At 35.4% G+C, this 72,089-nt stretch overlaps 1 protein-coding gene across 1 annotated transcript; it reads left to right on the top strand.

Annotated features, from left to right (window-relative positions):
- Window positions 1–26,032: 26,032 nt before the first annotated feature.
- mid (midline) lies at window positions 26,033–68,892 on the top strand. Its single transcript, XM_067769964.1, has 4 exons — window positions 26,033–26,807; window positions 50,878–51,310; window positions 62,452–62,737; window positions 66,923–68,892. Exons 1-4 carry the CDS (start codon window positions 26,561–26,563, stop codon window positions 67,754–67,756), a joined length of 1,800 nt encoding a protein of 599 aa, XP_067626065.1. The 5' UTR covers window positions 26,033–26,560; the 3' UTR covers window positions 67,757–68,892.
- The last annotated feature ends 3,197 nt before the right edge of the window (window positions 68,893–72,089 follow it).

Below are 72,089 nucleotides of genomic sequence, written 5' to 3'. Positions count from 1 at the left end.
ATTTCAAGCACTACTTGGGCTTGATTTAGGATTTTTCGTTCTCACGCTTCGAGAACGATTTGGGTTCGATTTAACATTTTTCGGTCTCAATTTAAGAACGGTTCGTGCTTGATCTTTGGTGGGAGGGGAAAGTATTTTTTTAAATATATTTATTTATTTTTTATTAATAATAATTTTTTTGTAATAAATAAAAAATATTTATAACAAAAAAATTGTTATCTAAATTCAAAAGTTTAAGAAAAAATGCATAATAAGCATTTTCTCATACATTTCTCTTATTGAGAAATTATTCTTATTTGAAGACGTAATCTGCATATATACTTAAAACATTTCATAACAAGTTTGAGAATTACCTGTGCATATGTAAATGGAACTGAACGAAAAATAAGAGTTAAAAAAAATAGAACATAAAAAAATTGTTTTAAAAAAATTCAGAGTTTGACGGGGAGCGAACTCGCGCCACACGATCGAAATGAACTTCATAGCGGCTGGGCCACTACAACTGCTTGGTAGCTCGTGCCAAATGTTGTATTTAACATTGTAGTGCACACGAATTGTACCGTTTTTTTCTTCTTGGGCTTAATTTAAGAACATCGTTCTCATTAATAGAACATTTGTTCATATTTTAAGACAAGCCGTTCTGTTTTGAAGAAAATGGTGTCAGTTCAAGAACAAGGTTGTTGTTTTAAAAACAGGTCGTTCGTTTTTCAAGAACAAAAAAGTAAGAACATGAAAAGCTTGAATTGAGTCCGGTGGTGCTGGATTTTAGAACGGCGTTTTTCTCTGAGTGTATAAATAGCTAAAGAAGGCGTTTACAAACGCATCCTAAACGAATTTTTCTCTGAGTGTATAAATAGCTAAAGAAGGCGTTTACAAACGCATCCTAAACGAAAATACAATATTTTGTAAATATTTGCAAAAAGCAAATAATAAATTAATATTTGTACAATGCAACAACAACAACAACAACAACAACTACAATCATAACTGGTCAAACAGCGGAAAAAATGTCAAACAATCAGATGAAAGCAACAAATGACATTGGACAAACATAACATCAGCAAAAAGAACAACAATGACAACATTAACTTACAGCACAAGCCAAAGACACAGAGGCGTCACAGAGGCACAGTATCGTGCCGTAATTAAACAATGGAAAAAACACATTGATGCAGCCGTGTCAACGCATGGACACATGCTGAATGGGATAGCAGGAGGGCGCTACGCTTGATGGTTGCACCAAAAGTCACCTAAATGACTAACCAAAAAAAAAAAACAAACAACCAGAACAATAAAGATTAAGAAAATTGGTTTTCCAATTTTGATTTTTGTAGATTTAGTTAAATTGAGGTAGAATATTGGAGCATGTGTATGTGTAGAGCATGCATATATATTAGGGCGGGTCGATTTAAAAATCGCTCATTGCTCTGTGAAAATCGTATTCTAGGGATCAAAATAAGAAACTTTGCCGAAGGAACCATACCTCTAAAACGAATTCTGATGTCCTCCCCTTATGGTCGAACTTTTGGGTAGGGGCAATTTCAATTCTACCTGCTGTGTCTTGTGGTGGCTAAAAAAAATCAACACAAGCAATTTTACGATCTGCAAATGTGTCACAGTGATGCTTTGGTTTTAAAAGGGGGTTGTAAAAACGCTAATATCTAATAATTTTTTTAATTTCTTTTCTATCACTAAGTTAAATTAATTTTTTCATTTACAAATGTTCTGACTAAATAAATTTCTAAAGAGAAAAATAAACTCCAAAAAAAAAAACATAGGCATTTCAAAGTGGGATTTTTCAAAATTTGCCGCTACGAACCAAAGGGGGGGGGGGGGGGGGGGACATCAGAATTCATTTTAGAGGTATGATTCCTTCGGTAAAGTTTCTTATTTTGATCCCTAGAATATGATTTTCACAGAGCAATGGGCGATTTTTTTGCCTCCCCACAAATCGACCCGGCCTAATATATATGTATATATTCGTGCTTATGTATGTATATTTCCGATATGATCCCAGAATGTATGGACAGCAGTCTTCGAAAATATACCTATTTTTATGCCAAATTTAACATTATGAAGTTCAAATAATGTTCTCAAAAGTTTGAATAAAAATGTCACGATTTGCTCAAAAAAGCTGTGTAAATTTTGCGGAGGAACTAAATTCAGGCATAGCGACATATGTATAGGCCACTCCTACAGTTGTTGTTGTTCTTGTTGTTGTAGACATAAAAGCTCCCCGAAGGTTTTGAGATATGTTACCGATGGTGATGGTCCCTTTCCGGATATAGATCCGGCACGTTCCGGTATCAAGCATTATTACGATACGAGACCGAATATCTCGGGAACGATTTAATATGAACACTTTCAAGGCCATCGCGCCCTCGCCGTCTTACTCCATATAACTGGGGGTCGCCAGAGCCTCGGGTGATAAAAAAAAAACAAGATTCGCCACGAGTAGGTGAGGTTGACAATTGGGTTCGACCAGCTAAAAAATTGTGCCGTTAATCCCTTTAAAGGATTGCGCTACACAACCACTTGGATAATTTGGGTATTTAAGCCGCCTCTTACGACAGGCATACCTGCAGCGGGTATATTCTAAGCCACTAACCCGCTGGGGTCGAAGGCGTTTTTAAAATCGGCGAAGAGGTGATATGTGTCAATTCTTTTAGAACAGGTTTTTTCCAAGATTTGGCGTATAGTCTGAAGCGTCAATGATAAGGTCCAATCAGCCGAGTCACGGTGGACTTCAATCTTTTGCACAATACGCTTGACAGGACCTACGATATATGAAGGTGGATTCCGTCATTGTAAGCGCGGTTTGCAGGATACTTCTCCTTGAGGACTGGGAAAAAACACTTAGATTCCAATCGTCAGGCGTACACTCGGCCGTCTATATTTTGCAAAGAAGCCGACACATGCTTCTTACTAACTTCTCGCTGCCAAATTTGAATAGTTCCGCGAGCAATCCATCAGCGCCAGCAGCCTTGTTGCTTTTTCATCCGTCTATCGCTTTTTTGCTTCGTCATAATCGGGTGGGGGTAACATTTATTCCATCATCATCGATTTATTTGTATTTTATTTAATTGACAGCTGTCACTAGTTTATCTACAAATTATATCAACCACAAAACCGCATTGAAAACCAATATAATAAACTTTTACAAACTTAGCTATGTATGTGTTTACATACATGCATGTACATATGTAAGTATGTATGTTAGGGCGGATCGATTTAAAAATCGCTCATTGCTCTGTGAAAATCGTATTCTAGGGATCAAAATTAGAAACTTTGCCGAAGGAACCATACCTCTAAAACGAATTCTGATGTCCCCCAATTTGGGTCGAACTTTTGGGTAGGGGCAAATTTTGAAAAATCCCACTTTGACCCATTTAGAGTGCTCCAATCGAGTCCAAATGTATGACTGACCCCCACTAACTTTGGAGGCCCGACCCACCGATGCCAGTGGGACACCCCCTGGAACCCCTCTGGGGCTTCACCATACACACATTTCAAAAAATCGCCGGTTTTGCACTTTACATGAAAAAAATCAGCTAAATGGCTATGTGGTAGTAATAAGGCCAATTAACCTTATGGTCGTTGACCTTATATCTCACCACACCATCACATTAATGCATTGTTATCGGTCCTTGATACGTATGCAAAGTTTCAAATAAATCAGATTTCTAGAAACCGGTGAAAATTAAGCTCAAAGATTCCGTTACATACAGGCCAAGCTAATAAAAGTGTGCTAAAAATAAATTTAACTTAGTAATAGAAAAGAAATTAAAAAAAATTATTAGAAATAAGCGTTTTTACAACCCTTTTAAAAGCAAGGCATCACTGTGACAATTGCAGATAGTAAAATTGCTTGTGTTGTTTTATTTAAGCCACCACAAGACACAGCAGGTAGAATTGAAATTACCATTTCATTCTTATTACCTCGTCTCGTAGACCATATATAACGCAACAAATAATCACAAAGAATGCATTAAGTCGATGTGAAGAACACAAAGTGTGAGGTGCTAATTTCAGATAAAAAAAATATTTCAAAAAAAATAATAAGTAAAGTGAACATTCCAAATCAAAAAGTTTACAATGAATCCACCATCCTCTACACCGCAAGATGAAGCAACGACATCAACAACTATCGAAAACCCAATGAGTCATATACCCAAGCATCCCCAGAATATGATTTTCACAGAGCAATAGGCGATTTTTTTGCCTCCCCACAAATCGACCCGGCCTAATGTATGTATATATTTTATGCAAATATTTTTTTTAATATTTCAAAACACCTGGATAAAAAACATGTAGTCGGTGAAAGTGCAAAGCTGAATATCACGCTTCCGCAAACTATGTGTCACGAAATTGAAAAAACCCTTTGAATTCCCCAATGCGTCAGTAATAGCTTTTACTAAACCAACTATGGATAATATGCATTACTTCAAACCTTCTGATGTATGCCTAATCATCTAGGTATGCGATATGTACATTAGGTTGGTCCTTATAAAGAAGATAAAGGATTTGCCAGTCACCATCATATAGATATATATGTATGCATGTGATATATCTTCTTGGTATTACCGTTTTAAGCGAAAGAGTGTAAATTTTGTTTACATATTTGATTTACCTATAGGACCCCCCTAATTTGCATATAAATGCAGTGCAACTTTTTTCTTACGATATGCATGTTCATCGTAAGCGCAAGTATATAAGTGCAAATGTATATGTATGTACATATGCATAATGGCGTTTACATGTTGGCATTTTTATTATTTGTTTATTGTGGCGCATTAACAATTATTTTTAAGTACCAACAGCTATACAATCACGACAATAACAACAACAGCAACTACAATGCAGACTTCAATAATAAAACCAACAACATCAGCAAGCTTAACTGCAATCATAGCACCAACCAACGCATCCAACACGTCCACATGCAACGCCCATTTGCGAGTAATTACCCACACCATCACAATGGCTAGGCAATATTTTGTCCGCATTTGATGTAGGGGCAGCAACATCACGACTCTCAAAACAGAGATAGTATTGGAACAGGCGCGCCGCCTCCAGTATAACATGCAAATGTCCGTAATTTGGAATAATTACTAACGTTTTTTTAACGTTCCTAAATGTGGTCGCAACTATTAAATTTACACATACATTGGTAAGTATGTGCATATGTACATATATGCACGCACCCAACAAACATCGAAAAAATATTTCTCTAACATCTGAGAAATTTCTAGTTCTAAATTTGATATCCAACATCATTCGCTCAAATCAATTCATTGTATGTTGATTCTTTAATTATTCTCGTAGCTTTGAGAAATTATAAGAAATTTATAGTTTTCAAGTTGAACTACAAGTTTATGAAAACAAAAAAATTGAGAACAAGCATAACTCAAATCTCAACCGTTGTTTCTCAACAGTAGCGTAATTTGAGAACCATGGCGTTTTCAATAAAATATGGCATTTTTCTAAATGGATAACATGCTGTTACTCTAGTTGAGATCAGATAGTTGGGGACTTTGAAGCTAAAGAATTTCTCAAAGGTGCGGGAATAATTGAAGAACGCTGTTGGAGATCAACTCAAGAACTATAAATTTCTCTAAATTTCTCAAAACTTGTATAATGAATGGACAATGGTGTTGCATATCAACTTTAAAGCTCTAAATCCCTCGATATTTGGAGAAATATTTTTGGAATATTTGGAATTTCTCAGTATTTTGGAGATCAACTCGCAGTCATAAAATTCTTGAAAATACTCAAAAGCTGGAGAATATTTCAGGAATGATGTTGGATATCAAGTTGAGAACTGTGAATGGCTAAAAGTTTGAGGAACTCCCAAAATCGAAAATGACGACATCAATATGAAAACTATAATATTCCTATAACTTTGCAAAGCTTAGAAAATAGTCAGAGAATGCTGATGGATATCAACTTGCGAATTGGAAATTTAAAAAAAAAATATTGGAGAATACATAACTGAGGAGTTCCAAACCAAGACGCAGAAAGTGACTCATAACAAGTTCCTTGAAAAGAGAGGAAAATTGTATGGTCTTAAATGGAGGCACATTTTCAAATGATACTTATAATATTATAACAGTTATGAAAGAATGCACATATAGGTCAAAAATCACATTTATCCGGCAACTAGATTTGAAGCTAAGACAGATAGTTGTTTGTAGTTTATGCGTTCTGGTCTGAAAAAAGTTATTTATCGAATTTTGGCTCGAAATCTTTTAGAATTATTGTGTTTTGGCTTGGATTATTCGAGCTGAAGTGAGTGGTCCTGGCCTAGGATATAGCAATGTAAATTAGATAAATTTACTCTACGTAAAAGTACGAGTTGTAGAGTACCCGTATGCTACTTAAATACTCCTAAAGTACTCATTAAGGCGTCCCTAAGGGATTTTTTCGAGTTTTGTGGAGGGAGGAAATGCTTTATGCAATAACCCGGGTATTTAAAGATCACTGCGAAACTCTCCGAGAGTATGACGCCCCTCTTTTATGTAGGGCCACCTACTAAAACTTAACCTTCCACGGCCCGCACAATTCCCCGTACCTGTGGCCGCGTTTAGCATTACATCGAGTACGGGTGCGCGATACGTGAGCTCTATGGCTACTCTCACGCTAATGGGTTATGCATCCATGTTGTTGTTGTTGTTGTAGCGATAGGGTTGCTACCCGAAGGCTTTGGGGAGTGTTATCGATGTGATGGTCCTTTGCCGGATACAGATCCGGTACGCTCCGGTATCACAGCAACATTAAGGTGCTAGCCCGACGATCTCGGGAACGATTTATGTGGCCACATTAAACCTTCAGGCCATTCCCTCCCTCCCCACCCCCAAGTTCCATGAGGGGCTTGGGGTCGCCAGAGCCTCGTATGTTAGTGAAAAAGGATTCGCCGCGGATAGGTGAGGTTGACAATTGGGTTTGGAGAAGCTATATATTGCGCTGGCAACCTGAAGGGTTGCGCTACACAGCCCCTTGAATCTGGTATTTTAGTCGCTTCTTACGACAGGCATACCTACCGCGGGTATATTCTGATCCCCTGACTCGCTGGGGTGGTTACGCATCCATCTTTTCATTTGTTAAGAGATATGTGTCTCACATTTCTGCTACCCGTATCTCAGCTGTCGATTATGTATAATGTTATTGATAGCACTGTCTGGGAATTGGTCGCCAGTTGTCTCCACCGTGTTCGGCTAGAAACTGAGTCAGAGAAAATTCGACCTATCCGTGTGATCGCATCAATCATGTATTCAGTTCAGGAATTAATCCCCTGGTACACTTTCCTAGCGTCGAATCGATTCTTCTCGCGCCTTAATGGCACGAGCAGCTCTACTAGCTTCCGATCGGCCGTCGTATCTTGATTTCCCTCCTTCCGCGAGAAAATATATCGGTCTGAATCCCGCAACCATCAGGACAGCTTCAGCTGAGACCGTGCAGTAAGCCGAATTTTTCCCAGTGGCCCTCTGCATTGGACAGAGGTCAAGGCGATTCGGCGCTTCTTCCAGATTTCTGAACCACATAAGGGTATAGAATCCGAGGCTGATGCTATCAACTTTCTTGTACATGTCTTTGGACCGCCTGTGTTTGCCATTAACTTATTCACATTCGCTATTGTGTTCGCAGCTCTTTCGCAGGCTGCTCGTGTACTCTGAGAAGGTGAGTTTACTGTAAAGAGTAAAGATTCACCCCTAGATATTTCGTTGAAGTGCGTTTTTCTATTGGTTGTTCCAAGTGTCATATTCCTGTTAGTGGAAGTCCACCTCTTTGTTAAAATGACGATCTCCGTTTTTGCTTTTGCTGTTGCAAGCTGGAGACTGTGACCAGCCATCCACCATTTTCACACTACGCATCACCTGTTATAATTTTAGACGTGCCAGCTCGCGACTTGGTGCTCTTATCACAGCTGCCACGTCCTCTGCAAAAGTGCCGAGGTGCGAAGATGAGTTCTGGCATTTCCAATCGAACTATCGTAAGTAATATTTCAAAGATTGAGACTTATTACCGAACCCTGCGCTGTGCCGCTGTTATTCTTACCTTTCTTTGACCGTGATTGGTTTCCTACATTCCTTCATGTAATCCCTTAAAGTTATAGCAAATATTGCGGTACCTTGAAATTTTTTCTAGAGCCTGAAGCATGTTGTCCACCTGGCCGAGTTTTAGTTTTTGACGTTCAACGTGACCAGCAAGACTATAGGCCTTGTATCGGCTTTGACTGCGTCCGTCATTTCTACTATTGCATCAATCGTAGAGCGCCTTTTCCGGAAACCAAACTGGTGGCGAGACTGTCCTTCCCCGTCCTCCTCTATTTAAGTATGATGCTGAGTATCAACTTGAAAATTATCCGTTTATTAATGCAGGGCGGAATAGTTTTACTGTGTTTCTTGGGAAATGTTTCAATCTTAGTAAGACTGCGCCATATAACCGAATCGTTCATCTAAATGCGAAAGTTTCGGGTTTCCAGTGACTTGAAGAAGTTGTGGCAAGTGTGTTGTGGTGGCAAAGAGTTGTTTGATGTACAAATCTGCTAAAAAGTACTAAGCTTTTTACGTTTTCTTTATAAGGAAATCATATTTTCATAGATATGCGCCTTGTAAGCGATATGAGTTAAAGCCACTGAACAATCTTTTAACGTTGACTGGGCATACTTTTCCATATGCATATATATGTATGCGCTGCAATCAAGTGAATGAGGAGTGCTAGCTTGAAAAATAAGTATGTAACTAAAAACGCAACCAAAAAGTAAATGAATTGTAGTATGCCAAACCCCCGCCAAACGTCTGCATTTATGTTCGTGTTTTGCTCTGTTGTAGCGTTGAATGAGAAGTTGTCACACGATGTGTGGTAATCTATAATGCATATATGTATGTATAAATGTATGCGTATTTACATATGTTAGTATGTATGTACATTATTTTGTTGCATTGGATTATATTTAACGCATATGTACATATACGCCAACGTATTTATTTGCCTCAATACGTTCAACTCACCTGTGTATGCGTTTGTATGGTGTGGCATGCAGCATGACCAAATGTACTAACGTGTAAACTGGCCTTTGCGTGCTTATCAATATCCTGCATATGTTTACATTTTGCATACAAATGGAGTTCCACACATAAACACATTTTTCCATGTTTAATAAACGTTTGTGCAAAGCCCCTCCTACCTCGTCTAAAACACATATGTACATGCGTTGTACCATGACATATCTACTCACCACAACGCACTATGTTATATGAAGAGGAGAAATACGCTAACCGCAAATGCCGCCATTTCTATATGAAGATATGGCGGTCAACATGACCAAATGTATGTACTTAGTCCACAAATGCTATTGATTATGTCTAATTTTAGGAAGAAGTAATGAATTATATCTCAAATTCACAAAGATTATTTGGTATCATGATAGACAGAAGACTATCATTCAAAAGCCCATCTCGATTATGCTAACGAAAAGGCATCAAAAACGGCGTCGTGAAAAGCCAAAGGTCTTCCAGTTTGACAAAAGACTACAGAGTACCTGTCATATTTTCACGGCCTTAAGTCAAACTACCGCCTGTGTGCGCCGAGTGTGTAGTGCTTTTAAGCCGGTATCTCAGGAAGGATTCACCGATAATTTCTTAAGAGGAAATTACACGCTTCGAAGCACGAGAAATAGGAATTCAAGGGGTTATAAGCGCAATTCATAGCTTCCGCAACCCAATTGTCAACTTCACCTAGGCGAGGCGAATACTATTACATATACGCAGATATCATACAACCCCAAGTTCGCACGGATCTAAAGGATTGGGAGGGGCGTTATGTCCTAAAAGGTTCAATGCCATATTAAATCGTTCCCGAGATAGTCGCGCGGAAGAGGACCATCAGCATTGATAACACTCCCCAAAACCTGCGGGGAGTGTCATTATTGCCACAACAACAATAACAAGCACGAGAAATTACATAGATAGCGAAACCAGCTTGAAACACTGGCTGTCACGAAAGCAAGGCGAAGTGAATGTCTCATTACCCTGTTCCTAACCAGATGCTTCAAGGAATATCTCCACCGTTTCAGTCACGAGGAGAATAACATATGCGAACATTGTGGTGGTGAAGCAGCAGAAGATGTTTACAATTTATTTTTTGAATGCCCAAATGCCATAACTAAAGATGGAGACTGCGTAGCTTTTTTGGGGAAGATTACACTCCTAATACTTTTGTGGAGCATATGCTTGAAAGTAACGAAAAATTGACGCGGGCATGCGACGTCAACGCAGATATCATAAAGTGGCTAAGAAACCCGGAATAGCTGCGCCGCGGCAGCGGTGACCAGGCAACATAAAAAGATACAAGATACAGAACGTGGTTTGGAATCACGGCCTTTCCAACCGTGGAGGGAGCAAAGAATAAATGTAGTGATTGTCTGAGCACGATTTGGAGACTTGGCTTCTTAAACCGGGGCAACAAGCGACAACTATGTGATAACATACTAACAAAGTATTGAAGGAATACAAAAATTGAATATTATCAAATATAAATAAAACATTTATGTATATATTAAAAAAAAAATAATCGCACTTCAAATAGTAGAGAACAGCAAAGGCGCGGATTGGAGAAACAGCCCCATTAACTGCCCGAACTGAATCTGAATCATTCCGACACACGCCAACTTTTAGCATGCGTTTCATTGTCCTTTACCCCTTAAGATACGAACGTTGCTAGCAAGGGCGAGATTAAACCGGCGAAAACCTATACGGGTTAAGCTCCAGCTAATCCGACGTCGTAAAGTCATGCCAATTGACGTAAAGCCTAGCCCTCAACCCACGAAATGCTTGACCGTTGTACCGAGAGGAAATGGTACTTAGACTGTAGAAATTTTACCTCTGGTTATGTCCCACACTGACTTTGAAGCTTTCGATGTTTTCTCCTCTGAAAAACAAAAAAAAAAAACCGACCATTCTCTTCTCGCTGGAGCTATCAGCCGAGTTCATCACGTCTGAACGCCGCGTTTTCATCAAAATCAAAAAAGAAAAGTGAGCCGGCTTCAAAGTATACACAGATAATATGTTTGCTGTCAGCTCAATCCCGACTAATATCCGTCAAGTGCTTTTCGCAAGGTCATTGAGTCTGCGTCGTCTCGCTTTATTCTCGCTCGAAAAATTCCTGAAATTCGGCCAAATTTTCTTAAGACCACCACCTTGGCGAGAAGCGTGATCTTCTAAGAGAGCAAGACTTTGGCGACGCGTAAATGAAGGACATAAACCTGCGCATCAGGCAGCTTGTGAATAAGCACAAGCGGGCAGAATGTGAGGAATGTGTTGGATAGGTGTGGTCAGCCATAAAGTGGCTCTCAAATAAAGCACAACGACAAAACCTCCATCGCCTTTGGTGATGAAGTGCGTAATGCAAACAAATTTTGAGAAACCCAAATGAAATGTTGGAGATTTTAGTAAATTTTCTCTAGTTTCCGAATTTTTTCGAGAACGATTTTGAGACTTGTTTGTAGAGTTTCAACTTCAAAATTCGTGGTCCCTTTTTCTCAAAATATCGAAAATAAAAATAACAAAATGTTAATTGACGAAATTTGATATAAATTACACACTTTTTCAGCGTTTTGATAGTTTTGGTGGGAAACACTTCCCGATCCATATGGGTCCGCCACTGCATTGCAGCTTTCCAAGCACTTGGTCAATGAAAAGCTACGACTACCTTCTTGAAAATGTTTCACAACCAAAAAAGTTTCACACAAACCTCACCCAGTTTTTAGACGTTTGGCTCCACAGTTAGCCTACGTCGACGACTGCATGATAATGGCAACCGGACATGGCTCCCCAATCGTTTCTTCACCTCGAGTGAACTGGTTTTAACATCGATTAAATTCATGACCAATCTGTTTGCGACGTGGAAGGAATAGATAACGCAAATATTAGGGGTGAGGTTCGATTATACCCTTATCTTCAAGAATCTTGAATCAGGACGCATGCCACTGAAATTGCATCCAAAGTACAAAACCGCAATAAAATCGTAAAATCGCTTGCCGGTACCACTTGTAGAAAGTTACAGCACGTTGCTGCAGGCCTGCCTAATTGCTGCACTCAGAACGGCCACGGGATGCCTTCTTATGATCCCTTAACATCATGTACATATTGAGGTAAAAAACTTAACATTAAAGAGCATAACGAAATTCTGAACAAACAGTTTTTGCAAAATTTTAACAAACCTGGACACCTCGCAAACAACTGCTTGATCCAGTCCATACATATTAGGCCGGGTCGATTTGTGGGGAGGCAAAAAAATCGCCCATCGCTCTGTGAAAATCATATTCTAGGGATCAAAATAAGAAACTTTACCGAAGGAAACATACCTCTAAAACGAATTCTGATGTCCCCCCCCCCCCCTTGGGTCGTAGGGGCAATTTTGAAAAATCCCACTTTGAAATGCCTATGTTTTTTCTTTTTGGAGTTTATTTTTCTTTTCAGAAATTTTAGAAATTTATTTAGTCAGAACATATGTAAATGAAAAAATTAATTTAACTTAGTAATAGAAAAGAAATTAAAAAAAAAAATTATTAGAAATTAGCGTTTTTACAACCCCCTTTTAAAACCAAGGCATCACTGTGACACAATTGCAGATCGTAAAATTGCTTGTGTTGTTTTTTTTTTAGGCCACCACAAGACACAGCAGGTAGAATTGAAATTGCCCTACCCAAAAGTTCGACCCAAAGGGGGGGACATCAGAATTCGGTTTAGAGGTATGATTCCTTCGGCAAAGTTTCTTATTTTGATCCCTAGAATACGATTTTCACAGAGCAATGAGCGATTTTTAAATCGACCCGCCCTAATATATATGTAATGTATAACCTGCATGTGTTGAGTCCCCACATGATACCAACAATCTTTTTAGTTGTAATGTGGACCAGCAACTTTTCTATGGTCCACCCCTGTTGAAACTGCTAGTTACCTTTGACTCCCGTTAGTGGACTTTGGTGACAATTTTTGAGTGGACGCGCCCATTGAATTAGGAGAAGCAGCCTTAACACAACAATAACAAACCATAAGTAGCTACTAGCTTGTGAATTACACAGCTGCAGTGAGCTTGGAGCCATACATACATACATATATACCCTTATCAAAAAAGGCCAACTTACTAACAAATAGTTTAATTTAGAAGCTTCCTTCGAAGTTTTTACCATTCTTGTAAAGTCATCAAAATTTCAAAATAAAATTTTATTTTTGTCACTCTTCAATAGCCGTTAAGAGCCAAAAACCTTCGTCATATCAATTCGCCTATGCTTTTATGCATTAAAATTAAAAATACGTTAACCTTCAGACAGTTCTTCAAATTCATTAGTTGACAGCCAAGGAAAAACGTTCTTATTGTAAACCATAAAGGATCAGTAACTCCCCCCACGAGTGTGCCAATTAGTAGGGATTACGAGCTGTCACCTTAACCTGCAAACTCGTCAGGCTGTCAGTTTTCCGCCACTTCCGACCCACCGGATCAATGGAATTAGCAAAGAACGGTATACATTTTAACATATCAGTTGTGTTGTTGTTATTTATTTATTTTTTTTTTTTTCAAATCTTTTGTTTTGTTTTTTTTTTTGTTCCCCTTCTTGTGATTATATTTGTGTGCATGTGTGTGTGTATTGTGCAGCTCCCTTAAGTGCGTGTGATTTTTGTAATTTGACACTTTTTCTTCAATTGATTGCCTCAAATCCGCTTGGGCTGCCACTACACATGTGAACAGATACTCTCGTATGCTTACAGACGCATATGAGTATAAGTTTGTACAGATGTACTCATATAAACAGTCGACTTTCTTCATTGCCGCTACTTTCTACACATGCCCAAATGCTTGTAACGCTGCACGCACTTCCCTAACATGTTGGCTTATGTCAAATATGTAAAACCCCTGTTGTATGTACAAATGTCACTTTGACACTTCAACGTGTGTGTTCGCGCTCATTCGGTGATTTTATATGACTGCCGTCAAATCAGTCAGAGAGGCAGCCAAAGTAGTGGCGCGGTTTGTCACCAAATGCGTTTAGTGAAGCTGGGAAATCTTTAATTTCAATTTAAAAAATTTAAACTTACTTTCCTAACAAACAAAAAAATATCACTACAACAACAATAAGAGTGAAAAAAAACACATTCAAAACTCAAGTGTCCTTTCATGCCTCATTGCGATATTTTAATTTATTGCACTTGTTATTTGTTTCTAGACAAAGTACTCTCCGGCTCAAGTGGCTGTGCTCTCGTTCAAGTCACATATCCTCCAACCACTAAATCAACGTGACTCATACACTCAGAGAAAAACGCCGTTCTAAAATCCAGCACCACCGGACTCAATTCAAGCTTTTCATGTTCTTACTTTTTTGTTCTTGAAAAACGAACGACCTGTTCTTAAAACAACAACCTTGTTCTTAAACTGACACCATTTTCTTTAAAACAGAACGGCTGGTCTTAAAATATGAACAAATGTTCTATTAATGAGAACGATGTTCTTAAATTAAGCCCAAGAAAAAAAAAAAAACGGTACAATTCGTGTGCACTACAATGTTAAATACAACATTTGGCACCATCTAGAAAGCAGTTGTAATGGCCCAGCGGCTATGAAGTTCATCTTACTATCGTGTGGCGGGAGTTCGCTCCCCGTCGAACCCTGAATTTTTTTAAAACAATTTTTTTATGTTCTATTTTTTTTAACTCTTATTTTTCGTTCAGTTCCATTTACATATGCACAGGTAATTCTCAAACTTGTTATGAAATGTTTTAAGTATATATGCAGATTACGTCTTCAAGTAAGAATAATTTCTCAGTAAGAGAAATGTATGAGAAAATGCTTATTACTTTCCCCTCCCACCAAAGATCAAGCACGAACCGTTCTTAAATTGAGACCGAAAAATGTTAAATCGAACCCAAATCGTTCTCGAAGCGTGAGAACGAAAAATCCTAAATCAAGCCCAAGTAGTGCTTGAAATGAGCACAGAAGTTTCACACATCAATACCAAACTGGTCATAAAATACGAACGGTGTGCTTGGAAAAACTGTTCTTAAAACAATCCCATCAGTCACGAGTTAAGAAAAAACGTACTTAACAGACTTTTGTCAACGAATGTTCTTAATTTTGAACTTGTTTCGTTCGTTTTAGAACGATTTTTTCTCTGAGTGTATTTGATCCCTTTTGAAGCATGTTTTGTTATCCTGCTAGTTAGATAAACATTAAAGCATAATTGTTAATTGGAGTTTGTACTTTTGAAAGAGAAAGTGCCGAAATCCACTTGTATAAACGACTACTTTTTGACAGTTCGTAACTTGTGTTCCGGTGACAGTTGACAGTTGGCGAAGATCACTCGATATTTTGTATTTTGTTAAGTGTTGCCGGCTTAAACCAAAGTGTTAGAAACCAATGGTAATTAATGAATTTAAGGCGCTCTCACATAAAGTGTTTTTCCATTTCCTTAAGGTTTTTGTTTTGCTTTGTTTTGAAAATAAGCGGAATATTAGTGTTTGGAGTATTTTTAAAAAATGGGTGCCCATTTAAATAGTACTAAGCGTTTTTTATACTCAGTTGAGCAGAGCTCACAGAGTATATTTACTTTGATTGGATAACGGTTTGTTGTACAGGTATAAAGGAATCGAGATAGATATAGACTTCCATATATCAAAATCATCAGTATCGAAAAAAAATTCGATTAAGCCATGTCCGTCCGTCCGTCAGTCTGCCCGTTAACACGATAACTTGAGTAAATTTTGAGGTATCTTGATGAAATTTGGTGTGTAGATTCCTAGGCGCTCATCTCAGATCGCTATTTAAAATGAACGATATCGGACAATAACCACGCCCAGTTTTTCGATATCGAAAATTTCGAAAAATTGAAAAAGTGCAATAAATCATTACCAAATACGGATTAAGCGATGAAACTTGGTAGGTGAGTTGAACATATGACGCAGAATAGAAAACTAGTAAAATTTTGGACAACGGGCGTGGCACCGCCCACTTTTAAAAGAAGATAATTCAAAAGTTTTGCAAGCTGTAATTTGGCAGTCGTTGAAGATATCATGATGAAATTTGGCAGGAACGTTACTCCTATTACTATATGTCTGCTTAATAAAAATTAGCAAAATCAGAGAACGACCACGCCCACATTTAAAAAAAATTTTTAAGTCAAATTTTAACAAAAAATTTAATATCTTTACAGTATATAAGTAAATTATGTCAACATTCGACTCCAGTAATGATATGCTGCAAGAAAATACAAAAATAAAAGAAAATTTCAAAATGGGCGTGGCTCCGCCCTTTTTCATTTAATTTGTCCTGAATACTTTTAATGCCATAAGTAGAACAAAAATTTACCAATCCTTGTGAAATTTGGTAGGGGCTTAGATTCTAGGACGATAATTGTTCTGTGAAAATGGGCGAAATCGGTTGAAGCCACGCCCAGTTTTTATACACAGTCGATCATCTGTCCTTCCGCTCGGCCGTTAACACGATAACTTGAGCAAAAATCGATATATCTTTACTAAACTCAGTTCACGTACTTATATGAACTCGCTTTGTATTGGTGTAATAAATGGCCGAAATCCGACAATGACCACGAATACTTTTTCTATATCGAAAATTTCGAAAAATGAAAAAAAATGCTATAATTCTATACCAAATACGAAAAAAAGGATGAAACATGGTAATTGGATTGGTTTATTGACGCAAAATATAACTTTAGAAAAAAACTTGGTAAAATGGTTTTGACACCTACCATATTAAGTAGAAGCAAATGAAAAAGTTCTGCAGGGCGAAATAAAAAACCCTTAAAATCTTGGCAGGTATTACATATATAAATAAATTAGCGGTATCCAACAGATGATGTTCTGGGTCACCCTGGTCCACATTTTGGTCGATATCTGGAAAACACCTTCACATATACAACTACCACCACTCCCTTTTAAAACTCTCATTAATACCTTTAATTTGATACCCATATCGTACAAACAAATTCTAGAGTCAACCCTGGTCCACTTTTATAACGATATTCCGAAAAGGCGTCCACCTATAGAACTAGGGCTCACTCCCTTTTAAAATACTCATTACCACCTTTCATTTGATACACATGTCATATAAACACATTCCAGGGTTACCCTAGGCTCATTTTCCTACATGGTGATTTTCCCTTACTTTGTCTCCACAGCTCCCAACTGAGTATGTAATGTTCAGTTACACCCGAACTTAGCCTTCCTTACTTGTTTTTTTTTTTTTCTTTTATAAATATTTACTGTTGACTGACATAGCTATGGCGGAAATGAAAACAAAAACAATAGATACCACCCAGATAGTGGAAGAATGATTTTACGCGGGGAAATAAGTGATAAACGATTCGAAGTGACACTGCACCTGAACTGAGTTTAAATGAAATTCCTGCTTGCCAAGAGCAATCATGCCTTGCTTCGCCTGTTTTTTTTTTTTTCAAACACAGTGAAACTCACTGAAAGGACTATGAACTCTCTCTTGAATACTCTAAGGCTGATCCCATCTTCCACATTTGTTCTCGCATTACTTAGTGAAATCCTTAAATGATTCTGGCGGAGTTATTGATGTTGTTCAATACAATTTGGAGGAGCCGTATAAGCTTTACAGGAACTTAAGTGCACACAAAAAAGGAAACTCAAATTCAAAGGCTGCTTTGAGATCAACAAAGTGAACGTGCCAATTATATATTTTGGGTATAGTACATAGTGAAATTGTATTTGATAGTAGACTTGCCTTTGGGCCGCAGTCTTTCTTGGAATAGATACGCAAGATTGTTGTTGTTGTTGTGTTAACGATGCTTCGCCACATTCAATGGGCACGACCACTTACAAGTTGTCACCAAAGTCCTCTAACGGCAGTCCAAGGAAGCTGGCAGTTTCAACAGCGGCGGACCATATGGAAATTGATGTTAGAAGCGTTGGTTCCATATTACAATTGATAAGATGGTGTTGTGTCATGTGGGGGCATGTAAGGCTCGCTAGGTCGAAAAAGTTGTGAAAAGCGTGTAGAAAAACTATAGCCTCTGTTTCGTGGGCAGCTTTTCGACCTCAAACTTTCTCGCTGCACGGAGGGCGCTACAAATCTTTGCTGCCACCAGGTGATAATCACAATGAAATCTCGTAGAGTGCATACTTCCGGAACTTTGGTACAAAGTAAGCTTGTTAAATATTTTTATGTTGGAAACATATCATTTTTTAAGCCATGACGAGGTCGATCACCCTCTAAACTCCAGGAGATTAGCTATCGGAAGGCTGAATGTCCTTCAAGACTTTGCCACATTTTCACCTGTGTGAATGAGAAACGCCCGAGTTACTTGTTGTAGAGTTTTGACTTAGAATCCACTGTCTAATCCAATACGGAGGTCTGATTGCAATGGCAGCTCATGTTAAACAACATCTCCAAAATCGATAAGCTCTTAAGCTTAATATACCGGATTAGCCGCCTTTCACTTGAGTCTTATGCATGAGTTACTAAATCTAAGGGTTCAACGTTTGAACTTACCTATATCCATGTATTTTTCATGAGCAGCTTCTCGTTACATTGCAGTTCTGAACTTGAGTTGTAGTTTTCTGAACTTAGTTTGTAATCTGCTGAGGCTCGATTGTATTTTTTTTAATTTAAACAGGTAATTCTGAACATGTATGGCAACTTTCCGATTTTAAATTGGAATTTCGGAACTCAAATTGCAATTTTCTGAATTTGAAATGAAAATTCTGAGCTTGAATTGTAGTTTTTTGAATTTGAAATGAAAATTCAGAACTTTACTTGTAATTGTTTAAACCTAAATTCTATTTTCCTGAGTTTAAATTGCACTTGATATTTAACTTCAATTTAATTAGGAAAGTCTGGACTGGAATTATAGTTTTCTGAACTTTAATTGTAATGTTCTGAACATGAATTCTAATTTGAATTGGAAATTCCGAATTTAAGTTGAAATTTCCGAACTTAAAATGGAAATTGGGAATTTGAAATTTAATTTTCTGAACTCGAATTAAAACTTTCTTAATTTGAATTGGAAATTGTGAACTAGATTTGAGATTTTCTGAACTTGGTTTACATATTGCTGAATTTAAATTGGTCATTCTGAACTTAAATTGGAAATTCTGAACTTGAATTTTAATTTTCTGAACTTACATTAAAACTTGCTGATTTTAAATTGGAAATTTTGAGCTTGAGTTGTAAAATTCTGAACTTAAATTGGAAGTTTTGAATCGATGAATTCTGAGCTTGATTTGTAATTTTTTGAACTTAAGTTAGAATTTTTGAATTTGAATTGTAATTTTCTGAATTTGAATTGCAGTTTCTGAACTTAAATTGGAAATTCTGAACTTGAATTTTAATTTTCTGAACTTAAATTAAATTCTGTTGAAATAAATAAATAGAATAAAGTAAATAAATAAATAAATAAATTGGAAGTTTTGAATTAATGAATTCTGAGCTTGATTTGTAATTTTCAGAACTTAAATTGAAATTTTTGAATTTGAATTTTAATTTTCTGAATTTGAGTTATATACTTTTGAAATTAAATTTTAATTTTCTGAATTTGAATTGCTGCTTCTGAACTTGAAATTCTGAACTTGAATTTAAATTTTCTGAACTTAAACTAAAATCTGTTGATTTTAATTTTAAAATTCAGAACAGAGTTTTAATTTTTTGAAATTAAATTGGAAATTCTGAACTTGAATTTTTTTCTTTCGAAATTGAACTGAAAATTTCTGAACTTGAATGGTTACTTTCTGAATTTAGTTTGCGCTTTTTTTAACTTAAATTGGAAATTCTAAATGTTTTGTTAAACTGTAACCTTCTGAATTTGAATTGTATTTTTCTGAATTTAAATTGCAATTTCTGGACTTATATTTGAAATTATGAACTTGAATTTAAATGATCTGAATTTTAATTAAAACTTGCTGAATTTATAGTAGAAATTCTAAACTTGAGAACTTGTTTATAATTTTCCGAAAATGAATTGTAACTTTCTGAGCTCAAACTTGAAAAAGTGTTAGGTTTAAGTGGCTACTGCAGAGGCACATGTAGACCAGTGTCAGGAGGCACGTAATAAAAACACCATTACCTCACCTCTTCCAACCATTTCGAGGACCTGATAAAGGTTACCAAGGGCTTGATGTCGTAGTCCACTCGCTATCGTGGATTATTCGAAAAGGGAGTAATAAAATTAAGAAATTATAGTAAAAAATAAATAAATGTAAGGCGCGATAACCTCCGAAGAGATCTAAGGCCGAGCTTCTCTTCCAATTTGCGTCGTGCTCCTCTTGATTTTTCCCTACAAAATTGGCCGGACGGGACCTACATGTTTTATGCCGACTCCGAACGGCATCTGCAAGGCAGATGAGTTTTCACTGAGAGCTTTTCATGGCAGAAATACACTCGGAGCGCTTGCCAAACACTGCCGAGGGGCGACCCCGCTTAGAAAAATTTTCTTCTAATTGAAAAACCTTATTTCTAAAATTTTGATGTTGCTTTGCCCGGGGTGCGAACCCAGGGCATACGGTGTGATAGGCGGAGCGCGCTACCATCACACCACGGTAAGTAAAATAAAAAGAGCTCCAAATTTTTATTTAAGCGATTTATCACAACCCAGCATCCTCTTTTGTAGACATTTTCATTAAATTGCCTTTTTACTAAATGTTTATGGGCATATCAATCGCGGACTACTTTAGTATGCATACGTATAAATACTTGTTGGTTAATAGATAAAAGGAAGCAAATATACAGCAACACTAAAAAGGAGCCAACAGCAAGATTTCAACAATTCAGCGCAAAAGTCAACACTTAATACAAAAAGCAACAATAGCAATGCAAACACAATTTGTTACGCACTCACGTAACCAAACCAAATTTGTAACAACTTAGCGACATCGAAGCTGGCTGCCAAAGGCAGCAATATTAAATGACAACAACAAAAATTTATATCACACAACGAAAGGACAGTAATGGCGCTGCCGTTGTTGTAGAGTGAAATTCTCAACTTTATATGTACATACATACATATATGAGCAAATAAAACTCAACATATGTTTTTGATAACCACCAGTGACAGCGGCTAATATATAATTGTACATACATGTAGCTACATGTAGTTACTTGTAGAAACGTGTTGGAAACAACGAAACATTAAAAACTCAAACAGCCAAAAATTACGATGAATGAGTGAAATACTTGATACATAAGTATGTAGATATGTAGATATAAACGCACCTTCATTCGTATGTTAAAAATTGAGTGGCGCATATAATTTCGTAAAGCTCGCAGAGTGAGGCGTCAAAGAAGAAAAACAACAATGTTAAAAAACCACAAACAAAACGTTTACACTTCATAAATACGCGCAACGACTTTGTTAGCAGCCAGCAAAAGAAGCGAACCCACATAATAATATGTACAAACATGTTTAGCACAGCTGTGAAATATAAAGCACTGCCTACTCCCATTCACTCACATCATACTATCCCGCCTAACCGCTAGCTATACTCTGTGAACGAATGAGAGGCCAACCAATACACTCATAGCAAAGCGCCGACATTTTTAATTGTGAATGAATTATGACAAACAGACTAGCAGTAAACACCACAACTTATTTCCCCAACAGCGGCCACCCAACCACCTACCACCTTCTTATGTTAGCTGTAATTGCGCGCCATTACTGACCGATACCCGCATAGTGGTTCACAACTGGAATCAACTGCTGATAATTGTTTGCTTTAATTTTCTTGTAAAAAACGTTTTTGTGCATGAGTTGCCCCTATTTTCAAATTATGGTCACATTGCAGTTTACTACAAAAGTTTAAGAAAAGTATATTTCATACTCTTTGACTACCACAGGGCGTATGTGTGCCCTAGAGGTATTTGAAAATGCGTTTTCAATCACGGAATCAGTCGATCTAGTGAAGCGACGGCGAATGTGTGCAAGACTATTTTCCAGGGACGGAAAATAATAATTTTTTTTTTTTTCGGAGTCGAAAAAATCCTGGTCAAAATATTGTCCTAGGTGAAAATGTTTGAGTTTCTAGGTATCCCTATAGCAATATCATGTTGAATCATGCATCCTTTTTAATTTTCGAACTTTTTCCATAAAAGTCCACATATAAAAGTAAAACCTGTATTTTTATTTTTTGAGTGCGATGGAACTAGTTACACTCGGACTTTTAAAAATAAGAGTACGGAAATAAAAGTTAATCAAAACTTTTATTTTTTAAGGCCGAAATAAAAGTCCCGCTTGATAACAAAGAAACGGCTGATCCAAATTAAAAAAATGTTTATTTCGGATAAGCCGTCTCTTTGTTATCAAGCGGGACTTTTATTTCGGCCTCAAAAAAAATAAAAGTCTTGATTTATCTTTTATTTCGGGACTTTTATTTTTAAAAGTCCGAGTTTAACTAATTCTATCGGACTCAAAAAATAAAAATCCGCAAATAATTTTTATATTAATCGAAATATATTTAAAGTCCAAAATTAATAGTTTTGCAAGGATTTATATTATAAAAGGAATAAATGTTTCCGGCCCTGCTATTTTCTCCTCTTTAGAAATTGAAAGAGAAGCTCGGCTTCAAACCTCTACGGAAGTTATCGTTGTTGTTAATGTTACAATGGGCGGGAGTTGAAACCAATACATTCGCTGTGGTAGGCTGAGCAAACTACCATCACATCACGGCATCTGGCTTTAATTTTGTCGAGATCAAGGTATTACTATCGCATATTTAAAAAAATTTGATGTACGAAGTCACTCGCTTTAAGCTTTCTAAGATGAAATTTACAACAAAATTTGTATGACTAAAAATGTTTAACTTTTTAAGCTGTCATAATTTTTATTTTTGTCATGAACTGAGTGTAAAAAATTCCTGCGACTGATCGTGTATGCAAATATGCATGGAATAACCTAATGTTTTGAAATTTCATTTTTTGTTAAAGCTTTTTTTTTGGACAATTGCGCAAATTTTAAGCTTTTTCCTCATAATTTATAAAATGTTCTAGTAAAGAAAATCCATAATTTCTGATTCTTCGATAGATGGCGTTGTATGCTGATTTTGTGAAGTTTCTTATGCTTTTGCTATTTACATTTTTAAATACATAAGCGAGTGAGAGGTTTTCACATCAAGAAACTATTTTGTGATCGTTTTGTTTTTTATAAGAACTGGCATGAATGATACTGTTTTCAATTTTTCCAGATTTTTTTTTTATGAAGAGTTTTAAATTTGCAATATTTTAGTAACTGTCCCAAATTTTAAAGTTTGTTGGATGCCAATCTCGTACACCTAAATTAAAGGGGTTATAAGACATAAACCAATTTGCGTAATTCTTTTAGAAATTAAACAAACGTTTGTTTGTATTCTTTCTTTTATGTGTTCATTCTGAAATAATAACTGTTAGCTGGCTTTTAAAGAAACCCCCAAGCGTCAGTTGAGTTCAGGGTTGTAAGGATTCATTTGGCTATACTACTTACAGGCTCTAATTCCACTCGGAACTGTACTACAGTTTGAATATGACACAGTTTTTAAAGAATTTTTATATTTAAAACACTCTATCCGCTTAAAAAGAATTTAACTAGGGTTATATAAATGTTTAGCTCTAAAAGTTTATATATAGCATATATATATATATCTATCTGAAAAAGTATATATATATAATATAGTATATGAATCTCAAAAGCCTGGTTTACATCATTGCCAAGGGGGTATTTTCAATTCTCAAATTTCAAGTTAATTTTCCTATATTTGATATCACATGTCTGGGATTTTCTCACGTGAAAAAAATGAGACTTACCTATAACATCAAAGAAATTACTTGCAAGTTACTAGCTCGATATATGAACTACAATGCGAATTCTAAATTTCCCACAATTTACAGAAGAATATTACTTGATTTTGTTTTTTGAAAACGTGAAACTTGAAGTACCATGTAAGATTGTGAGAAGTATAGTAAACACATTTGAGTTCTTATTCATCCGATGAGCAAGATAACACTGACTTACTAGCAGGTATACTTTTGAAACTAGTATCGTTTTGCTCGACATTCTTGCTTAAATGGTAATAAATCAAATATCCAGAAGAATAGATAGACAGAGCTAATTCATGCTTGAGGAAGCACTAAAGCATTTGAAGATCGAATAAGTCACAACATGAAAACATAAACGTATTGAGAGGCAAGTATTCCGATATCACTCAGCTGAAAGTCTCTGCTTCTACTGCTACACTTTTTGAATAAAATTAAAATTTAACTATTAAGAATTACATATCTATCACATAGTAATATCTCGAAAGGCCCAAAATAGTACATATACAATTTTTTAAAGTTTGTAAATTATTGTAGTGATATACTCATTTAGCGAATTCGACTCATTTATCATCAATTTAAAATTATACGAAGTTTGGTTGACCTCATGAAAAAAAAAAATGTTTTAGACTTGTTGAAAATGAATTAGCCCACATAAGCTTTTCTAATGAGAGAAAACACGGTAAGGTCTAAGAAGGCCAAATTTTTCGTAAATTTCTGAAAACTTGTGAAATTTGACCTCGATTAATTTCTTTTCGAAATATTTGATTGATAAGTGTAGGGTTCTTATTATTTTTATTTAACTTTGTATTTTAGTCACTTTGAACTTTGTAATTTTAAAATGTTTTATCAATATTTTAATTTTCAATATTGATTTTTCAATTTTCAAAAATTTTCATGATTGTGAAAAATTTAAAAAGATATTGACGCATACATTTAGGCGTATTCTTTATTGAATAAAAGTTTCTTTATATATAAAATTAAAAGTGGTTTCAATTACCACAATAAGGATCCCCAGGTTGTAGTTATAATGGCAGCTTTATTACAGTATTTCATATTCAAATGTGGTTAAATGTGAGCTATAGAATAATATGAACAAGAAATTGCCCTGCTGTACCACTGTTCACTGTAACAACAATTCATCGCTCATTTGGTTGAGTTGCAGAGAGCCAGCAATCAACGCATAATCATGTTTTTATTTCATATCTTCATTTTTTAACATTTTGCATTGTTTTGTTGTTGTCAGCTCGTGCAGTACGGCCCACCACACACGTGCGCCAACAACATTCGTGCCTACATTGCTCAAGAGCAAAATTGTTCTCCTCTTTATGTGAACTGGCCTATGGTAGCAGGAGGCTAAGTGGGCAAGCAAACTAAGAAATTTAAAAAAAAAAAACACAACAACAAAACAATTCTTTTGCAACAAAAGCAATGGTGATGATGTGCTCTCGCTCTGGCTAGCAGTTAAATGCGTAGACATTTCGTCTCGCATAGCGCACACTGTGCTCATATACTTACGAAATATTTTCTCTCGACTGTTTTTAAGTAGTTGTTGCTTATTCTCTGACTTCCAGTAATAGGAAAAAAACTCTTCCAACTGGATATATAAATTCATATTGGATAACATGCACCAGTTTTTCTCTATGTTCGTTCTTTCTTGCTGCTGTGCCATTCGCATAGTCGTAGTTGTTGTCCAGCAATGCCTATAGTCATACTCTTTACTCTTTTATACGCTAACTGTTTAAACCTGCTGCTCTCTTTGGTTGTGTTATTAGTCGTTGCTTCGCTGTTGCAAGTTCATATGCACTCAAATACCCATCCTCCTTTACAAGCATGCATACATTTTTCCTCTTCCATCATATAACTGTTCTCAGCCATATTTTTTTGACATCATTGTTATTTTTTTTCCTACTCTCATATATTGCGCATAGCTCCTTTACTACGTACTAGTAGTTGTTGTTGCTCGTTTTTTCTTGCCTTTTCTTCTTTGCGCCAACCAGCCTTTGCGCATATTATTTTTATTTTTCTTATTTATGTATGTGTGTGTGTGTGCGTGTTGACTGCCTACTCAACCTACCAAATACTGGTTTCTACAACGTATGCCACCATTCGCTAGTAATAACAACAACAACACTACAGTCTTTATTGACTGCTTGTTTGCAAGTTAAGCACCTTTCCTTGCCTCAGCTAGCAGTCAGTTTGTCGTCGTTTGCCTTTCATTATACACATGCCCGTTTTCGTCGCTTCACACGTCGTGTATTCGCCGTCGCCGTTGACAAAACGATTTTTCCTATTAATGTTTTTCCTTCTAATGCATTTGGTTGTAGGAAAATCGTGTACTTAACGGTTAAGTAGTTGTAAAGAAAAGTAACACAAGAGCAGTCGTACGCATTTTTGACGTGTGAGCTCAGGGACGATAAGAGATTATGCTGGAAAAACATAAAAAATTAAGAACAAAAGTTATACGCCATTATAACTGAAAGTAATAAATATTTAAATTTTAAAAAATAAACAAAAAAATTTTTAATAAAAAAGTGAAAAAATTCAACTGATATAAAAACCTCAAAAACAAAATGTGCTGATTTGTCTCATAACAAGTGCTCTTCGTAGCTTTTAAGCGTGTTTTATCTGAAACCACACTAACAGCACTTAGTAAACTTTTTTTTTTTTTTGGCGCACCAACGCTTTTAGCGCTTAAATAAGCAAAATTAATTTTCCTCAACGAACAACATACGCCCAGGCTGCCAAAATGCTTGTTGGCTCACATCCTTATCTGTGCAATGGCGTTTTACCGCCGTCGGTGCCTAATGCTGCTGCAGCTGCAGCTGCTGCCGCCGCTGCTGCGGTCATAGCCAATTCAAATTCCAACAATCCAAATCAAACACAAACAACAGCGAATAGTAAAAATGCCGCCGGCTCAGCGACAGATTTTTCGATAGCGGCGATAATGGCTAGAGAGGATGCATCGAGCCGGGAATCGTCTGTACGTAGTGCAAGTAAGTAACAGTTGTATTAATAATATTTAATGTGGGCGGTTAAGAAGGATTAGTTTAAATAAATAAAATTGCAAAAATATAATATAACGAATTATGAGAAATAAGAGACTAAAAGAAGGCTAGGATGACTTATAAAGAAAATGCCTCGACCTAAATAGCGAGTAATGCGAAGAATCGCAATGTTGTGAAAACGCGTTCAACTGACAGCTCCTTCCATATGTGCCAATGGAAGTCTTAGTGGTTTAACCGCCCTGGCCCAATGATGGAGATATTATTTAAGCGAGTATGCCGGTGGGTAGGTACTGAATTGGGGAAACCCGGCCATATTCTTCTCTTCAAAACAACGGATTTTGCTCTTACCTTCCTTTACATCTAAATGTTTAATACAATAATGTGGTATACAATAGTCTTCGACTATTTTTGGGCATTGCAACGTGTTACACCAATTTGTAGAAGTCTTCAGTTTGATTCAGTCTAAAACCTACAGCTTCTACCACGAAACATTTTTTCGCTAATTGGGATAACATTTTAATTGTGTAAAAAAGTTGTTAGATGTTGAACTTTATACCCGTCGGTATGTATATCTTCGAGGTTTCAAGTTTTTGTGATATTATAATTTGGTTCACAATCAATTTAAATGAATTTTAGGTATCACAATGTTTATTTGCTATTTTTGTTATTTTAAACAACTTATAGATATTAGGGGTATTCTCTCTATCTAGAATCCATAACAAACATAGAAAGTTTTTCATTTTACTCTCAAAAGTTTTCTACACGCCAGAACAAAATACATTTGTGAAAAACATTCTACGGCTTTTACCTACGTTTTCTATACTCAAACCCATGTATATTTGCAAAGAAAATTTATTCATGTGACAAGAATATTGATAATAATTTTTTGAATAAAAAACAACAATTTTGTGAGCGTTGCAGTTTTGCAAGTTTCTTAAATGCAACCTTTTGTCGAGTTGGTTAGTCAGTGTTCCAATATCGTTAAAGCTATATTGCAACTTATTAACGTTAACTTTCCTATATCAATATTTGATGTAAAATCTCCACAAACTATACTAGAAGTTCAAGAATAATGACTACGCTTGGGCCTGTATTATATCTCCAACCTCGAGTGTACGCAGGTTTTGTGGTAGCTCTTTTCAGATTGGTTCCATATACAAACACCTGCCATTGATGTATGTTTGTTTAATGGTGTGTTCAGTTTATACTTATATTTAAGAATTGATGAGCTTAACACCGGCTTATAATAATTAAATTTCAATTATTATGTTTTCTAAGAGAAACTGAAAAGAAAGAAACATTCACTGGCATATTGCGATGGAACCATTTCGAAAACCGCCAACGTAATCATCATCAGGCAATTTTGTAATGTTATCAAAGGTTTCACCGGGATTCGAACCGTGAATCACATGGTGAAACTGCAGTAGCCTTTAACCACTAGGCCACCCTGCTAGTATTTGTTTTGAAACAAACAAGCTAAGGTTCTTATTCATTCGTCCGTTGACGCCGTTATAAAATTTCTGGTGTTTATTAAATTTAGCTGCAATGGAAAAGTTTTGTGGAGTGAAGGAAAGAACTCTGCATATCCTCAATGAAAAAAATAGTTTTTCGTTATATTCTTGAATCATTAAAAAGATGTGGTGACGCACTATTCAATTATGGTTGTATACAAATATAACTGGGCTAGAATGGATGGGCAACTCAGCTCTCTTCATTTCTCTTCCTTAAGGAAGTTGGTACATACTACTGGAAATTTCTCTGTTAGTGCATAATATGCACCCGTACTAACTATCTGTTACGAATTCTTCGTACATTAAAGATCAACTTGTTTTCCATACAAATTCAACAAGTCAGACAAATGCTATTACAGACTAAGTGGCAAATTATGTATAACGCAACGAGTCATTTTTTTTTCATGTGCACCAAAATTCGTATAATATAAATGTATTCATTCAGTTCAGTGAATCACAGTAATCCTCAGTGCCTTTGTGAAGTTTTTAGAGTTATGTAGTGGTGAATGTGAGTGACCTTGACACAAAGTGCCGCGGCGTCATACATAATATGGCCAAAAAGTTAAGTAATAAAGCAAGAAACGAGTAAGATGCAGAGAAAAATTTGGGTAAAGTAGTCTAAAATTCAGTTTTCAAATACCGTGTTTATGTCAGCCGAACCCACAAGTCTGATTTATAATCGGTTGTATATGATGGATATCATGCGAGTTATGGCGACGGGAATTATCGCAGCGGTTAACACAATTATTATTATACTCAGCATGCTTTGCACACAGAGTATATTAACTTTGATTGGATAACGGTTGGTTGTACAGGTATAAAGGAATCGAGATAGATATAGACTTCCATATATAAAAATCATCAGTATCGAAAAAAAAATTGATTGAGCCATGTCCGTCCGGCCATCTGCCAGTTAACACGATAACTTGAGTAAATATTGAGATATCTTCACCACATTTGGTACACGAGCTTATGTGGACCCAGAATAGATTGGTATTGAAAAGGAGCGAGATCGGATAACCACGCCCACTTTTTATACATATAACATTTTGGAAAACACAAAAAACGTGATTATTTAGTAAATAATTCACCTAGAAAGTTGAAATTTGACGTGGGGACTGATACTGAGACTCTTGGTAAAAATTTGAAAGAAAATTTTTAAATGGGCTTGGCACCGCCCACTTGTGAGAAAATCAATTTTACAAATATTATTAATCATAAATCTAAAATAGTTAAAGCTATCGTAACAAAATTCGGCAGAGAGGTTGCCCTTATTATACGGAATGCTTTGAAGGAAAATTAACGAAATCGGTTAAGGACCACGCTTACTTTTATATAAAAGATTTTTAAAAGGGTTGTGGACGAATAAAATAAGCTATATCTTTGCAAAAAAAGCTTTATATCAATGGTATTTCATTTCCTAAGGGATTTGTAATAATTGATAGGAAAAACTTCAAATTTAAAAAAATGGGCGTGGCACCGCCCCTTTTATGACTAAGCAATTTTCAATGTTTCGGGAGCCATAACTCGAAGAAAACTTAACCGATCGTAATAAAATTGGGTACACAAATTTTCCCTATATCAGGAAATATTTCTAGTAAAAATGGACGAGATCGGTTAAAGACCACGGCAACTTAGATATAAAACAAATATAAAAGGGTCATAGACTAGAATAATAAGCTATAACTTATAAAAAAATAGTTTTGAATCAATGACATTTCACTTATAAAGTTTTATTGTAAGAGGAAATGGGGAGACATTTTTGTTGAACGGGCGGTGCCACGTGTTATGTAGAAAAGTAATTTATCTGAAATGAAATGTACAATTGAAGCTACGCTGAGTATATAATGTTTGGTTACACCCGAACTTAGACACCTTTACTTATTTTTACCTAAAAACTTTTCAAAGAACATATTCAGCGGCAAATCCACAACGTTGAGCTTGTGTTCAATTCGGTATATTTCAAAAAGTGCCTGATTTTTTTAAGTAGATATGGACCTTAACTTTTAAATGGCAACTCATTCGAAAAGCGCAGCAAAAGTACTATTCTTTTATTTTGAACATACATTATTCACGATATCTTAGACCTGCATAACTTTCATGGAGCCCATATTACATTTTGTAAGTTCCATCGCTAGTTTTCATAATTTATCCCTCAACGTACTGATTATTGGAATCATGGTTAGACAAATTCTTTGAGTAACTTTCATATCAGATAATTATTATTATATATAAAATTGTCAATCTAGTCGTGCGTATACTCAGGATTTCCAGTAGACCCTTCAAATGCTTGAGTTAGAGGTCAAAAACCCCTTTTACATACGTTGATGCATATATTCGAATATAATTTTATGTCTGCATAATCTGAAAGCAAAAATTATATATCATCGGAAGCAAACATTTTTTCTGCTTTAAACAGTGTACAAACAGTCAAAATACATAGAAAATTTAAATATTTTCATAGCATTTTACTTTTCAATAACGGGTTTGTAAACTATTGGGTTTGGCACTTTGTATATACAAAGAACTATTTACTAAGAATGCAGGGTTGTAAAGTCGACGGTTGAAAGAAACCTATTGGAGATCGGCTGAGAAACTCACGTTTAATCGTGTCAGAAGTTCATAGAATTCATAAAAAAAGGCTAAGTAGATATTTGCACTGCGTTATTGTTGTATTTTCAATTGTTAAAAACAAAATCTAAACGTAAAGCAGCTTTAAGATTCATACCTAGTTGAAAACAGAATTGACTGGAAATTATTCGGAAATAATGTATTATATAAACTGCGCCCGTATAGTGTTTTATGAACACGGATGGGAACCCTTTTTCACTCAAATGATAGATATGAAACGGTCAACCTTTTTTTGAAAATGACAATCAATTCTTTATATTATGAGTACGAATTATCCCCATCTCACACATGTTAATACTCCGATTCACCATTTTAGAGCCAATGTGATTTCAAAAACAGTTTTCGATCATGGATCGTAACAAATATAAGGGCCCGTATGACCAACGGCTTACAGAATAGCCAAGAAAATTTTGAATAAAATTTAAAATTTTCGTTATATTTGGTACTGTTTCTCAAAAAACTCTACGTGAAATTAATATTTGTACACTGTTGGAAGCACCGTAACCTCCTTTTTCTAATGCCATATAAATTGTGTTCGTTGAATAAACATATAAAAAGATGTTTTTTGCCCCTAGCTCCAGAACTCCAGATTATGAGAGTGTTTTCAACGCAGTTCTTCGTTAGAATGAATTCTTTGGCTTTGCAGCTTTAAAGATTCATACATAACAAAACATTTTTGACAGGTGGCATTTCGAGCCTTCAAAAAATATTCAAATTCTTGCACCCCTTTTTCATCTTCTAGTACCTCTTGATTGAATCAAAGTTATTTTAGAAACCAACTTTTTCACAATTTCACCAATGTGGGCTCTTATTTTAAATTCCGTTGAATGTTCTGAACGCTATAAAGTTTGGTGTGAGGTTTTACCTTAATGCAAAAAACAAAAAAAATTCAAATAAATATTTCATCAATTCACTGTTAAAAGTTCACTTATAAGCTATAATTTATTGTTATTATAAAAATATGCATTGATGCGTTGAATAAAAAGCTCATTCAACACGCCACAAAACGTCAACATCCGGCATTTAATCTGATCTCTAGAAATGGCCATAAAATTAGCAACAGAAACTAAATTACACATGTGAGCAAATGAAAATATGCAGATACCATACAAACAAAAAAGTAAATACATATATATTGTACATATCACAATAAACCTTTTTCTATTAATACCAACCCGTAAACCATTTGGTAGGTGAACACTTGTTTAAAATTTCAAATCTTAATTTTCACTCTCAAGGTAGAGGCACATGTCTACTTCTGAGTGGAATATCACCTTATCTCGTTTCCCGCTATGAAAGCGCCCTATTTGGGAAAACTTTTTAATTCTAATTTAATTCTAAAATAGGGTGTTCTTCATCCGAATTCCGAGATGGGGAGTTCTTGGAAAATGTTCTGAGATAGCGTGTTCTCAAACAAATTCGGGGCGTTTTCGAACAAGCAGCCAAAATAGAGCATATTCCACACTGGCATCGAAATGCAATAGGAATCCTTAGATAGGCTGCATATAAAACAATTTCTTGCTCTTAAACAACTAATAAGTATTTCATTCTGGTTATATCTTCTTCATTCATACTCCTTTTTCTTCTTTAGATTTTTTCTTTTAATTTATTCATACCAAATTTGACAACCAATATTTGAGAACAACTGTTAAAACATAGTATCATATTGAAAACCAACATTTTTTCAAACTCTTGGGAATTTGCTTCTCTACGTTGTTTGTTGGGATGTCCTATCTTTAAACAGCAGCTCTTTACCTGTAGATACATATCAATATGAGGATAGATGAATGCTAGACATTTCCAAGCTTGTGTGTTATCGAAATCAGCGGGTAACTGACTTACTGCTGAGTGTGTCTAAACAATATGCCATACATACATATTTCGATATACATGAACCGACAAATATGGGTAAATAAATCATCAAACTATCGATCAAATCGCTGCTGTTTTGTTTCAGATTTTATTTGAATTTTTCAGCCATTTTTCTATCTCTATGAGTTTTAATTTACGAAGTGTTAATACGCTTTTAGGTTTAACAGACGACACCTCAAGCTCGACTAAATACTTGATTTGGAGACCACCAAAATTGAATTTTATCCATAACTTAAGGCGGATATACATAAACGGTTTGATCGCTTTAAAGCGCAAAAGTTGCAACGGATTTCATCTTGTGACGATTTTAAAGCGGCAAAGCTAATCAACGCATTAAATGCGTTTACGTAATTCCGCCTATTCTGGTTAGATGTTAGGAACAAAAATTTGTTTAACCTTCGAAGACGACGTATATTTGCATGTTTTACTCACACCTAAACGGAATCTTGGTCTTGTCATTACACCCAACCAACTAATTCGTCAGCAAAATAAATGGAAATAAATAAATAGATCACCCCTGATGATGCTAGGAAGTGTAGCGAAACGTTGGGTTGGAAAAGTGGAATAAATTCTTTTATTTGCACTTCACTATTAATGGTCAAAAGAGCCTAACTCAAAAATTTAAATTAATATAAAATTGACCGGACAACCACTAAAAACAAAAAAGGAAAGCATTTGATTTACTCCGCACACCATTAAACATGTTTCCTCTAAATCACCGAATTTGCATTCGCTCGAGCAGTGGTGTAATGCACAAACTCTATAACCTTAATTCTTAAATATTTCAAAAATGCATGGGAAAATTCTTATTTTAAGTGGCTGTTCTTGTAGAGCTTAATGGTATAATTTTTTTCATCGCAGAAATATACTCATAGTGTTGTCCAAACAACTTACGAAGAGCGACCACGTTTTAGAAAAATGTACCAGAGTAATTTGATGTTAGTCGGATAGTTAAGCCAGTGCAAGCCGCTCTAGGTTTTTTATATTGTGAATATATATTATTTTTTACATTTTAACATTTTGTATATGTTTCGTTATGCATAACAGTATATAAATATATCAGCGTCCGTCAAGGTCAAAATGGATTTAGATTAAGTGCTTGATAAATAAGGATTAGGTGTTGACGTTTTCATATGCTTCTAATTAACATTTTGCAAATAACATTGGTTAACAAAATTTGTATTTAATATCATGACTCTATAACAATTCCAATTAACATTGAAGACTGTCGATAGAATTCGATGTTCAGTTTTACTTAAAAGCAACAGTCGTGCTGTGGTGAAAAATCTATCCCCTTATTTGCTAACGTTCGAATCACTGAACTGTTGAATATATAACTCCACTATTCAATAATGCAAAATGCCCTTTATTAAAGTTCTTCACAATATAACGTACTTCACAACAATACTATTGCTCGCCAGGTGGCTTCTTAAATCAAACTGATTATCGCGCCTCTACTGTTGCTGCTTTTATAATGTGTGATTTCCTCGCTGCATCTTCTAGGCGCTACCAGAATTTACTTAGTTACTGGTATATAATTATAACTACAGGTGCACGTGTGTAGCTTTCATATGCGCATGTATTTGTGAGCGGCACTTCCACAATTACAATTGCATACTTTTGGGAGCATCTCAGATAAGATATCTGCATGTGTTTGTGCGTTGCTTCTCCGCTGCGTGTACGTACATATGTGTAGACATAATGATTGATTTATTGATGTGCATTCAAGTCACTGCTTAGCATCGGCTTAGAGATGACTGTACCCCTTAGTTTTGCTAATTTTCGTAACAATATTTTGTCTGATCGACAGCTATCCAAATTGTAGGTCCGAAGTAACATCAGATATGAATTTATTGGTCAAAAAACAGCAACATATCTCAGGCTTTAAAAAAAGTTCTATTACTTGTTTGCTTATCCCAGATACCCTCTCAACATATGTTTTCAAACTAAAGAGCGATCTTTTGCAACTTTTTTTTTCGCTGTATAGGCACCAACCAGTTTAGTACCCATAGATATGGTGTTTTTGTTTCATGCACGGAAAATTTTACACTTATTATGATTTGTTTGTATATAGCAAAAGGCTGTGATTATTTTTCTAATTTTATTCAATGTAGCATTACTATTTTAACTCTATGCAAACCAGTGTTAATTTTGCTTGGAATTTATCTACCTTAACAAATTAAAATTATAATTTAAACATGCGATAAACAATCGCATAAACAAAAAGCTATAATTATGTTAATAATTTAAGCAAATGCATTTAATTATTTTGTTGTTGCTTAAATGGTTATTAAAAATAAATAAACAATAGGTCGCTTATTGTTGTATGAATTCAATTTGTAGTCTATATAGTCTTGAGTTGTTGCTGCTGGTCTTCAAATCAATTTGTCTAATTTTGTTTTAAAACAAATGTGCATATGGCGTAAATTTATATATATGATCACTAGGGCGGGTCGATTTAAAAATCGCTCATTGCTCTGTGAAAATCGTATTCTAGGGATCAAAATAAGAAACTTTGCCGAAGGAACTATACCTCTAAAACGAATTCTGGTGTCCCCCTTTGGGTCGAACTTTTGGGTAGGGGCAAATTTTGAAAAATCCCACTTTGACCCATTTAGAGTGCTCCAATCGAGTCCAAATGTATGACCGACCCCCACTAACTTTGGAGGCTCGACCCACCGATGCCAGTGGTACACCCCCTGGAACCCCCCTGGGGGTTCACCATACAAACATTTCTACAAAAGTTTCTTATTTTGATCCCTAGAAAATGATTTTCACAGAGCAATGGGCGATTTTTTTGCCTCCCCACAAATCGACCCGGCCTAATGAGCACATATAAAAATATTTACATTTGTACATACAAAGCGGCTAATTAGTTGTACATATTAAAAAAAACACTTTTCTTCCAACATAGCAATTATTAAATTATATTATAAATTTATTTTAGCACATTAACAGCCTGAAATTCGCCTCAGAGACTCAATTAGCCTTTTAACACCTATTAATGAAATTAAGAAAGATTCATAGCGCTATAGCTGATAACTTTTTTATTGGGTTCAAAACACCTTGAGCAAAAATTTAATACATCTTCAAGATTTAAGGCACGTTAAATTTTAATATATTTTATTATTATTACATATATCGCGTTTGAAATTTTGATCGGTTGTTAAACCTCGGTACGTAAATGAGAACAAAGTGAATCAAAACTTCGGAGAAAATTTGTATGGGCAATATTATTCGACGAAGAGGTCCCTCGTTAACCAAAATATGAGGTACGAATCAATCGGATGTGAGACGAGCATTTTGAGATTCAATTACGACGTTCTCTTCTCTGAAAATAGTGTCGCCCTGTCAGCTATTTTGCAGAACGCCTAGTGACCTAGTTCCAAAGATTGAATTTAAGAGTGCAACATGTGGGCAAAATTTTGCATGCTACGCGTCTCCGATATGGTCGCCAGGCATGAAGGCTACTCACTGGAAGAAAATACAGGCCTGCCAAAATACCGCTCTCAGAACAGCTACATAATGAGGCGAGAATACTCTCCATTAAGGAGAGAAATGAAATGCTAACCAAACTGTTTCTGCTGAACACCCAGAAAGCTGGGCATCCTAACAGACATCTGATTGATGAGGCTACACCGCCCAGGGGTTTAAGGGGTCATCTGCGTAAGCATTATGACGAAATACGGCACTTGAGAACACAGCCGTATGAAGTTAAAAAGCACAAGTTCTCAGTGAAATTCACAAACAGGCGTCGGACATCTATGCCAGGAATTGCCCGGCGAATCCAGCAATTAAAGAACAATACCCAAAACTAGTAGAGGAGGAACGCATTCTCCCTAAGGAAACGCGCGTCACTCTAGCTCAACTTCGATCTTGGTACTGTAACAGGTTAAACCCTTACCTATCCAGAATCAACCCCGACATACAAAATGTATGTCCTGCTTGCAATGTGTCTCAACATGACACCAACCATCTCTTTAGCTGTATTGTGGAACCAACGCCTCTAACACCCCTCTCATTATGGTCCACCTTTGTTGAAACAGCAAGTTTCCTTGGACTCCAGTGGGAGGACATTGATGACAATTTGTGATTGGTTGCACCTATTGGATGGGGCGAAGCACTGTTACAACAACAACAACAACAACAGGGCAACATTTTTTCCAGAAAAGGCGAACACATAAGTCACCTTAAAATAGGTTATGTTTTGGGTATAGTGAGGTTATAATTTCTTGACAATTATCACGGTAAGATAGCCAAGAACTAGAATTTGAGCGCTTGGAACTGGAATGTCCGGTCTGTAGATATTGGGTGAGTCTCAGAAGGATTAAATGATGATTACTGTTAGTCAAATTTCGAAGCCTTTTTAAGGGTCTGCTCAGTACTAAATGCCGTAGGCGTAATGTGCTTGCTTCCCATAACAAAGGATCAAAGTTCAGTTTCACGAATACACGCTCTACATATACTGGAATATAAGAGAAAGCATAAATTAGTAAGATATGCTAAAGTGCAAGTATTATCATCTTTTAGTGCTAGTATAGAGTGTAACTTCTCAATTGTGCTCTGTATAGTTCATTAAAAGTCCTTAAGTTAGGTTGGAGTGGGTGCCCGAGAGCACACTTAGGTCTGTGATACTAGGCACATTGTGATACCACAAAAATCACAGTTACCTTTCTCCTTCGAACCATTTTGCGGACCTGATAAAGACTCCACGCAGATTATTTAGAAATGGAGCTGCCAGAAAGCGTTGCCTTGAACTACCACCTAGCGCCGAGCAGTTACAGATAGGGTGAAGTCCTTGAGGTAGACCCTCCTAATCACGGCCAAAGCAATCGAATATAACCAAACAACGTTCATTTTTGGCCTTGTCAGTACGTCGAGGATTTTAGAAGACCTTTAAAAAGAGAATTTTAGCTTTTCTGAATTTAGTTTCCTAGAAAAATGTTTCGCTGTGCCAAATGTTGTTGAGCCGTCGGCCTTTAGTATCTTCCGCAAGTTCTATCTCCTCACTCGTGGTACAAAAATGCATCTTGAAGTGTGCAATTGGGCCAATTTTTTGTTTTGTATCTTGTTGACAAAATAGAGTCATGGAGGTTAACGGCATCACATGCGTTAGACTTTGGAAGATTTTACGATGGGAATGCAAATGGGAAAATGAGTAATGTTTTGACTTTTTTGTTTCTTCGAATTGAGGAGGGGTATCTCTAAGGCCACGATCACTCTAAAAATAACTTGTATCTATTTTCAGGTCTAAAATGTCCGAAACTCATACGCCCGACGGCTGCCGTGGTGTGATGGTTGCATGATGCGCCTACCATACCGAAGATCCTGGGTTCACGCCCCGGGCAAAGTAACATCAAAATTTCAGAAACAAATTCTTTCAATTAGGGGTCGCCCCTCGGCAGTGTTTAGCAAGCACTCCGAGTGTATTTCTGCCATGGAAATCTTCCAGTGAAAATTCATCTGCCTTGCAGATGCCGTTCGGATTCTGCATAAGACAAGTATGTCCCATCCCGCCAATTTGCAGGAAATTTTAAAAAGGAGCACAACGCAAATTGGAAGAGAAGATCGGCCTTAAATCTCTTCGGAGGTTATCGTGCCTTTCATTTATTTATTTTTTGTCATACTCGCGGAGTTTTCTAAATCGCACTAATTGATTTAGGGTTCATCGAATAATAAAATTAATATTTTTAAAAGCAAAAACCATTAATATTAGTTGTTGTTGCTAATTAAGTATTGTTCTGTGAAAAGGTGAAATGAAAAAAGAATTTGAACGAAAATTTATTCAAATGTATTCGACTTTTTTTCACTTTCTCGTTTCATCAAACAAGAACTCTGTCGCAGAATTCAAAAACAATTCGATTTTTTTTTGTGGAAACCAGAATCATGGCCTATCAATCTCACTTTTGGTATAACACCAGGGTTCAGAGAGTCTTTGGGTAAAAATTATAGATTCCAAAGGATGAAAGCACCATATTAATACTTTCGTATCGAATCGTATTGAAACTTATATTCCTGATTTTCGCAGAAAAAAACTGACTTTCGCCATTTGTCGAGATTATCACAATGATCTTGAATGCAGACCATTAAGGAGAAGCTCTTAATACTATTACACTTAAAATCCGTAGCGTATACTGGTTGAGTATACGGAGGCATTGTGTCAACCGGAACATCATTACAAAAGTATGGCTTGGAGCCCCGACTCCAGAGGAAATATAATTTACACGGTAGTTCGGGAACAGCTGTTTATAAGATGAAATGATTTAGCCATGACCGTCTATCTGTCACTCTGTCGCCTGTCCATCTATCCTGTTTGACCTTAAACCAGTCCCTAACTTTTTGAGATATCTTAACAAAATTTGGTGAGCTTGTATATTTGGGTGTTTGGATTATTCACTTGCCGTAATCCACCAGATCGGAGCACTATAGCATATATTTTGCATTCAACAGACTTTGCCGGTAAAAGGGTTTTCGTCATGTCTTTCTAATTTCTAATACATAGTGTATGACATACATTCTTATCTGAAAAATGTGTCAAGATCGGTGGCGTATATAATATATATCCCACACAATCGATTTTTAAGATAAGAGAGTTTTCGTCATTTTTTCATCATTTTAACAGCCAGAAACTTGAAATTTTAGCAGATTCCTAAATATATGGCATACATTGTTGGGGAGTGTTATAGATGTTGATGATCCTTTTGCCGGATATAGATCTGGTACGTCCCTATAACAAGTACAGTTAGGGTACTAGCCCAATTAACATCGAACCTTCTAGGGCATGCCGCCTCCATCCCCTGAATTACGCTTAAAAACACCTTGAATCCTTGGGGCCTTCGATATTTGGTAATTACGTTCTAATATCATATGCTTATTGAACCAAGTGATGGTAATTACATATATATAAGTTTGAAAATATATATGTATTAGGGCGGGTCGATTTGTGGGGAGGCAAAAAAATCGCCCATTGCTCTGTGAAAATCATATTCTAGGGATCAAAATAAGAAACTTTGCCGAAGGAACCATACCTCCAAAACGAATTATGATGTCCCCCCTCCCAATTTGGGTCGAACTTTTTTGTAGGGGCTAATTTTGAAAAATCCCACTTTGACCCATTTAGAGTACTCCAATTGAGTCCAAATGTATGACCGACCACTAACTTTGGAAGCCCGACCCACCGATGCCAGTGGTACACCCCTGGAACCCCCCTGGGGGTTCCCCATACAAACAGGGGGTGTGCCACTGGCATCGGTGGGTCGGGCCTCCAAAGTTAGTGGGGGTCGGTCTTACATTTGGACTCCATTGGAGCACTCTAAATGGGTCAAAGTGGGATTTTTCAAAACTTGACCCTACCAAAAAGTTCGACCCAAATTGGGTGGAGGGGGGACATCAGAATTCGTTTCAGAGGTATGGTTCCTTCGGCAAAGTTTCTTATTTTGATCCCTAGAATACGATTTTCACAGAGCAATGAGCGAATTTTAAATTGAGCCGCCCAATAGGGATCAAAATAAGAAACTTTGCCGAAGGAATCATACCTCTAAAACGAATTCTGATGTCCCCCCTTTGGGTCGAACTTTTGGGTAGGGGCAATTTCAATTCTACCTGCTGTGTCTTGTGGTGGCTTAAAAAAACAACACAAGGAATTTTACGATCTGTAAATGTGTCACAGTGATACCTTCATTTTTTAAAACGGTTGAATAAAAAACCCACACAACTATGTTTACGACATGCAAATGCATCACAGTGATGCCTTGGTTTTAAAAGGGGGTTATAAAAATGCAAATGTCTAATGATTTTTTTAATTTCTCTTCTATTACTAAGTTAAATTCATTTTTTCATTTACATATGTTCTGACTAAATAAATTTCTAAAGAGAAAAATAAACTCCAAAAAGAAAAAAACATAGGCATTTTAAAGTGGGATTTTTCAAAATTTGCCCCTACGACCCAAAGGGGGGACATCAGAATTCGTTTTAGAGGCATGGTCCCTTCGGCAAAGTTTCTTATTTTGATCCCTAGAATATGATTTTCACAGAGCAATGGGCGATTTTTTTGCCCCCCCCCCCCCACAAATCGACCCGGCCTAATATATATATATATATATATAAGGTTAAAATTATGAATATTTGTATGTAGGTATAAATTGGGTTGCGCCCTAAACGGAGCGGCCGATCACAACTAAATTTGAATCACTCACTAGAAACCTTCCTAAAATTGTCATAGGCTAAACATAACTTCTATATAAAAAGAGAGGGTGGCACCTACCATACAAATGGAATAATGAAAATTGGTAAGGATCTATATGACGTTAAGTTCTAACAGCACCAGTAATATATGGAATTAAAAAAAAAACAAGGCAAATGGGACTTTCAGAACTATGGCTGCCTTAGAAACTTAGGTTATTTCAAAACGTAAAGTTTGATTGCAGAGTTGGGTTTGGCTGTTATTCCTTTAGTATACTTTTATGTTAACTTTAGGGTTGGTATTTTTGGATACGCCTGGAAGAGCCGGAAAAAAACATTTCTGTTTAATTTAATTAATTCATGTAAGAGCAAAAAGAGAAATCATTATTGCAGTTGCTTTCTCGGTCGGGCCAAAGTGAGGGTGTGCGATGTGTGCACCATGACTCATAAACAGTCTCTGCAAGTTTTAGATCGAACCCTTACGAATTTAAGGTGTAATGATCATCCCAAAGGTGGCGCTTTCCTGTTACTTGCTGGAACAGCCGCAGTTGGAATAAATGCGTGCTTTTTCGTCTATAGACGCCTTTACGTAAAAAAATGTACTCTCTTTAGAAATATGAGAGGGAATTTTGGCGGAAACACTTCAGCAACAGCTTTTGCTAAACAACTTCTTGAAAATAATTATGGCAAAATTCCTATTTCTTTACTAACAGATTTTATTCCTTTTCCTACAAGTTTTTGAGAAGTTATGACATCACCTGAAGCTTTAGTAGCTAATGTTTCTTCCAAATATTAAATCTATCTTTACTCACTATAAATGGCTTTGAGAAAAGGCATTTTTGGGCACCTTAAAATGAGGATGTTAATATCACTAGAACCAAGACAACTTACCACTCTATTAACACAGTCGTGAAAGGGTCCCAAACTGAGCATATCCGATTGAGTTTATAAGCTCCTTTGCCCATCAGAAAAAAAGGGCCCATAATATCATAATATTGTTGCTTCGTTATTTCGATTCTCCACGTTTATGTAGTGGGACAAGGCTTTTCATCACAAAACTTTTACGGATGTCATTGAAGCAATTCATTTTATTAGAAAATTTCGAAAACAAAAAAGTTTAAAACCAAGGATTCCATTGATACCGATAGATTTGTATTTTCAATTTTAAATACCTCAAATTTCCTATCCCTATCAATGAAGCCCAAGGACAATCAAAAGATGCGAATCAAGGGATTGATGAGCGCAATACAAACCTTTATAGCTTCAGAGCTTCTGCAACTCAATTGTCAACGTCACCTACGCAAGGGGAATCCTGTTACAAATATGATTATATCATACAACAACAGTCATTAGCTGTAGCAGAAGTCAATCTTACCAACTCATGTTTTACCCATGGCCAGTTACGCGTAGCTTGCATATTTATATAGAAACGTGGGGTAAAACCCACGGGCATAAGCTAGTAAGTAAATAAAATCAAGTAAAATACCTTAAAATTAACTGTTGATTTATTTAAATGTGATAATACTTTAAACATGTTAAAAGTAATCAAACTCATCAAAACACTTAAATCAATTTATAACCTGTTTGTTTTCCAATTAAAAATCAAGCAAAAAACTGCTAATTGTGCAAAGCTCAAGTATTTGCAATAACAAACATAAGTGTACCCTGTACGTTGAAGTTATAATAAAACAATAAAAACAACAACTACATAAATTGCGCGCTATTGAACAGAGTTAAATCATTGATCGAGTTTTTTCTACGCTAATGAACTTCACACCTTATAAGAGTAGGCAAAACGCAAGAAAAATCAATTTAATACAGATATTTAAAAAAACTGCTAACACACAATTGAAAGACCAAGACACTGCTATAAGATGTATAAAAATCTGTCATACCTACGTGTTATATACATTTGTATGTACTAGGGCGGGTCGATTTAAAAATCGCTCATTGCTCTACACTCAGAGAAAAAATCGTTCTAAAACGAACGAAGCAAGTTCAAAATTAAGAACATTCGTTGACAAAAGTCTGTTAAGTACGTTTTTTCTTAACTCGTGACCGATGGGCTTGTTTTAAGAACAGTTTTTCCAAGCACACCGTTCGTATTTTATGACTAGTTTGGTATTGATGCGTGAACCTTCTGTGCTCATTTCAAGCACTACTTGGGCTTGATTTAAGATCTTTCGTTCTCACGCTTTGAGAACGATTTGTGATGGATTTAACATTCTCCGGTCTCAATTCAAGAACGGATTGTGCTTTATATTATTTATTAAATTAAACAATTTTACAACTAGTACCAATTTATTTATTTTTTTATTAATAATAATTTTTTTGTCATTAATAAAAATATTAATAACAAAAAAATATTATTAAAGTCCAAAAATTAAAAAAAATTCATAATATGCACTTTTTATGGCCTTCTCTTATTGAGGAATTCTTGTTTTTAATGATGTAATCTGAATATATACTTAAAACATTTCATAACAAGTTTGAGAATTACCCGTGCATATGTGAATGGAAATGAAAGAAAAATATGAGTTAAAAAAATATAACATAAAAAAATCGTTTAAAAAAATTTCAGAGTTTGACGGTGTTCGAACTCGCGCCACACAATCGCAATCGCAACATCATAGCCGTTGGGCCACTACGAATGTTTGATAGATGGTGCCAAATGTTGTATTTAACATTGTAGTGCGCACGAATTGTACCGTTTCTTTTTTCTTGGGCTTAATTTAAGAACAACGTTCTCATTAATAGAACATTTGTTCATATTTTAAGACCAGCCGTTCTCTTTTCAAGTAAATGGTGTCAGTTCAAGAACAAGGTTGTTGTTTTAAGAACAGGTCGTTCTTTTTTCAAGAACAAAAAAGTAAGAACATGAAAAGTTTGAATTGAGTCCGGTGGTGCTAGATTTTAGAACGGCGTTTTTCTCTGAGTGTATGCAAATCGTATTCTAGGGATAAAAATAAGAAACTTTGCCGAAGGAATCATACATCTAAAACGAATTCTGATGTCCCCCAATTTGGGTCGAACTTTTGAGTAGGGGCAATTTTAATTCTGCTGTGTCTTGTGGTGGCTTAAAAAAACAACACAAGCAATTTTACGATCTTCAATTGTGTCACAGTGATACCTTCATTTTTTAAAACGATTGAATTAAAAACCCACACAACTATGTTTACGACATGCAAATGCATCACAGTGATGCCTTGGTTTTAAAACGGGGTTTTAAAAACGTTAATTTCTAATAATTTTTTTTTGTAATTTCTTTTCTATTACTAAGTTAAATTCATTTTTTCATTTACATATCTTCTGACTAAATAAATTTCTAAAGAGAAAAATAAACTCCAAAAAGAAAAAACATAAGCATTTCAAAGTGGGATTTTTCAAAATTTGCCCCTACGACCTAAAGGGGGGGACATCAGAATTCGTTTTAGAGGTATGGTTCCTTCGGCAAAGTTTCTTATTTTGATCCCTAGAATATGATTTTCACAGAGCAAGGGGCGATTTTTTTGCCTCCCCACAAATTGACCCGGCCTAGTATGTACCTTGAAGCGCCCAGATTGCTGCTATCATATGCTGGTCAATTGCAACAAACACATCAACAGGATGAAATAAATTTAATAAAAACAACAATATCAAATTGTTTTATTGTTATTTCTGTTTTTCTTCGATTTCAATTTATCTACAGTTGCTGTTATTATTGTTGTTGATGTTGATGTTTTTCATACTACCATAATTACATACTGCAGATTGTTTGCCATTGTTTTTGTTGTACGTTTTTGTTTTTATTGCCGTTGCCGCTGCATTTAGCACAATTATAAATAATTGAGTTTTATATGACAGCAACAAGTGCAGTATTTGCTTCGAAATGTTGCTACACTTGACAATTTACCAAGTAATTAAATGCGAGTAATCATTACTTGATGGTGTGATTTTATTTTATCGCAATTTTTCTGTTTCCGTATAATTCGCTTTAGATATAGAAATGCATTAATATTTGAAAATTAAGGTGGAACATTTTTATACTATTCATAAAAGTGAAACGGTACATTAAGATTGCCCCAATTGTCGAAAATTGTAAGTCCCTAAAGAAGAGATAGGACGACCAATAAATATAGCCAAAGGATCGGGATTTCACGCTGAGTTGCCATGTTAGCCATGTCCCCCTATTTGCTTCAAACTAGTCACTCATTTTTTAAAATCTTTTGCTGAAACAATCTAAGCGAGTATGTTTGGCCGTCCGATTAATCATTTATCGGAACCGACCGAAGCGGAGTACTATAGCATATATCTCCCATACAATTGATCAGAGTTGCTCAAGCCCTATACACTAATAGCACTTTTTTTTTGCCCTGAATCATAGGCACAAATACAAATTTACACTTCAACTACAAAAATGGCTCACATATAAATAAAATGCATATGAAAGTTTTTGATTTTCTCATGTGTGTGCAAAGAAAATGCACTTTCATATGATGACAGAGAACTTCGTTATAAAAAATAAATTTACACTAACAAATTTACAACTAAAAATTATTCAAAAATATTATTATTAATATCATACCTTTCATGAATGGGGCTGAACAATAATCTTATCCCGTTCGTAATCTCCAAATAATCGGATGTATAAGATAAGAAATATATAGTGAACAGATGTACATACCTAAACGATTTTTAAGATAAATATAAAATAAAAAATGGCAAAAAACCCCATTATCTAAACGATCGGTTGTATTTGTTATATATTATATATAGCTCCGATCGAAATTATTTTTACAAGTTTCACGTTTTTATATTGGAAATTAAGGGAGAAATGGCCAAAAATATTTCTATCCGAACGATGGGTTGTATGGGATAGGTATATACTATATACATATAGCTCCGATCAAAGTGATTTTTTCAGGAAATATTCTATGATATATTAGAATAAATATCACCAAGTTTAACGTTTTTATATTGGAAATTAAGGGAGAAATATTTTTCTCCGAACGATCGGATGTATGGGATAGGTATATACTATATACATATAGCACCGATCAAAGTGATTTTTTCAGGATATCCTCTATGATATATTAGAATATATATCACCGAGTTTCACGTTTATACTTTCTAAATTGCGGCAGGAATGACCTAAATCGTCTTATCTGAATGATCGGTTGTATGGGAGATATAAGTTATATTTGTCCGATCCTACCGGATCCGACAAATGTCTAATATAATACAAAAATACATCCTTATGCCAAATTTCATTGAGATATCTCAAAATTTGAGAGACTAGTTTGCGTTCAAACAAACAGACGGACGGACGGACAGACGGATATGGCTATATCAACTCAGTTCATCGCCCTGATCAATTCGGTATACTTAATGGTAAGTATACCTTCTATATTTCTCAACGTTACAAACATCGGACCAAAGTTAATATGTATACCATTTCATGTTAATGAAAGTTATACAAATTTGTAGTCAACATTTATTCAATAAGAAAATTAAAACAGGTTAAAGGTTTGACTTCGGAATTCTGCCTACGCCTTAATTTTATTTTATGTCAATGGTATTAAAAGTCATGATAAGTCGCATGTGCGCGTCTTGAGATGTTGGAGACCTGGCGTCACAAAATTTTGGACTTTGCAAATATTTCGCTTCCTATGTCTTGCTTGAGTTTCACGCTCAGTTCGAAGTTGAAATACTTTTTCGTGGTCTCAACCATTTCTAAGTTAAGGCTCAAGCAGTTGCTGAAACGTTGCATCGATCTAGATTAGATATTAATGAGGTGAACTCGTTCAAATATTGTATTTGTACTAACCTTTGGGGTCGCCAGCAACATTGATTCAAATTTAAAAATACGAGGGACCTTTTTAGACTCAGTTTTTCACCACAATTCCTGTAACTCCGGTTATAATTCACGTATCGTAAAATAAATTGGTGGAGATGATCTGCATGCAATATTTCTTCATCATTTTAATAGCGAATAGCTTAAAATTCCACGAGATGCGTACATTTATGGCATAAATTCTTGTTTATAAAATTCAAGAAAAACTTTCTATGCGACCATAGGTTGAAAATCAATTTGAAGCCAGTGACGTTCCAAAAAAAACTTTGCATCAAAAAGTGAGGGTACTTGCAAAACATTCACCCTATATATGCTAACAAGCTACTAAGAGGTTTCCTGAAACACACACATAGTTTCAAGATTGCCAGTGCAATCAGATATTGGTAGATTTTATTGCGTGGATCCGAATGTGCCCCAGGTAAAATTACAATTATTGATAGTTACATCTACCAATTAGCATGAAGTTTAACTCAATAGTTTAGAAAAGAACAAGCAGTATTTAAAGTTCTGGCTTCAAATCGAGCTCTAATCCAGCGATATTTTCTAGGATATTATATAGAATTCGAATATAATAGAAACATTGTGGAAAAAAATATCTCTATCCAAGTCGATCCACCCTAATGTACATACATACGTACATACAGATATATATGGGGTATTCCATTCCATTTCGACCAATTTTGAACCCGACCCCTTTAGAATTGGCTGAAAGTTTTTCTTCTTTTTCTAGCTTACGAAAGACGTTTTTCAGAAGTTTTTAAAATTTTTTCATCCAACTCAGAAAAAGTTATGAATTAAAAAAAAAAAAACACCGTTTTTGTTTTCAAAATGCTATAACTTTTTCAAAAATTGACCGTTTGGGATCTTTTTTTTTTAAATAATTTGTATTTAAATGTACTTTTCGGAAAAAATTCAAAAAAATGTTGAAAGTTTTTTTTTTGTAATTTTTCAGTTTTTCGAGATTTTTCGAATTTCGTCGGTTTTTTTTTTTTCTCATAAAAAACTTCAATCAATTCTGCAATCATCCCCACTAATCCTGGAGTGGGCCGAGAATTTTTTTTTTTTTTTTTATTTAATTGAAAAATGAAATTTTTTTTGTATTTTTTCCGAAAAGTATATTTAAAAATATATTAAAAAAAAAATGATCCCAAACGGTAAATTTTTGAAAAACTTATAGCATTTTGAAAAAACACCGTTTTTTTCAAAATATTTAAAACTTTTTTTGAGTTGGAAAACGGTGTTTTTTTTTTTCAAAATGCTATAACTTTTTCAAAAATTAACCGTTTGGGATCATTTTTTTTTTTTTAATGTACTTTACGGAAAAAATACAAAAAAATTTTTTTACTTTTTTTTTCAATTAAATAAAAAAAAAATTCCTGGCCCACTCCGGGATTAGTGGGGATGATTGCAGAATTGATTGAAGTTTTAATGAGAAAAAAAAAAAACGGGCGAAATTCGAAAAATCTCGAAAAACTGAAAAATTACAAAAAAGAAAACTTTAAAAATTTTTTTGAATTTTTTCCGAAAAGTACATTTAAAAGCAAATTAAAAAAAAATCCCAAACGGTCAATTTTTGAAAAAGTTATAGCATTTTGAAAACATAAACGGTGTTTTTTTTTAAATTCATAACTTTTTTTGAGTTGGATGAAAAAATTTGAAAATTTTCTGAAAAACGACTTTCGTAAGCTAGAAAAAGAAGAACAACTTTCAGCCAATTCTAAAGGGGTCGGGTTCCAAATTGGTCGAAATGGGATGGAATACCCCATATGTATATAACGTCATAAGAAAATGTGTGAAAAGTCAGCAAAATATATGATTATTGCATGTTTTTCAAGTGCAAAGGAAATAAATTATAGGTTATCGTACCCATAGTGTTGGTTTTGTAATGTAAAATACAGTAGCAGTAAGTTAGTATGGACACTTTCTAATACCGACGCCAAAATTAGCTACATTGCACTCTCTATAATGCATGACCTTGCATTGAATATTAACACCAGTAGTGGGAAGATTCAGAAGAGTACTAGTTTTCCAAAAATCTCAACTAGTTAGAGTTCTGTCTTTTTTTTTATATTAGCAACTGGTATTTTTAACAAGGCGATGCCCTGCGAAATATTAATTGCCAGTCTCTACATCAGCATCATACCTGTTGACAAACTAGTCATTGTATACCCCAGAATCGTAACAGATGTCATACTAGTCAGTCTATGCATCAGGGTCATACCATTTAACACGCGTGTTATTTTTAAGTCAGGCGACCAAACCGGAGACGCGTATCACATAAGCAGTCGACTAATTGCTTTGTAAGTTGTGCTGCCGGCAAGCGACTTGAGGATTTTGTTCTGGCTTTGTACTTTAGATACGATTTGGGAGGCATGCGCCTTAAAGGTGAGAGTGTTGTCGAATTTCACCCTTAAGATCTTCGGGTAAGTGGCAGTCGGTAGCGCAACGCCATCGACGTGAATGTCCAATATTTTCGTCATCTGTTCCTTAAATGTCTTAAACAGAGTGCCCGTCGACTTGGTCGGCAATTGTTTCAGATCGCGCGAGGTGAAAAAACAGAAAGACTGTGTAGACAACTATTAATTTTGGAAACTAATTCGTCTGTTGAGGGGCCGAGGCTAGTTGCCATTATCATGCAATTGTCGGCATAGGATATGTTGGTATCTCTTTCTGGTAATGAAGGAAGTTTTGATATGTATAAATTAGTTGAATGGGATATAGGACCCCCCCCCCCCCCCCCCCTGAACTATACCTTGTTTAATGCTCCTAGGTTTCGCCCTTAAATTGAACCGACGATTGCCGACCACGCAGATAATTTGCGGTCAAACTTTTATACAAGGGATGAACCTTCTATATCTGGTGGTCGACTGTGTCAAACGTTTTCGACAGGTCAAGTGCCACGATGGAATTCTATGATGGAATTTTGGGTGGTTTAGTCCGCAATTTATCAGGGTGTCAATGGCGTTGAGTGCGGTGGTAGCGGTATGCATTTTACGGAATCCATGTTGATGGCTGGCTACACGAAAACTTGCGTTTGAAATGAAGGAAGCAGAACGGTTTCCAACGTCTTAGCTACTGACTAAAGGAATGATAACAACTCACTATTGTTGGCCGGGTTTTTAGGCTTTTATAATGGAATTATCCGTTCTATTCTTCATTATTCTGCAATGAAAACGGAAAAAGGACAAGTAAAAAACATGCGTCAGTTAGCTGATGTTCTTATGCTAAAGGTGGTCTAGCATCGGCATAGCTATTCCGTCTGGGCTAATTAATTTAGAAGGTTTGGGCTTTTTAATGACTTCATTAATCTCCAGAAATAACGCAAAGAAACGTATTATCGGATCGTGTTTATGTTTATGTGCCCGCTGATTTCTGCGACGTCTAGCATATTGAAGAATTGACTAGTATGAATAACCCCACAAAATTCTAGTCAATGAAGTAGAATGTTTGCTGACGACTTTGGCTTTTGATGACAGGGAGGAAGGTGGAAACTTTTAACACTACCCCAACAATATCACTATGAGATACGGTTAATGAAAACCGGAACTCGATTAGATCGTCTGTCCTTGACCTAAGCAAAGCAATAGTACTAATATGGTGCAAGTTAAGATCTCGCAAAACAATTTTCCACTAATTTAGAACAAAAACGCTTTGTTATATCTTAATTTTAAAACAACAAGCAGTATATGAACGGCGGATGGCATAAGATGTGGAAGTACAGTTTTGGGTCTAGAATGATAGTGCCGGATACAAAAGCATATTCTTATTGTTTTATTGTACTAGTCAACCCAATTGACAATCCAAGCCCCTAATTCACCCTCGCTACATACATAATACGGCGCCTGTTATTAAACCTTGTCCACATTTTTACACTCAAGAAACATGTTGCGGCAACAGAAGCATATACAAATTTATAGAATTTACATACATTTATAACTTTGAATACATTTATCAACCTCTATTCTTGACCTACCAGACATTTGCACTATCCTTTATTCATTCCTAACAATTATTCCTTGTCACTTCGCAGGTCCCATCTCCGTCGAGGATGAAGTTGATGTTGATGTCGTCGATTGTAGTGATTCAGAGGAACCACCACCAGCTAAAGTGCGACGCCTACATCACAACAATAATCATCATAATCATAGTCACAGCAATAATAATAATAACAACAACAACAACAATAACAAAAGCAATAGTCACAATCACAATAATAGTAACTCATCACAAAATCATTTAAATAGTAGTACAACAAGTAGTCAGGGACGCTCAACACCACCACAATCACCTGGTACCGATACCGAAGAGCGTCTTACACCCGAACCACCACAAAAGACACCAAAAATTGTGGGCTCTTGCAATTGTGATGAATTAAAGCCAGTGCAATGTCATTTGGAGACAAAAGAATTGTGGGATCGTTTTCATGAGTTGGGCACAGAGATGATTATCACGAAAACTGGAAGGTATGTAGAAATATATTTTTTTTGGGTTTTTATTAAATAAATATGAAAATTAATTGCTTTATACATAGTAAGTAGTACATATCTACAAACTGGTATGGTAGGATTGAAGAAACAGCTGTTTAGTTGTGTATGTCTGTGTATCAAATTTTTTTGGTTAATAAGCTCATTAGTATATTTGTGTCGCTTGTTTGCTCCTTTCGTGTCAGGGATGAGTTGTACAGAGACGCCCAGTTTGCTAGTAGTGTCAATGCCATGTGACATGCATACATACATACATACATACATACAAACATACCTGCAGTATTCAAATATGTTGCATGCATTTAGCTCAAACATGCAAATGTTGCATTAGTGCGGTTTTTGTGCGCCGCACTTTCAGGTGTAGAAGACATTGGCTATTGCACCGGTCATCGCGGCAGCAGTTGCAAAGCTGAACGAAATAAAACAGACGACATTCAGTCAACTTTAACATTTCAGCGGCCACCACATGCAGCGTTCGTGGCAATAAACACTCAACTAGACGTTGTTTTTTTGTCTCTCTCTGTTTTGTATGTGGCAATTGTAGCAAACTAATTCCGGGTGAAATTAAACTTTTGTTTTCTTCTGTAAACATATTTTTATACTCAGCGTGCTTTGCACACAGGGTATATTAACTTTGATTGGATAACGGTTGGTTGTACAGGTATAAAGGAATCGAGATAGATATAGACTTCCATATATAAAAATGATCAGTATCGAAAAAAATTTGATTGAGCCATGTCCGTCCGTCCGTCCATCCGACCATCCGTCCCTCCGTTAACACGATAACTTGAATAAATGTTGAGGTATCTTGATGAAATTTGGTACGTAGGTTCCTGGGCACTCATCTCAGATCACTATTTAAAATGAACGGACTATAACCACACCCACCTTTCCGATATCGAAAATTTCGAAAAACAGGAAAAGTGCGATAATTCATTACCAAAGTTGGCTAAAGCGATAAAACTTAGTAGGTGGGTTGACCTTATGACGCAGAATAGAAAGCTAGTAAAATGTTGTACAATGGGCGTGGCACCGCCCACTTTTAAAAGAAGGTAATTTAAGAGTATTGTAAGCTGCAATTTGGCAGTCGTTGAGGATAGCACGATGAAGTTTGGAAGGAACGTTACTCCTGTTACTATATGTGTGCTAAATAAAAATTAGCAAAATCGGATGACGAACACGCCCACTTTAAAAGAAATTTTTTTTTTTTAATTTAAATTTTAACAAAAAATTTAATATCTTTACAGTATATAAGTAAATTATGTCAACATTCAACTCCAGTAATGATATAGTGCAACAAAATACAAAAATAAACGAAAATTTCCAAATGGGCGTAACTCCGCCCTTTTTCATTTAATTTGTCTAGAATACTTTTAATACCATAAGTCGAACAAAAATCGACCAATCCTAGGGGCATAGATTCTATGACGATAACTGTTTTCTGTGAAAATGGGCGAAATCGGTTGAAGCCACGCCCAGTTTTTATACACAGTCGACCGTCTGTCCTTCCGCTCGGCCGTTAACATGATAACTTGAGCAAAACTCGATATATCTTTACTAAACTTAGTTCACGTACTTATATGAACTCACTTTATTTTGGTATAAAAATGACCGAAATCCGACTATGACCACGCCCACTCTTTCGATATCGAAAATTTCGAAAAATGATAAAATGCCATAATTCTATACCAAATACGAAAAAAGGGATGAAACATGGTGATTGGATTGGTTTATTGACGCAAAATATAACTCTAGAAAAAACATTGTAAAATGGGTGTGACACCGACCATATTGAGTAGAAGAAAATGAAAAAGTTCTGTAGGGCGAAATCAAAAGCCCTTGGAATCTTGGCAGGAATATTGTTCGTGGTATTACATGTAAAATAAATTAGCGGTACCGGATAGATGATGTTCTGGGTCACCCTGGTCCACAAATTGATCGATATCTGTAAAACATATACAACTAAGGGTCACTCCCTTTTAAAACCCTCTTTAATACCTTTAATTTGATACCCATATCGTACAAACACATTCTAGAGTCACCTCTGGTCTACCTTTATGGCGATATCTCGAAAAGGCTTCCACCTATAGGACTAAGACACACACCCTTATAAAATACTCATTAACACCTTTCCTTTGATACCCATATCGTACAACACAAATTCTAGAGTCACCCCTAATCGACCTTTATGTCGATATCCTGAAATTTCGTCCACCTATAGAACTATGGCGCACTCCCTCATAAAATACTCTTTAATGCCTTCCATTTGAAGCCCATGTCATACAAACACATTCCAGGGTTACCCTAGATTCATTTTGCTAAATGGTTATTTTCCCTTATTTTGTCTCCAAAGCTCTCAGCTGAGTATGTAATGTTCGGTTACACCCGAATTTAGCCTTCCTTACTTGTTTTATATATTTCTTATTTTTTATAATTTTTTTTTTTTGCTTAATTTTATAACAAATTACATTGTAATGTGAGTAGATTAACGGTAGCGGATAAAAACAAAATATGTCTTTATGTATGTATGTTTGTAAAATGTAACGACGGCAAAATTACAATAAAAATGTTAAGCGTCAAACGTTCGCATGTGGCAATACATTTTAATCCTTTTCTTTTTCAAATTAATATACAAACAGCTAACAGCTACGACGAAATACTAACGGAAAGGATATACCGCTGCGTGTTAAATGGTGCGCTTAAAATAAATTTTTTTGTTAAACTCTTACGCTATTGAAAGAAAGTTGTGCCACGCAGACGATAGAGGCTGGGGGAATGCTAGGTATGCATATTACCAAAATTAAAAGAAATACGTAGTTATGCACCTTTTAACATTTAGTTCAAAAAATAAAATAAAATGGGTGCATGAGAAGATGTACTTCTTTGTCATCATAAAATGACTGCAAAAACCAATGCGAACTTTGAGAGGCCCTGCACTTTGTGGAACTAAAATTTATTGGGTTACAAAACTGTATACGGGGAAAAGTATATCAACCGTTCCACTTAAAATGCTTCATCGCTTCGATTTGAATGAAATTTCTACTAATTGCTGTGCTATATAGTAGTGTTAATTTCACTTAAGTTCGCTTTTAAAGTTTGGACGGTTACGGAGATATAAGCATCTGAATTCTCAATTTTTTTTGTGGAAGCCTTTTTTCTATAAATCATAAGTCGTGTAATTGGTTTTCTGAGAAGAAATGAGTAAAACGGTTTCTAAAGTATTATTTCCATTCTTTTCGAATATAAATATAAACATTTTTTTTTTTAGAAAAATGTTAATAAAAATTTTATTAATTTTTTGTAATTTTTTTCAAAAATGCCCCACTTTCATATTTTTATTTTTATTTTTAAATAAAAGCTTGATATTTTTCCTTTAAAATTATACCTATTTTATTTTGGCACGCGAAAATTTCTTTAATACAATAATTTTTAAAATGGTTTGAAAATCAGTTCTTGCAGATAAGGATATAGAAAAATCTTCAAGAATTGATTTTAAAGACATTTTAAAAATTATTGTATTAAAGAAATTTTCGCGTGCCAAAATAAAATAAGTAACATTTTAAAGCTTTTATTTAAAAATAAAAATAAAAATATAAAAAATGCCCCTCTTTGAAAAAAATTTGAAAAAAATTTTTTTAATAAAATTTTTACTAATATTTTTCTCAAAAATTTGTTTATATTTATATTCGAAAAGAATGGAAACAATACTTTAGAAATCGTTTTATTCACTTCTTCTTAGAAAGCCAATTACACGACTTATGATTTATAGAAAAAAAGGCTTCCACAAAAAAAATTGAGAATTCAGATGCTTATATCTCCGTAACCGTCCAAAATTTAGGAGCGAACTTAAGTGAAATTAACACTACTATATAGTAGAGCTGCAAATGTATCGATATAAATATCAATACATCGATACCAGCTTCGTGGTGCGATTATCGATGTTTTTTTCTAAATATCGAGTACTTTATTCCCATTTCTTATTCCTTTTTCTAGCGGCAGAATTACCAGCGTCTAAAACTTTGGTAATGCAAATAAAACATGAACAAATAAAATTACATACATTATGTCAGATTTGTGTTTATTTTAGATGAATACCTAACAAGTTGGTTGGTGGCTCTGAATATTGAAAAATTCTTACAAAAGTTTAATGTGAAAGTTACGTTATTTTTTTTTCATATTATATACACATATATACATGTATTCGTATATGTAGATATACACGCAACAGAAGACATGATTGAGTTTGAAGACGAAATTTGTGTTGCCAAAAAGCTACGAAGTACAAAGTCAAGCATTTGGACCCATTTTGACAAAATAAGTAATACTATTGCAAAATATGTTATACAACGAGTGGTAATATGTCCAATTTGTTCCACCATCTAGAACGATCGCATACAACTGCAAATTTAGATTCACATAGCTCGCCAAATAAGATTAATTTTTATATGAAAAAACATATGAAGATCTTTCATCACGTAAAAGGCTTTTGCTAGCACCCTACTGGGGTTTAGCCACCGCAGACGTTCGACCTTTTCCCATAGTGGATGACAAAGGGTGTCGTAACTTTGTATATACCATCGCTTCGCTGTTTAAGCTACCATCGCGGACAACTTTGCAGAATGTGTTTTATGGTCGTTTCTAAGTTATGAAGACAATATTACATATGTATATACATGTATATATTATATTTAAATAAATGTCTGATATATACCTGATATTGCTTTTAAATTGAGTAATCACTTTTCACCATAAAAAAAATTCGATATATATCGCGATATATCGATACCCGCCCTCTTAAATATCGAAAATATCGAGTATGCCGAATATCGATATTTTTGCAGCCCTACTATACCTATAGCATAGCAATTTCACCAAATTTCATACAAATCGACACGATGAAGCTTTTTAAGTGGAACTTTACCCCATACTCGAAATACTTCAGGAAACTCCAAATAAAAAGTTCTAGAAAATTGTGCTCGAATTTTTCGAATTTTTTCGAAAACGGTTTTTGAGATCGGTTTGCATAGTTTCAATAAACCATTATTTACTAGAAAATGTGTAATAAATGTCTGTTGGAAATTTATATTCTTCATTACAAAGCATAATTTTTCATAAGTAAGCAAATGCTTAAACCCGGCGGCAAATTAGCTTGGGCAAATATGTGAAATTTCAATGTGCTTTTGTTGTTCATATTATGCTGAATATATAATTTATTTTTAGTAGCTTTTACGAAGAAACTTTAACACCAACAACATTCCATATCAAAATATTAACATTTCAAACATATATCGTAAAGTATGTAACTATTAGAGATATATGCCGCCGATAAACGCCGCCGCCGCTGATCTTAGTCGTTTTTCTAACGCCGCCGCCGAAAGTCAAAAATAACGGCGCGTTGCTATATTTTCTATTCTTTTAAAACTGTCTAGGCCATTTATTATTCATTCGAAAATTGGTCCAATATGGTCAAGGGATGCGCATCACTGCCAGTTATAAAAAGCCAATTGCGAAATTTTTTTCAATGCCAGCTTAAGACGGATTTTGCATCACCGAACTCACCGAGTTATTAAAACAAAACACTAAACAAAAAGCTATATAATAAATTAATATACTCATTTCGCATAATTTTTACAAAAAATGAATTTGAATACAAATTTCCTCAAGTTGTAAAAAATCAAGTTACCCGAAGAAGTTGTTGATTTCGAAAAATTCTACATCCCCATTGGCTGAAAAAATAAGCGAAATGAGTGATGCAAAATCCTTAAGTAGGCTCCAGGGGCTTAAATACTCCTTTGAAATGATTCTCAGCTCATACTTAAGTTGAAGATATATCCACGTATGAAAATGGTTTGAAAAATCACTTTATTTGCTTAACTATTTCGATTTTCACACTTGGAGCGAGTGACATCGGATATAGCCTATCAACCGTGCTTAAGTATCGCCTACACGTTACGGCTCCTGTTACAAATGTTAATACGTATTCACGTATTTTAACCAGATTAGGCTTTGTCCATTGCAAGAACACGCCAAGTGGTGAAGCAAAAGCTTTCCCAAGGCAGTCGAAGAAATGACAGGGTGTTCTACTACTCTAACGTAGGGCATAGTCGAACTAGAGTCGAACGAATTCTGATGTCCCCCTCCACCCAACAAAAAAGTTCGACCCAAATTGGGAGGGTGGGGGACATCAGAATTTGTTTTAGAGGTATGGTTCCTTCGGCAAAATTTCTTATTTTGATCCCTAGAATATGATTTTCACAGAGCAATGGCGATTTTTTTGCCTCCCTCCCCATAAATCGACCCGCCCTAATAAACATGTACATATATATGTGCGAAATCGAAACCGGAACCTTCTTGAAGTTGTACCAAGCACACTACCCATTATACCAAAGCGGTAGGCCATACTTTAAACATCTCCAAGACATGTTTCCCACAACTGCATTTGACAAAGAACAAAATCTAGTTAACTGACCTCAATCTAATACCCAAATCAAAGATTTTTCGCAATATTTCCACACTTGCTCGTTAACAATTACATTTTTTAAACAAGAACAAAACAATTGCTTCTATTGAATTCTAAAGTGTGTCTCAAAATGGATTGGAAATTATTCCCGGAAAATTTGTATGAAAATATTCGACGTGTGTGGTCGCTCTTAAATTATCTAAGTAATGTCATTCAACTCATGCCACGCATCACACACACATTAGTGTGGCAGACAAAAAAGGAAACAACAAATAGCGTAAAAAGACCTATGATTATAACAGCTGGTTTGACACAGAAATGTCAGAATATGGAACAAACCAATGCATCAGGCTCATGGCTCATGGCTCAAACAATCAATCTTACAAAGCAGAGGATATGTTTTTTGCTAGGTCTCTAAAGGCACCTCTAAGCTGGCTTAAACAAAAACAGGGCGTTGCAATTGTCAACAGCAAGTCTAGGAAAAGATGAAAGATACACATTTTTTTTTTGCGATTCGTGCACATTTTCAATTGCACTTTACACATTTTTTTTTCCATGGCTTCCTACATTTGGCATTTTGATTTCTCGAAGACAGCAAATAACGCTAGGAGGTCGTTTGATTATTTTATATGCCACATTTGTTGTTGCGAATATGTGCTGTCGTAAAGTGAGTCTCTTTTATGTAGTTTGACCACACACGTAACACTTAAACCAGTTATATGTATGTGCCAAAAACAAGAACAACACTACAACTATCTGCAATAATAAAGCGGTATTTAGACTTAAAAGCAGGAAGCAAAAACTTCACATTGCACTGTTAGTGTTATTAGCCAAGTATTTGTTAGGCTGTAAATGTATTAGTGTTGTCTAGTAATGGTGGTTGCGATGTGACAACCACAGCAGCACAGTGAAAGGTATGAAATCATGAAACAACCACCAGCCCCTTTTTAAAAGACGCAACTTGTTTATTGGCAACACACAGCTAATAAGCCACGCACACACACACATACACGCACAAGTAAACTGTCGAAATGTGTTTTTACGTTTCCTGCGTTTACCTACCTTTAATGATATTGTAAAAATCACACCTAACAATCAGGGCGGTCCCCGTAACGAATTCAGCCATTCAATTCACTATTTCGTTGCTGTTGCACAGCACTACATTCCGCGCCTATACTTTACACACACATACACACACTCATTTACACATTGAAACTCCAACAAAATATAGTCTGAATTTGCTTTATTTCTCTCATTGTTATATTTAGTTATGTCATAAAGTGCAAGAGCCAACCTACAAAGTACACTGGTGGCAAGCATAATAGACGCATGATGCAATAAACAAAGTTTATCTATTTTAAATTTTTAAATCCCACCAATAGAACGTTTCTAATATTATGAACAAAGGCGTCGACTTTTATATGTATATTCTACTAGCTCTATACATAGAGGATACTTGGCCGCAAGCGACCGGGAGTAGTGAGCTGCTTGAACCGCATTCAAATGAGTCGCTCTGGCCATTCCGACGTGAACGGCGGTCAAAAACCTTTCACACTTGCGTGGACTTCTATTACAACTGTTTCGAAATTTTCCGGAGAATCTGAGCGTGATCTTAAACTTTCTTTTCTTAAACATAGTTGTGCCACCGATAGGGTCTTAAAAGGCAGCAAATAATTGCAGCATTTAAGATCAAGTAGGGTAATATGAGAGCCTAAACACAATTTTCATCTTTTGCTTCCTCCATTCTCCGAAAAGATCAATTAATGTACATTCCTATATACATTTTAATATAGGAGGTTAGTGTGGAGAAGGATTATCTACATCTGATTCCGTAAATTTGCAGTAACATTCGAAAATGTTGGGTATTAAAAGTCTTGAAACACTATTTAAAATTATTTTCATACAGAACAAAATCAAGATATTGCAAGTTCTCAGCAAAGCCGAAGAAATTTGATACACAAGAAAAGTACCAGAAAACAATTTTTTTAGTTCTGAAATCTATTTGGTAAATTAGTAACCTAAAAGTATGAACTTGCTGCCTAATTTAAAAAATTCGCATAATCAAATTTTTTTTAAACATTTTAATTCAGTATACAAAATGGCTTTAAACTAGAAATCTGCTTGAGAAAGTGCCAAACAGATCAGTGCATAAAAAAAGATAATGATAGATTATTTTTTCGAGTGCTGGCTGAAGGTTTCATACTTTTTTGTATGCCCAAGTCGACCATGCAACTTCCTCCAAACCTGTGGGTTGAAGAGTTTATAAGTCAAAAGTAATAAACAGAATACTGTTCTCGTATTTTTCATGCTTAACTCTCTCCAGGTCCTCGTATGAGGGTTTACGTTTCAGAAAAAAAAATTTCTCTATATTTTCTTAAATATACTACGTTTGAAAAACTGTACCTCATTGAATTTTTTCATTTTACCTCTCTACAAAATATGAATTTTATTTTTAATTCGGTCGACTCTCTACAAAGGATAAAACAAATTTATAGCCCATTTATCATCGCAAAGTGGTGATAAAATGTTAAAGTTGTTCACAATAAGAATATAGAGTAGTTCTTTTTATGTTCTATGGGCAAATGTGAAATTACGAAGATTTTATTTCAGAGCACAATAAAAATTAAATAAATAAATAAATACACGACGACATCACCTCCGAAGAGATTTTAGGCCGAGACTCCCTTCCAGTAGTCGTACTGCTTTTAATTTTTTAAATAGAAATATCTTATTGTAAAACTTTTTTGTTTTGTTTCTATATATCTTTTAAAATTAAATTGAAGCTTGCAATATCTAGATGCCAAATATTCTTAAAATTGTGTCCCTTCTGCTCTGCTTAATATTATAAAAATTCGTAGTTAGTAGTACCTACCGCATTTCAGCGTTTGGTATGAATAACTGTTAGTAAAAGTATAACAGCTTCAATAGATTTAAAATTTTAATAAATTGGTGTCAGAAGATAGTAGTGTAAATAATAGGCAATAAAATGAGTGCGATTGTCCGATCTAAACCTTGTAGCAAAATTAATTCAGCTCAGTTCCAAAAACCATAAAGAGGAGAATGTAAAACTAGACATGTGTCATAATTTTTCGTTGAAACTATAGTCAATGCTTAGGGTTGTGGTGAAAAAGTTCGAAGACTGTACTTTGGTTTCCAAATGCATTTGAAAATAAAATAAATACAAATGGAAAGACTTAAAAATCTGGGAATTTCAATTAAGAGCGAACCACCCATACATATTTCTACAGTTTTTTTTTATTTGTCCCTGATGATGACTTCAGAGTGAAGTCGAGATATCGACAGTTAAATTGGTTAAATTTAAATAAGATCTTGTGCTTAAAAAAGTTTCAGAAGTTTAAATATGAATATAAAATTTATGTCCTAGGAAATGTTTGACCATTGGGAATTTTTTGAGAATATATTTAAATTAAGTGGTATAACTTTATTCAATCACTCCTTTTTTGGAAATTTTTTTGCAACCATTACCATATTACGACCATTTTGAGAGCTAGCCCTGTGCTAACGAGCAATTAGTTTTATTTTAAGTTTCTGAATAACTACACAAAATGGCAAAACTATCTAATACACTATATTAATTCTAACATAGCTTTCTACCCATTCTACGCATCACGGTAAATTAGAACACTTTATCCTTTTACTTTCTTATGTTTGACCCCATTTTGTGGCCATTGTATTCAAGAGTGATCGATTTTTGTTCATCTATAACGAACAAGCAGATCTGTGTATTATGAAATTTTCTATATACCCATTGATACAATTTTCAACGTCCCAGCTCTCCATTCCTTAAACTTGCAACCCCTGCCTAGCTATCAATGTTTGCCACCACTGTGCCTGCATAGACGCTCTTTTAAATTTCTTGGCAGCTAATTCGACTATACCTATTGCTGTTGGTTGTTATGCATATCTCTCTGCTTTTTTGTTGTTTCTTTATATTCCAAAAGTGTTTGTATCTTGTATTAGGACCATTAAAACCGCAGGTTACTTGCTAGTTGTCATTGACTTCTCTGCGTGAAGGTAGATAAATAGCATAATAGGAAAAACCATCAACAAAAACAACAAAAATGCTACATAGAACACATAATGCTCGCTGCAATTGGGTTTGTTTATAGCAAACAAAGGTGTAACGCATAATGAAAATACAAACAAGTAAACGAAAAAAAAAAATAATAATAGCAGACATAAAGAACTAAAGGAAAAAAAGCGAAAAAAAAAAATTGTCAACGCATGTAAAGAGAAAGGATTTAAGGCATAAATTTAAGGATTTTCGCGCTCTAACAAACATACAAACAAATATACCTAAGTGCATACAACTAAAGGCCACCAGCTAGACATTTTAGACAGCTTGGCAACCTGCGGTGCTAACAACTTGGGCGAGTTTGCCCACACATTTCGTTTTTATCGCCCATTCACAAACGCACTTGCACACCTACTTACACTTACCCATCCTCGTGTAAATGTCCAAATTTCTTCAGTAGTAATAAAAATCACAGCATTCTACTGCTATAAAACCTAGTCATATATTTTCAATATTTATGTATATCATATTCACGACAACATCAACCGATTTTTCATAATTGTTTATTATTTGTGTTTTTTTTTTTTACAATATTTTTATTTTTCCCACTTTTTCTTGTTGCAGGCGCATGTTCCCCACCGTACGCGTTAGCTTCTCCGGTCCATTGCGACAAATACAACCTGCTGATCGTTATGCTGTGCTACTCGATATCATACCAATGGATTCAAAGCGTTATCGTTATGCGTATCATCGTTCGGCTTGGTTAGTCGCCGGTAAGGCTGATCCCGCACCGCCAGCTCGCCTCTATGCACATCCGGATAGTCCATTCAGTTGTGAGGCATTACGTAAACAGGTTATCTCCTTTGAGAAGGTGAAACTAACTAATAATGAAATGGATAAGAATGGACAGGTGAGTGTTGTGCTGAATGAATGCATTGTAACAGTAGATATGTACGGTTACTCACAAAAATAAGTACACACTTGGTTTATGGTGAAAAAAAAAATTCAAATGCAGTGGCTTACAGCTTAGTTGATAATTTTCATCTAAAATATCGCAAATTCCCTAACAGAAACCACATTCAAAAATGTCAAAATTTATTCAAAGGTAAGGAGAATTAATCAAAATTTCAAAAATGACCATCAAAATTTTCAAATTTTGTTTCAGAATTTCTAGAAAATTTTTGAGTATGCACTTTTGTAGCCCAATAAATTTTAGTACAATAGTATGCAAGTTAGAAATAGCTCAAAATTTTTCCTGAATTTTCAGAATTTTTTTCGGAGAGGATGTTGAGAAATTTCCCACATACAAAATGCATTTTTGTTCATGCGATGTATGGACGAATTTGCTGAAAACCCTCGCCGAAAAAAATTCTGAAAATTCAGGAAAAATTTTGAGCTATTTCTAACTGCATATTATTATACTAAAATTTATTAGGCTACAAAACTGCATACTCAAAAATTTTCTAGAAATTCGGAAACAAAATTTGAAAATTTTGAATATCATTTCTGAAAATTTGATTAATTCTCATGACCTTTGAATAACCTTAGTAATAATAAACCAAGTGTGTACTTATTTTTATGAGTAACTGTATGTACATATGTTCATAAATATGTTTATTTAAGTATGTGCATAAATAAGTAGACGTGAATGTAGTTGCTATGTAGTTATTTGTAGGAAATGTTTTGCTAGTTTTTGGTGGCACAATAGCTATTATAATGGATACAATTTAATTGACTAGGGCTAAGGTAAGGTTGAAATGGCCAATCAATAAAGGCCTCGCAGATACTGAATTTGTTAATAGTGTTACTAGAATTTGTTTGACGACTCTATGGAAAAACCCCAATTAGGCATCAGGACTTATGTCTTATGACCTTGCTTAATTGCTGCCTCGATACCTGGCATCTCTGCCACCCATAGTAGCTGGAGCATTGCCTCGCGGACGCTGATTGTAAAAAAAATCATTTAAATAATTTAAGTTAAGCCTTTACTCTTTTATCTTTAGAGAAATAAGTAATTTGTAAGTCTAACGTCGTAGAAACTTTGCAACCACGCTTGATTAAAATATCAATATGGAAGCTACCCTTTGCTGTTGTCCTAATAAGCATCTTTCATTTGGTGCTTTAATTATGTAAATGGGTTTTAGGTCAACCTATGACTATAAGTTTGGTCGATATATCCATAATAGTTGAGATATTTGCATCTTCAGTTGAATTATCATGTTTCGAAAACCGACTTGGTGCTTACTTCGGTCCAAATTTGTTTTGATATCTTCAAAACCCATTGGCATTTTTTAAGTTGCAGCAAATATGATGCCTCTGGTGACCTTAAAAATATTTCTACCTAACTTAACATTTCATACTAACACTTAAATTCTCCACTGTGAGCCTTTCCATCGTACCCAGAAGCGAATGTGTCGAGATATTGTATCACCACGTTGTTGTTATTTTTTTAGCGATAAGGATACTCCCCGAAGGTTGTGGAGAATGTCATCCATGTTGATGGTCCATTGACGGATATGAATCCGGTGCGTTCCGGTAACAAGCACCATTAAGGTACAAACCTAATCATCTCATGAACGATTTAACATGACTCCATTGAACCTTCCTGGCCAACCTTTAAATGCAAAATAAAGAGCAAACTAGACCTGACTATAAAAAATTACTATGGTTTCTTTGTTGCGAAATTGCTGTTGTACAGTGTAATCACAATTATAACAAAAAGTTTGCGATATACATATATTTCCTAGCCACATTGAGTTGAACGTCATTTCTACTCCAAGTGGTGTCTGCAACAGCTACCGACACCCAAAAATGTATCCTCAAACTCTCTGCCTTACATGATTTTCGAGCTGTGAAAGTGTTAATTTAATTTTGTTTTACATATTTGCTGTTATTTTGCGCAAACATGCACACACACATAGATATAGTGTTATATTCATATGTATATTATATATAATATATGTATTATATATATATATGTATTATATATACAGTGAAATTCCTTATAACCGGACACTCACCGTCGCAGTGTTTTTGTCCGGCTATGGGAGATGTTCGCTTATAAGGGATGAAGTCACAAAATATATAAGGCACATATAAATTTTATTCTACATAGTTTATTTAAGAAATTTTTGGAATTAAAGAATATTTGCATAGTTTAGTATTACATATAAATACATATACATATATTGATTAAGACATTGTACAAGTCTTTACATTCCAATACTAGTTTGATTGAAGGAATTGGGTAATGCTTGATTGCTTGAACAGTGATTGCTTTAATTTAAAATGTTCATTTTCAAAGTGACTCGATATTTTTATTGTGCTGAAAAGCTACATTGTAATGTTTTGCAAATTGCTTCAAGCGCGCAGCAAGTTTTAAAGCCTCATCATTCATCTTCTGAATCACTTATGTCCATAGTATCATCTTGTTGGTCAAATTGAATTTCTATATTGTTGTTCTCAGTGAAAAAATTTTGATCCATTTGGAGAAAACCTTCCAAATCATTTGCCAAATCTAGTCCTTCGTGAAGCCTAGCATAGATTGCCAGTGGAATGTCATATTCGGCATCAAAATCTGGAAGATCCTCATAAGTTTCCAAAAATCCTGCTTTACGGAAGCAATTTCGGACGGTTGTGGCTTCCACTTTATCCCAAGATGCTTTGATGAAATACACAGCTTCTAGTACATTAATCGATTTTGAGTGGTCTGAGGCTGAACTTGTATTGTCAATTTTAGATAGCAAGTGTTTTAAAATCAAGCCTCTATACAAAGTTTTAAAATTTTGGATTATACCCTTATCAATGGGGTTGGCTAACTGCCGTTGTATTTGGCGGCAAGAAAATAATTTTTATGTTGGTTAAGTTTAATTCCGTTGGATGAGAAGCCGCGTTACCTAAAAACAAGATAATTTTTCGATTCTGGACTATCATTCTTCGATTGAACTGCTGCAGCCATTCACTCATTATTTCTCGAGTCGTTCATGCTTTTTATTAGACTTCCAATCCACTGGCAGTTTTGCGATTGGAACATGTTTAAAAGATCGAGGACGGGTTGCTTTATGTATAACCAAAAGCAGCTCCTTATCTCCAGCCATGTTAGAACAGAACAAAATTGTGAGTCTTTCCTTTGATAGTTTACCGCCCACACATTTTTGGGTTTAAAAGCGAGGGTTTTGACAGGTAAGGCGCAAAAGGAAAGCCCACTTTCGTCTGCGTTGAAAATCTCTAGAACTAAACTGTTCGACACCATCCTGGCTTACATCTGCAGCTTCACCAGATACGCATTTGAAAGCAACATTATTCCTTATTCGCCATTTGTTTAACCATCCATCTGAAGCATTAAAATTACACCCAGTTTGCCTGCAATTTTCATTGCCTTTGCTTTCAAAATGGGACCAGAAAACGGAATGTGTTGACTTCTAGCTTTAGCGACCCAACTAAAACATATCTTGTCTCTTTCAGAGCCGCCTTCTTTAAGAAAACTTCGATTTTGACGAACATTAACTCCAGACTCCCATTTAGAAAGACTTTTTTATTTAGTTTTATTGACTTCAGTAGCTTGTGTTTGCCAATATTGAACCTTTCAAAGCAAAATAAACGTGTACCTACTACCATTAAATTTTTGGGCTCACTATACTTTACCTTTTACAAAGCTTGCTTGTGGTATTTTTGGATTTTGTCCGTTTATGAGAATTTTTTTTATGAAAATGGTTTGAAATACTTTGTCCGCGTCCGGTTATTAGAGTGTCCGTTTATTAGGATGATATTTGTATGAAAAAAGGAATGAAAAATCTGTGTGCCCAAAATTTGTCCGGTTATTGGAGCTGTCCGGTTATAAGGACTGTCCGTAATGGGGAATTTTACTGTATATGTTTATATAAAACTTCCTGAGAAGAGCGCTGTTTTGTAGAGTTTCCGATTCATGGGCATGCGCGCTACCAATTTAGTATGTGTTAACAAAAGTACATATTTACATACATAAATATCTATTATCAAATAAGTCTCCACATTATTTTTACAAAAAAAAAAAAAAAAAAACAACACATACTCACCAAATGCCATTTTTGTTCTCTCTTTCTCTTTCCTCTTCCAGATTGTTTTGAACTCCATGCATCGCTATCAACCGCGCATACATTTAGTGCGTCTCAGTCATGGCCAAAGTATACCCACAAATCCCAAAGAACTACAAGAACTCGACCACAAAACGTATGTTTTCCCCGAGACAGTTTTCACTGCAGTCACCGCATACCAAAACCAACTTATCACCAAACTGAAAATCGATTCAAATCCCTTTGCCAAAGGTTTTCGCGATTCGTCACGTCTCACCGATTTTGATCGTGATCCCATGGAGGCTTTATTGCTTGAACAACAACTGCGTTCGCCGTTGCGTCTCTTTCCCGACCCGCTCATGCAACAATTTGCCGCGCAGCAAGGTGTCGATCCTACATCAATGGCGATTTTTGAAAAGGCGCGTCAACATTTACAAATGTTTGGCGGCAATTCACCATATGCCCAACTAATGATGCCACAAATGTATGCACAGCAGGCGCCACCGCCACACGGACTCGGTGCATTCCATATGTTTCAACAACAATGGCCACAATTGACGGCTGGCTTTTTGGCTAGTGCCAATCAGCAAGCTGCTGCCGCACAAGTAGCCGCTGTTCAAGCGCAAGCCCAAGCACAAGCTCAAGCGCAAGCACAAGCGGCGGCTGTAGCTGCAGCAGCGGCAGCGGTAGCCAATCGTACACCACCACCACCACCGACGGCATCAACACCATCATCTACATCATCGGGTGGTTCGCCTTCGCCCGATATGCGTCCGCGCCAATTTCAACGTTTTAGCCCTTATCAAGTGCCACAACAGCAACAACAGCAGGCGTTGCAGTCGCCACCACCACCACAAACGCGTAGCCCACTTAATTAAAGTGTGTGTGTGGGTGTGTGATTTGGGCGAAAAGATGTGGGTATTTGCGTTTGTTTGTTTGAAGTAAGAGCCAAAAGCAGTATTAACAGAAAATGATGGTTCTAGCCGAATTTTGTGTATATTAAACTAATGAAAATTGTATGTAAATTAAATAATTATAACATTGTAAATTATGTTTATTTTGTTTTTAAGTAGTGAATTAATTGAAACTGAGAATTAGCTTTTTGCTGCTTTTGTGAAACGTAGTTAGCAGAGCTGATCGACTGTGAACAAAAGATAAAGCAATTGGATTCCATGGCATGCCTAAGAGAATAGATGGGAGTGAAAAAGCGGATGAACTAGCTAAAAAGAGCACATCCGTCCAAGCTTGCTCTGTAGACGTCCCAATCACATTGCAACAGATCAAGAGAGCGCGGTAATTGCGCATGATCGTCCAAGCGCGGGGCTGTAAAGTATCGAAAATCATGGCTAGGTCGGACAACTTTAGATTAACATAATTACTCTTATAATTTAAAGGATAGTGACTCATCAAGGTTACTGGACACTGCCTTCTAGCGTCACATGGTTTTAAATTGAGCCTAGTTTGTGATAGCAGATGTGTGAAGTTCGGGTTGGAGGAAGAAATGATCGAGCACGTTTTGTGATGATGCCCTGTGCTTACCAATTTAAGACACCAGTTATTAGGGGTGTTACAGCTCTCAGATCTAGAAGCAGTAAGTGGCATAGGTCCTAGAAAGCTTCTTGTAATTGCCATGAGCACGGAGATATTTTATAACATAGGCCCTGGTTTTTTAAAGGGTTTTTCTGGTTTATTGTTTAACAAACCTACCTTTTTCTCAAAATTAGCTTTGCTCTGTTTCTGCTTTTGTAAGTTTTGTGTAAAAAAAATTCTTAAAGAAATTCATAAAAAAAAAAATTACAAATTAAGTGTTATGCTGTAAATTTTGTAAACATTTTTTTGTTATCATTTTAACTATTGTAAATTTATCTAAAAAATATATTTTTTTGTTGTTCAAAAACGTATCTCAGTGTGTGTTTTAGTATATAGTGTAGAGGTTTGATGTCCTGCTGCAATGCTGGGCATATCTTTGCCTTTTACTTAAAAAAAAAAAATAAAAATAATAAAAAAAAGCAAATATTGAATAAAGAAAATATTATAACTTTGAATGTATGTAAAACTGCTTAACAGCTGCTAAACGGTATTGTAACTACTACAACTTTAAACGTCTTAAATTAATTTATTTAAAATAATAAATTAATTAATAGTTGTTTAATAAAACGCAAAAAATAAATAAATAAAAATAACAAAAAAATATTTATGTAAAATACTAACTAAGCTTGTAAGTAACTTAAACAACAATATGTATGTATGTATCATAGAAAATGCTATTAACGCGTATGCTTAGAAAAATCCCTAAAATTTTATGTGAATAAATATATTTAGAAACAAAACAAAAATTACTAAATAAAAGCAAATATGCATTAAAAATTTATTAAAAAAAATCGAGTGTGTTTAGTTTTTGCTTACTGTACAGTTTCTTCTTCTTCTTGCAATACAATAAGCCGCACTCAAGTTCCTCTTCTCGAAAGTGGAGGTTTTGCCGCTTCCAGCGCTATCAGCTAATGCCCGATTTTACAACTCGTGAATGCAGATAGCCACACATTAGGTACTCTCACAATACCCACTCTTACACTCAGAGAAAAACGCCGTTCTAAAATCTAGCATCATATAAGAAAGCAAACGTCAAGCTGTGTAGTTGATTTTTTTTACCTGTGCTCTTGTGTTTTCAATAAATATAGTTTTTAATATTACTAAATATAGTTTTATTGTTCACATAGTTGGTGAAGTGCTATAATTTGTGTATGCTGAATCAAGAAATTAAATTTAAATTCAATTGCTTTTACTTAAAGTTTTAATATTGAAAATTAAAATTTTCATAAATTTTGCATATACATACATATATACATATTTATTTGCAGTTGAATTGCCGAGTATTTTTGCATTGTGTTGTTGCTGTTGATAGGCTTCAGTTTTTAATAGTGTAATTTTGTTTTTATTTTTGATTTTTTGCGTGCACATTCTTTCCTCAGTGTCACAGCTGTTTGCGCGGTTTGTTCAGTGTTATTACAGTGCATCTCAAACTGCTCATACAGCATATCTCTTTCTAAAAGCTACTTTCAAACTGTTGTATTTTTTCTTATAACCCGTTGTGCTATCGTTCAATTAATATTCATACTTTTCCTATTTTATTAATTCTCGGTTTTTCCGTAGCATTTATATATATATATTTATTTCCTCATCCTCTTTAAATTTATTAAGAATGTCGTGTTTATATCCTAACTGCTTAGTAAAAAGTGAATCACATCCCTTCGTGGCATGCTGGCTTTGCGATCGGCTTGCTCATATGAAGTGCGCCGGTTTATCAGCACGAGTGGTTGACGCACTTAACGATAACGATAAGGGAGTACGTTGGGCTTGTTTGAAATGTAGGCCTACCCAAATTGATCTTTTCAAGGTCTTCAAACAGGCCCGAGATGGATTTTCTGAAATAGGCAAAGAGATTTCCGCTTTATCCGAGAAGTTTAAGCATTATGAAAGCTTATTTAAGTCTTTCAAACATTCAAATGTGCACATTCCGGATAATAATCGTAGGTCTATCGATGTTTCTCTTCCAGCTCCGACTACGGATGCTGATCCCAAAGTTCCTTCACCTCCAGATCTTCCACCCCCAACTATTGAATTGATAAATCTGTCCTCTCCGAGTCCCTTAGCAGTTCAACCATCGACATCGAATGCTCATTCAGCTGTATCTACTGTACCCTCCACAAAAAGGAACCAGGTTCCCCAAAACCCCTCTGCGGAATCTGAACCGCCGGCTGGTAGATTGATTACTGTCCCGATTAAAAAGTCGATTTTCGTCTCCAGATTCGAGAGAGACACTACAGAAGAGGACCTGAAGTCGTACATCATAAGTAAACTTAAATCTGAAAATGTGTCTATTCGTAAATTTAATTTTAATTATCCTAGAGACATTTCGTCATTTAGGATTGACGTATCAGCGCAACATTTTGAAACAATTTTGAATAATTCATTTTGGCCACCCGGAGCCTTTGTACGTGAATTCGAGCATAGACGCAACGTTAATATTCGTAATCTTGCTACCGTTCCTCAAACCAATAATGCTGCAAAAAACTAAATATTAAACCTGTCCTTAATATATTTTATCAAAATGTAAGAGGCCTAAACACAAAACTAACTGATCTATACTTGAGATCATTTAACTGTAATTACAATATCATTGCTTTTACTGAAACTTGGTTAAAGCCTCATATTTTTAATTCGGAGATGCTTTGCAATGATTACCAAATATATAGAAATGACCGCTTGAACAGAGTTGGAGGTGGAGTTTTGCTCGCGGTACATTCTTCTATACCTTCCGCTGAGGTAAATTTACCTGTTATTGAAGCTACGGAATTTAAGTGCATTAGAACCCAGCTGGGAATAGGTTTTACCTATATTGCCATTTGCTATATCCCACCATCTTCAGATCCCTCGGTGTATATGAACCATATTTCGTTACTGAAAGATATCAGTTCATTGTTGAAGCCTATTGACTCGATAATTGTCTTGGGTGATTTTAATCTTCCGCACGTATCATGGACCACATCCGACCATGGTATTGTACCGGTTTCTTCAAAATTCTCCAGCATCGACTTTTTAGCAGAAATAACTGAACTTTGCCTAAGACAGATAAATATAGTTCCAAACATGTACGGGAGGGTACTTGATCTGGTATTTGTTGATGATACTTCAAATTCCATTCTTAGGAGGGGTGAACCTCTTACTGTACCTGAGGATCCTTACCATCCTTCGCTGGAAATAGTTTACGAATTGGAAGAAAGTTCTCGGAGTTGCACTACCACAGAAACCGACTCTAGTTTTAGATTCGAATTCGCGAAGGCTAATTTTAATAAACTCAACCAAATTTTATCTACAATAGTTTGGCCCAAATACGGTGCAGATATTGACAAAAACGTTTCTGACTTCAACGCCGTCATTCACGCTATTGTGGACAGACATGTACCTAAGCGTAAACGTGTTTTCACTGAACTAGTCCAAATATGGTACACCAAAGAACTGAAATCTTTAAAAAACAAAAAAACGCGTTCCTTCAAGCTGTACAAGAAGACGGGGTCACACTCCGACTACTTGAAGTACTCTTTATTGCGTCATAAATATTTTGAATTAAATAAAAAGTGTTACAATACGTATCTCTGTGCCATGAAAAAGAAAATAACTTGCAATCCGAAAGCTTTCTATAATTTCGTGAAC

This window comes from Eurosta solidaginis, chromosome 2 (assembly GCF_040869045.1).
Source record: "Eurosta solidaginis isolate ZX-2024a chromosome 2, ASM4086904v1, whole genome shotgun sequence".
In the NCBI taxonomy this organism is placed as follows: Eukaryota; Metazoa; Arthropoda; class Insecta; order Diptera; family Tephritidae; genus Eurosta; species Eurosta solidaginis.
The sequence above is the reverse complement of the archived record's forward strand: the minus strand, read 5'-3'. Positions and strand labels throughout refer to the sequence as shown.

Excerpts from the sequence above, each read along its gene's own strand:
- mid (XM_067769964.1), top strand. The coding sequence starts at position 26,561 with ATGCTTGTTGGCTCACATCCTTATCTGTGCAATGGCGTTTTACCGCCG. Across the intron at positions 51,311-62,451 it reads ATTATCACGAAAACTGGAAG|GCGCATGTTCCCCACCGTAC; the intron begins GTATGTAGAAAT and ends TTCTTGTTGCAG. Across the intron at positions 62,738-66,922 it reads AAATGGATAAGAATGGACAG|ATTGTTTTGAACTCCATGCA; the intron begins GTGAGTGTTGTG and ends TTCCTCTTCCAG.